Source organism: Diadema antillarum, unplaced genomic scaffold (assembly GCF_040938485.1).
Source record: "Diadema antillarum isolate AM-2024a unplaced genomic scaffold, OU_Dant_1.0 scf00000029, whole genome shotgun sequence".
In the NCBI taxonomy this organism is placed as follows: domain Eukaryota; kingdom Metazoa; phylum Echinodermata; class Echinoidea; order Diadematoida; family Diadematidae; genus Diadema; species Diadema antillarum.
In genome coordinates this window covers 8,321,602-8,393,690 of record NW_027270918.1, presented here as the reverse complement: position 1 = coordinate 8,393,690, position 72,089 = coordinate 8,321,602, and the positions used below count along the sequence as shown (strand labels likewise).

The 72,089-nt window shown below is 38.8% G+C and overlaps 2 protein-coding genes across 2 annotated transcripts in view; both read left to right on the top strand.

Moving 5' to 3' along the window:
• LOC139738777 (acyl-CoA (8-3)-desaturase-like) overlaps positions 1-3,531 on the top strand; it is a 16,775-nt gene extending 13,244 nt beyond the window's left edge. The window contains exons 9-12 of the mRNA XM_071649418.1: positions 666-765; positions 1,085-1,164; positions 1,525-1,650; positions 3,374-3,531. Of these exons, the coding sequence (XP_071505519.1) occupies positions 666-765; positions 1,085-1,164; positions 1,525-1,650; positions 3,374-3,446 (379 nt within the window). The 3' untranslated portion in view covers positions 3,447-3,531. The remainder of the gene's footprint in view (positions 1-665; positions 766-1,084; positions 1,165-1,524; positions 1,651-3,373) is intronic.
• Positions 3,532-32,517: 28,986 nt separating this feature from the next.
• On the top strand, positions 32,518-39,957 carry LOC139738766 (diencephalon/mesencephalon homeobox protein 1-A-like). Its single transcript, XM_071649410.1, has 4 exons — positions 32,518-32,647; positions 37,589-37,767; positions 38,799-39,267; positions 39,584-39,957. The coding sequence occupies exons 1-4, from the start codon at positions 32,518-32,520 to the stop codon at positions 39,955-39,957; spliced, it is 1,152 nt and encodes a 383-aa protein (XP_071505511.1).
• Positions 39,958-72,089: the final 32,132 nt, after the last annotated feature.

Below are 72,089 nucleotides of genomic sequence, written 5' to 3'. Positions count from 1 at the left end.
AACCTTTGATTGTAGAGGGAAAGCTTTCGTCCTACTCTTGAGGACTTTCTCAAGCCTTATGCAGTGAAGTGTTGTCTTGCTGCCGAAGCTTGCCCTCTACAATTAAAGGTTGGTTGAAGCTCAAACATTTAAATTTATCGTCATCCCCAGCAGATGAAAGTTTTTAGTATCATTATATGTTCTTTTGTTTGTTTGTTTTTCTCCACCAAATCTTGTTTTTATGAAACTAGAAAGGTTCATGATTTACCTCACAAGGACTTCATATCAACACCACGTATGCTGACAATTTGGTTTCTATTGTCTTTTTCAGTCTTTTTTAGTAAAGTTTCCATGAAGTAGGAATGCATCTCTAACTCAGAATCTACAGATTAATACCTCCTCTCATTCAATTATTGCTTTACATGTTTGAAATTGATGTCTAATGAAGTCTAGGGGAATCAACCGTGATCACGACCATGATCTTCATGCCGAAAAAAAAAAAATCTTAACAGTAGTTTATTCATGACTGACCTCTGCTGAAATCAACAATTTTCAAAAGGATGGGCTGAATGATGTGGTAGACTCAGTCTATATATGGTTCCTACATGATCTTGTCTACGCGCGGGTGCAGAGAACTGACTTACGAACTACTAGTATTTATTGTTCCTGTTTTTTTTCTTTCCCAGAGTAATTCAGAGCACATGGTTCGTATGGGTGAGTCAAGCGAATCACATTCCGATGGCTGTCGAACACGACGATGACAGCAGGCACTGGGTCCGCCTTCAGGTGAGCCAAGAACTCCCCACTGGATGTCTTCACGAATGTAGCCCCTCCCATCCTCTTGATAAAGGACAGAGAATAAGATGGAAAAAACTATAAAAAAAATATGCCGTTGAAAGCTGTAGATTCTTTCTACAGTAGTTGACAATTGTTGACTTTGGGTCCTTTTGTCCTTTCGAAGATTTCAAAGATTTACAACGAACCCTTTAGAATTGTTTCTCGATTTTAGGACCCCGTGAATATTCAAGCGGTGACTCATGTACACAATGTATTCATCTTTCTTTTTACCGTGCTACTGTTTCGTTTGTTATTTTCTTCTCTGTAGATGCACGCAACGTGCAATTTGAACTCATCCCTATTCATCGATTGGTTTACTGGGCATCTTAACTACCAAGTTGAGCATCAGTAAGTATTATCTTTCAGAACCTTAAGCACACGTCCCTGTCCTTGTTCTTGTCCCTATCTTTGTTTCTGTATCTTTATCTCTCCATTTTTTATTACTGCCTGTTACGTATTATATTAATTCATTTCATTAAGAGCACACTCGTCTATAATATTCTGTTAGTAGATGCGATTACAGAATAGCAGAAGTTTAAAATCTGCCACTTAAATAGGTGGCTAGCGAAGAAGGTAGGATTGAGTGTAAGTAACATGTTAACTTAACCTGGTCGTTTTGACCAATCAATTACTCCTCTGAAGACTCATTTTCCTCTACTAATCAAAATAAACGGAAGATCGTATTTCTCTATACGCTGTTCATTCCAGCTTATTTCCCACTATGCCGAGACACAATCTTCACAAAATTCAACCTCACGTCGAGTCTTTGTGCAAGAAGCATTGCATTCCATACATCAAGAAACCATTCTGGACGGCTTTAGCAGACATTCTAAGGTAAGTAAAACACCTTCTCACCTGAGGAAACGTGCTCAAAACATTTTATAAAGAAAACAGAATGGCAAAGCATTACTGGTGGTAGAATGGTAGAAATGATATTCTTGAAAGAGAGATGAAAACAAGAACGCGCTCTCCTGTTTTTTACGAAGACACTCGTGGTCCAAAAGAACCCAACGAATTGAGAAAAATTCTTGCTCATGTAATATCTGGAAGTTCCTCTTTATTTTAATGACTTTTGTGAAAACGGACTTTACTCCTATTCATGCCTATAATAGATATAGGACACTTGCAGTAGGGTAAGATTTTTTTCAGTCTTAGAAAATGGGGCAAAAAGGGCTTTCCAAATGATTACCATTTTTGCTTCTATTACATATAAAAGTATTATGTAACACAGCTAGTGATCATGATGAGACAGATCGCTTATTATACTCTGCCTTATCTGTGAGAGGAGACAAAAAAAAAAAAAAACAACTCCCAAAACTCGAAACGGGTGACTGTGTTTCTGTCACAGTGTGTTAACACGTGAACTAGCTTATTGATCTAGATGAGGCAGTTTGATCACCCTAAATGAAATATATGAAGAGATGGGGTACCGTTAAAATTATGTGTGCATTCATTAAGGTGTAATCACGTCTTCAAATCATACATCCGGTCGTACAATATGATAATCTTCGGAGCTCAGAGCTTAAACATATCTCATGGATTAAATGACTGTTATAGATCCCATGCGTCAAATACTAACAACCTTCTAACTCCAGGACTAATAACTCTCAATATTAATCTTTCGACTTATAAACTAAGGGGTAACCAAGTAACATAACACTTCTCACAATATTGACATGATTATGAGACGGCGTGGGCATGTGGCTTGCCACAACAAATCATATCCCTGTCCATATAATGTCGGTTCAGCGTTCAGTTCGGTTCAGTCCAAACTTGTGGTTCCGGTTTATCAATAGTTAATGGGGAATGTTATCATACTGACTTTGCTTCTCGAGTCGGCGTTCTCCATATATGTGACGACAACCTCGTGTCCTTGGAGACGGCGAACGCGGAGCGCTTGAGGAATGTGTCGGGGCGACAACGACGTCCTTCGACCGGTCGACCGCGGTTCAGCGAAGGCGACGGATCCAGCCCCGTGTAACCGGTGTTATTGTGGAGGGGGTGTGTCTCGAACTCGGCGAGGGAAATCCGGGCAAGCGGGTCAGGCAGCGGCTGAACAGGAGACACCTGTGGAGTCTCGACCCGGTGATTGTGCGAGCTTCAAGACTTTATCCATGTTGATGAAGCTCCACTATACCCTTAACAGCCGTAAATGGGCCTTAGACACCCCCAGTGCCAGTTGTGGCATCACTGCTAGACAAGGCTCTGCAGCGTCTGGTCTGTCTGGTGGCAAGACAGGGTGTGGCAGCTTCACTTCTTGTGAGCCTGCCTATACATACGCTGGCTGCTGCAAACTTAAATATCATGACTATGCTGAGGAACAAAAGCTGTCAAACACCTACATGTGGGATGCCGTCAACCCGACTAAATTCATATTCAAATTCACTTCCTCCCAGACTGGAGGGTATTTAAATTATATTTAAATCAACTCCTTACAGTTTCACCTTCCCACACTCTGTCTCCTCCGTCTTTGCACATCACTATTTAGTCATTGAGTTATCATTTCTGGTTGTATGTTCATTGATGTCTATATATCCCTTTGCATTTCGGCCCACAGGTCGCTGAAAAAGTCGGGGAACCTCTGGTATGACTTGTACCATGCTATGGACGCTAGCGGTGACATCCACTGATGTAGCACAGACTGTCGTTTTTATTCTCCCTCTCAGATAATAGGATGATTGGAACTTTTCACGCACATTTTTACTTTGATCCACATGTGCCAAACCATTATGTAAATGAAAATTTGAACGATTTCAGTGTTGAAAACGTCACGCTATGTTTGAAAACTACCTTCAAGTTTTAGAGAGAATTTGCGTGTGTCATCACTTTTTTTTTTGTAATTAAGTGTGGCACGCTTAATGCCGTGAAGGGCGCCCCCATATTTCACCTATGCAAGAGATATCACAATCGATATTCCTCTAGTTTTCACACGACCTACTGTTTTCTCGTTGAGTGGACTTACAAGAATCCGACTCCTGTAAGTATCTGTGTTTGAGCAACTAATGAAGCATCCCATCTTAAAGCAAAACTCTTTTGTGTCATTCCGCTTGAGCTCCTTGATGCTGATTGTGAGTTTACGATGAAATAAATGCATAAACGTCGGTATAAGACTTGAACCAAACAATGTCATTCTTAATTGATTAATATTTCTTCTTCTGGGTTTTCCATGTACATCAATCCGCCTTCTCTTTTGATTGTCTATTTCTGAATGTATTGCATATGGGAAGTATTCACTTGGTCAACTTGTTTCGCAGATGTTATTCTTAAGTTTAGTCGGAACGACTGCAGTTGCGCCTAATTACATTGACGTACATACGTATAGTTCGAAACTTATGCAAGACGTCACCATTCATCAGTCTTCACCATCAAGGAAATTGCTTACATTACTTTAAAGCCACTAATCAGTGTGCTTTTTGCCTTTCTTTTGTATTTCATGTTGTAAAGTATTGGCTGTAACATTGCGCTCTGCCATTTTGAAGATGTTGATCATGGATATAATGCAACCATCGTCTGTGTGTCTGCTTCCTCTGTCGCCCTGGAATGGCATAAAGTTGACAAATTCAGAAGTAACGTGTAATTTGAATGCCCAGGAGCAATGAGCCTGAAGCGTGTTGCTGCTGCAGTAAACGATAGACCCAACGAAAGTTAATTTACCAAGAGACATTTTGTTTCAGATGAGCTGATCTGTCGCCTTTACTCCTCTGCATTCATATATGATGAACATTTTCTTCTTTCGTAAATTTCCATTTGCTGCATATGATTTCAATGTCGAGAGTCCTTGTAAGAATGAATGTGAGCAAATTATTTGGGGTTACAATGACTAAATACTACGTCGAAAATAAACACATTGGTATAAATATCAACGGCTCAATCAGCATATGATGATGAATGCGATAATTGGTTAATGCACTATAAGATAGAAATATATTCCTTTTCTTTTCGAATGACAACTCTGAGTCGCCATAAATGAAGGTTAAAGGACAAGTTCACCTTCATAGACATGTGGGTTGAGTGAATGCAGCATTATTAGTAGAACACATCAGTGAGAGTTTGAGCAAAATCGGACAATCCGTTCAAAAGTTATGAATTTTTGAAGTTTCTGCTCCGTAACGGCTGGATGAAAAGACTACTATAGCTTGTGATGTCACATGAGTACAACGATATAAAGAAAGAAAAAAGAAAATTCAACATATTTCCAGTTATCTCGCATAACAAGAGAACACTCGACTTCTCTCTTTCAGAAGGCAGGGGGAATAATATTACCTTTAACATACGTCAGTAGCAAGTCGGAGAAATGAGCACTTTATTCAAAATGTAAAGTTTTGTGAAATTCTCTTTTTATTTTCTTTATATAGTTGTACGCATGTGACATCATACACTGTAGTAGTCTTCTCTTCCAGCAGTGACTGCTCAGATACTTAAAATATTCGTAACTTTTTGAACAGATTGTCCAATTTTCCTCAAACTTTCACTGATGTGTTCTACTAATATTGTTGCATTCTCTCCATCCTTATGTATGTGAAGGTGGACTTGTCCTTTAATACCTTTTGAATGTTATACAGAGTGTACCGACACAGCAATGAGTCTGATCGGTTTGAAGAACACTGAGCAGGGCATGTAATGACATTGTGGTAGAATGACCATTGCGGTCTGTGTATATTATGTTCAAAACTTTAGAATAGTATTGGTTTGAAATTTTGTGTCTTCTTATGTTGACAGTATATGTTTTACATTATATGGTTATGCTACTAGGCTTTCTTAGGTGGAGGGCAAGAGTTTGATTATTGTGACAAACATTGTGTACGTATGTTTCAGTTTGGATTACTAGAAAGATCATTACCGGTGCTCCTTGATTAGAATAGTTTGGCATATTTCGACATGAAGAAAGCACCGCGATATTTCGATCATTATCACGTGCGCTTCTTGAGACCCACAAGAGTACCAAAATTAATGTGGCCTGCTTTATATGTAAACGATGATACTTTATTTTATATCAGTGGCAGTAAATTGATATTGATGGATTTTTTTTAACGAAAATGTGTATCATTTTGTATTTTTCCTACAAACGTCAGTACGCATTTGCCTTCTTCATTGTACCCACTGAAAGTCGCAGTGCCGAAATAAACATGTAGTGAGATCATCATACTTTCTTGTTTGATTACTTTGTCGTCATCCTTTAAGTCTATATTGAAACTAAAACGAAAACACAGATGTTTTTATGATGTCTTATTATTGCAATATGATCATTTTGTAATTTAAAATGAAAAAGTCAGTTAATGTTCAGAATGTGTGTAATGGGTAGAGTGAAAAAACAACAACAACTAAGTTTCAATAAAATCGGAATATAAGTAAGAAGGTTATGAACTATTAACATGTATCACATTTTCGCAAGTAGCTATAAAGATCCAATCATACTATACAAATTAGACATCCGATGATGCCCATGGCATCACAACTTTCTCATTAGTTTTGACAAAAAAAAGTAACATATCTTTTTTTTAAAGCAGTAATTTAGTGAACTACTTACCTTCCCTCTTACCCGCCCGCCACCGCTACATCGTTACAAGCCAGGAATAATTTGATGTGAAGAATATACAATGTACTTAATAAACTCATATCTGAAGAGGAACTTTCTTCGAAGATTTTACAGATTATCACATGCCAGACTTGTTACATTTGACATCAGGGTACCTCATCTAATTGACATAAGTTATTACAATCGATATAATCACTATTCTCGGAAAAAATATGTCATAAGCTTTACATTTTTGCAACTTTCTTATCTGTTTCATCTTATTGAAACTGTTTATTGTTGTGTGTTTGACTCGTATTTATCACAGTTAGCTTGAAAGTGGAAAGGTGTTTCTTATCTAATGTCTAACAGTCTAACGCAGACACTTTGAATGAAACAAGCAAAACAAACAAACAAACAAACAAACAAACAAACAAACAAACAAGACAGAGTTTGTGGTTCGACACCCAGTGCAGATGGTTAAAACATTAAATCATCAGGCATATTTGAAGATAAACTCTGAAAATAAATGACATCATAAGGTCATATGACCACTGGAATTAAGTTAGCACAGTTTCAAATGTGCAATCGGACGATATTGTTTTCGACGCATTGTTCAAACAAAGTAACAATTTACAATCACGAAGAAACCAGACTAAAAACAAAAACTAGAAATCATTTGTAGTCACGAATAAGAGGATACGCCTGGTTTTGTCTGTGTGTGTTTCAACGTAGCAAAGCTTGTACTGTTATACGGCCTAAATATAAGTTAAATAACATAATTTAAGTAACAAACTTTCTCCAGGAAAGCTGAAAAAATAGTGTTGAACCTTTTGAATGAGGTGTATGTAGGTGACTAAAGATTTGATTGACTAAGAATGGAGTGGAACTTTTTGTTCACATAATGACGTACTGGGAGGGGATCATAGGGGTGGGGAGCGAACACATTCAACGACTCTAGGTTTCTGAATGAATGTCAGTTCCCTAAACATGCTAAAGAAGTGATTTAATTGTTGTCATCACATCTTTTCTTACTGTTTTGAACAAGTATCGTTTTTGTGTGGTCACCTTAGAATACAACGGGACTACAGTTGCTTGCAGTTGTTTCATTTTCATTTCATATCATTCATTTCATTGTTTCAAACTGATTAGTGATCGATTGCAATAGTAAAAACAAAGCAAAATAAAACAAAACAATCAAACAGATTGCCAAAACGCTAAAGTTCTTTGTAAACTATACTACTACATGTACTTACAAGTTGAGATAACAGCGAGGCTTGCGCGTGAGGTCGTGAGATTGAAAACCGGATGTCATTTACCTCCAGGAGCCGCTCTGTGAATGTGAGGGCGCCATCTTGTGTTCCTATATAGCCACTCTAAGGACGTTGCCACAGCAACGTGCCGAATTCGACAATTATATTTTTTCGTGGAAAATTCCTAGTTGTGAAGGCAGTTCTAACATGCAAAACAAATCATAGTTGACCCTTGGGAGCCAAATCATTACATTGGGAGGCTTTAATGTTTCTCCTTCTTCTTCTTTCCCACTAGGAAGGAAATAGTGTTTGTTTGTTTGTTGTTGTTTTTTTTGGGGGGGGGGGGGAGTGTGCGAGTTTGTTTTCTCCTTTTTTAAAGAATTAATATCAGAAAAAGATAAAAGGAAATGTGTATTTTAATGGAAAAATACATAACGAAACAGAGATTCATAATCCCTAGGGCTCCCTCCAGGGCCTTCGGACCCCAAAAGTAATATTCAGAAAACACACTCATCCATCTACAAACAGCAAACATACATACTCATGAGTTTCAAGACGGCAGTGAAACAAATTGAAATACGCAAACACCAATTATTGAATATTGTTGCTGCTTTGTTTTGGTTTGTGTTTCTTTATAGCAAGCACACGTCTAAGAGAAAGTGGTAAGAAAATTTGTATTGATGTACCTTTCAAAGAAAAAAAATGCATCTTCGCAACACTCACTGAGCACAACTGCAGACTGAGGGCGCTCTACCCATAGAAAATGCCAGCACATAACTGTGGTCACGACTACACAAGGTAAAGAGGATCATGATCCTTCCTACCAACATTCATTGCATCTGTACTTTTCTCTCTGGCCAATCGCGCGTGTTGACGATAATCAACGTGCTGCATCACATCACTTGGTTCACATACATTACTGAACGACACCGCCCCCATGTGGCTCGTATACGCTCAACTGACGGCGTTATATACACACACCATTAATAAAGCGCATTCTACATTAGCGAAAAGAAACGAAATACTGGTATCACATCATGTTTTTGCTATCGTATCGATCTATAGTTGTGCCTTTTTCATATGGTATGGATTATAAATGACTTTAAAGCAAATCCCTACATATTTTTTTTTTGACAACTGATACGTAAGTTTCGTTCCCTATGGAGGATTTTTATCACCTTGATTGCAGATTGACGTACACGTGTAATGTCTATTCAAGATTATCTAAGGTTAATCAGTTATTGTAATAGATTACATGATATGGTCTTAAATGACCAATGTTATAATATTTTGTGAAAATATATTGAAAAAAAAAGTATGCGTGTGTGTTATAACCATGTAACGGTAAAGGCATGGCTCACACATGAGATAGGTAATAACGTTCGACTTTTGGCTCTTGATGAGTCTTTAAGATTGTGAAAAATCATAGAAAAAAGGCATATTAAAGGCCTGTTTCAAAAGTACTGACGAATAATCGTCGCCCCCTGCATGCCCTGTGTGTATCTTTGTGTGCAGTGTAGTAGCATAATTTTTGAAGAGACAGCCGATAATCTGTGTACCTTTTACTAACAAAAAAATTTTTTCCTATTGATATCATCTTTTAATAATAATTTTATGGTAATCTAGGGCGAAACCAAGCAGTGAACTTAACTTAACTTATGATGTACTGTTGTATTTTCTCCTCTGAGTGTTTTATTTGACTTCCTCCATGAATACTCTTTTTTGGGGGGTTTTCTGGTATATAGAGTTATGTTCTCAGTCTGTATAACTTTTACTCAATATTTTTAAGATGAATTTCTTGATCATTTCACATCGTCAGCTCTGTCTCAAGGTGTGTCAGCTTAGTCCAGCTCTTCTTCTGTATTCCTAGCCTCCTTCTCACATAATTATTATCTTCCTGTCTGTCTATGTCGTTCTCCTCTCATTTTTCCAATGTCCCTCTCTCTGCTCTGACTCCGTCTTTTTATCTTTCTCTCTTCTGTAGTTCAGTCTCTCTCGCTTTTCTGCCTTATCCTCTTTCATACGATCTCTCTCTCTCTCTCTCCCTTTCTTTTTCTATCTATGTGTCTCTGTCTCTCTGTCAGTTTGTCTGTTTGTCGTGCTGGTGTAGACTTCTCCCTTCACGATGTTCTCTAACCCAGATAATTCTGTCCTCTCGCCATCCTCCCTCTCCAAGGTTAGAATGATGGATTCCTCCGAGTTCCTCTGGGGGTCCCTCCGCTTCTCGACGTCGTCTCGTGACCATATTTTGGCCACTCGACCGCCAAGTCGAGCCCCATTCAGAGTCCCCTCCACGCTACGATATGCGGCGTGATACGCGAGCTGCCGATTTACGCACTGAATATTGATTGATCTGCGAGATTGGACAACTCGGCTCCGAAGTCACGACCAGAGCAGGTGAATTTTCTGTCTTTCCCTCTCTCCTCCCCCCCCCTCTCTCTCTCTCATGTGTGTGTGTGTGTGTGTGTGTGTGTGTGTGTTTCGATGTGATAAAAGTTCTCCCCAGTAGCGAATGATCGCACTATCTCTTTAAGGTTTTTGTTTGAAAAAATCTGTGCCTTTGAAAGAAAAGTCGTCAATTTTTTGTTTAACATCTGCAACGAAAGCTTAACATTTGTGAGAAAATGACGGTTATAACTGTGTGTGAAAGACTCTTTACTTTTGCGTAGGATCCTGGGCGTTGTTTCTTCTTCTTTTCAGCACCTGCTCAAGGGGTGGGAGCACCTTGGACAAAAAACACGCTGTTACCCCCTCCCCTTCCTTATGTCATTACTCATATTGTCAATTTATGTTATAAAACCGTAAAATATTATACTATTATTATTAAAGGACGTTAAAGGACATCGATACGTAGCACAGAAACAAGAAAACAATGTAGAATATAGTGACGTACATGCAAGTGTTAGTTCCAGTAGTTAATGGAAGAATGACTATTGAAAGAACAGAGTTCTTGGAAGGTGGTTATTCGAGAAATCCGAGAGGTGATCACAATGAACATAAACACAGATTTTTATATCCCTGCATGTGTAATAGATATGCTTTTTAGTGAGACCCTCCATTTCCATTCCCATCCTTAATTTGCTTGTACTATATGCATATATATTTGGGGAAAAGAAATACAACTGTGTTTTCTTCACTGTTACTCATTTTCGCGTGTATTTTGGCAATTTACGTTTTTTCAATAATTGCAAATATGGTGTTCTGCTTGTACATTGTATATACTTTCTCTGTTTATTGTATGGAAATGAAAATAAATTTGAATCTTGAATCTTGAATCTTGAATAGATTGGATATTATGTGTTTTGACAAATGCTTTGTATCGAATTAATGCGAATTCCAATACAATCTTATGAATTTAATCATCGTTTCATATTCATACAACTCTTCATCATACAACAGCGCGGGATATACACAGCACAGCCTAGCAATGAAAGTACATGTATTTAAACCGAAAGGCATTAGGCCAAATGTGATTGATGTTTTCATAACGAGCACAGTTCAGGCATATAACAATACAATTAGAGTCTTTATTACTTCAAAATGAGAAAACCGGACAGACCCACAAGGAATATTGATGAAAAAGACGCTGTTGAACTCCAAGTTACACTAAAACATTTAGATTTTGACTGAGGTGATTTTTCTTTGTTTGTATCGTGTTGTGTTATGCCAGTAGTCTCTTCTAGTGTTGACGGAAAGTCACTCCAAACTTTGCAAATCGCATTATAACGACCAATGAAGCGCCCTTTGCTTCCTGTGCCACAGGAAAAGCCTTTCCCATGTGAGTGATCGAAAGAGCTCGAGTCCACGTCTCGCTAGGAGACTCTTGTCTCTTTGTAGCTGAAGGGAAGCTTAGGGCGAGATTCTGTTTTCTCCAGGTCAGGATAGCTTCTGATATGCATTCGACGGCACTCTCCGGGCCGATCCGAGCGGCGGGGAATTTATTCGTAGGGCCCTTGACGAGCTCGTAATTATTCCGATAAGTCGGGCTGTGGTCGGTCGTGGAGAGGGCCAAGCGGGCTGGGCAACCATCCGCGGGGAGATAGTGATCCGACAACGACAACACTCGGCGGTGAGAAACGCGCCTGAGTTGGGCCACTTGAACACGAGTTTACGTGGCTTAAGGAGTCAGCGAGAACAGTCGCAGAGAGAGTATTATACGCCAGTAAAAACATTCATTAGGGGGGCGAAGAGCCTATGGCACGAACAGAAAGGCAGCAAGAAAAAGAAGACAGCTATGAGAAGAGAAAATAATGTACCATACTATATTCGCTGTTTTAAGGAATATCTTCCCCTAATTCAAACAACAAGCATGATGGATGTCAAGCAATGCAAAACCAAGACTTATTATCTGAGCTGGTTCGTACCCTTAAAAAGGAACCTGCGCAGATGATGAACGTCAAGAAAACCCTGCACTTGTCTAACTATATGTTTTTTGAGGAATGAAGACATGTTTAGCATTAGTGGAAATGTTAAAAGCCGAAAAGCGCATAACAAGCGGAGAATGCATTCTATCATCATTCTATCTATAAGTTTATGGAATGATTTTACCAGTAGATAGATAAAGCCCAAAATCTAAATGTTTTAGAGAGAGAGAGAGAGTCTAAGGAAGTACCATACTCGATCTATACATGTGCAATCACTTTATCTCATGTTCATGCTCATAATAATCTAATTATGGAAATTATTATGTATATATCGATATTCACACATACACACATAAAAAGGAGAGAAAAATGAGAGACACAAACAGACAGAGGGGAGAGGGGCTGAAGTACAAGCATGACAAGAATGTAATAATTAAAAAGCATGAGTATCGGGGATCGATGTAAATGACTATAAATCCATGTTTCGTCTACCGTAGATGAGTCTTTGTTTCCCCGACACATGATTTAAAGACTCATCTACGGTAGACGAGGGAACGTAAAGAGACGGAAAGAATTTGATATGTACAGAGTTTAGTTCTCATTGGTAGCTTAAATGGTCAGTATTATTCTTCCGCGCTCATGTGCACCTCAGCTTGTCATGACCATAGAATTTTACTGACTACCCACCACTAACCGCCCACAGTGGCATACAGCTCATCAACGATGTATTTTCTATTTCATCTTATACTTCACCTGAGAGTGACATCAGACTCGCAGTGACTATAGCTCTCATAGATATTCTTGCAGAGCAAGTAACAATAATAACAGGTTGTTTTATGTTTTATCCTTCAATAGTTTTATCAGTCTCCTATTATGATAACGGCCAAAACGATTCTATGGGTAAAGGAATCGAGCTATGCAGCCAAAAATTATATTATCTTGGATGTAGCTAATGTGTATTCTTGATGGCACCAGGAAACTGTTAGCACATTTCTGACATACCTGATTCATTCTTGGCTTAGCAGGTGTTACAAAATTTCATTGGGTGATGAAACCAAATGAGTTAGTTATCGATGAAAGTGTAATGCTTTGTGATTAGTTTCAGTCATAGCTTTACTCGAAGTCTCTTAAATTTCCCATCTATGATGGACTATTAAAAGTGAAAACTACCTATGATGGGCAAGATAATTATACAATGTCTTAACCACCTTACGATACGCTGTTTGAGAACTTAAGACGCTACCTTTTTAATGGTAGTACATTTAAGTTGGTTGTATAAAATATACGTCGGGTGAACGTTAGTGTCCTTTTATGTCATTAGAATTTCAAGTGATGTTTGTGCAGTGAAATGTAAATTATGGAAATGTTTTGATTGCCCAAACAGACAAAGATGATGATTTAGATCATAGCGAGGTATAAATGTTGCTCAAAATGGTTTGACAGACAATTTCACGGTGATGAGGTGGGGTTTGTGTGTGTGTGTGTGCGTGTGTATGTGTGTACTTTTTCCCCTGAAAGCCCTCCAAGAGAAGAGACTAATGTTATGGCGTTGACACCCCGTTAGAACCCCAATATATCCATTGCTCAAACAGACACAGCAGCAAACCGTTAGCCCGTGACTCACAAAATGGGTCATGGGCAAATATTTCTTAAGCAAATGTGTACGCAGAGAATCAAAAGTACTTTGCTTCGTTCTCCCTGCTCTCTCGTCTCTGCCCCTCCTTCTCAACGATCTGACATCGTTTATTTTTGTAATTTGTTGTTACCGAAATGATTTGTCAGGAATTAAGGTTCCTCAATAGAGCGGGCAAGTGGCATGGGAGGGGGTGCGTGTGTGTCTCTGGGGACCGGGACTGGTGTCCCGGAAAGTTTCGGCAAAGCTGTAAGTCGATGCACTCTTGTGGAAAAAGATGGAGGGAGGGAGGGAAGGAGAGAATGAGAGGAGGTTTAGAGAGGGAGAGGACTTGTGGTAGGCTTCATTTACAGGAGGAGCGATTGATCGCTAGCTCACAATACCCCTCTCCTGCTGCAGTGTCAAAGAACTCATAACAATGGAGCACCGGCTGGCTGTAAATGTTTACCCGGGCAAATCCATTTATTTCGCGTGTTGATCCCGACCCCGGGTCTTTTAGTGCTTATGTTGTTTAGGTGTTAAACCCCCCACAATAATTACCATGTCTTTTTGCAGGTGTGACGCAGTAATCGGAGAGTGTCAGTCATTCGCTGGCTGCCAAAGAATCTATTGATCGCGAGAAAATCCTCACCGTAAGCTAGTTTTCTTTGCACGACCGAGTCTTCTTTCATTGGTAACATAAAGCAAACACTTTGTTCCCTAATATCGGAGTATTAAATACTCCTTTCTGTTCGGCACACATAACAGTTATATACATACACCATTACCAGGGAGCGGCGAAAGGGGTGTAGGACACTAAAGACTCTTCGGCGCATTTAAATTAAATCTCGACTCTCGCCGTAAGAGTGTGAAAATAAATAGAATATGAGAAAGGCTTCGGTACTTTGGCATTTCATGCACGTTATCGAAGCGTCGTATTTTTCAATTGGCGGAACGGGTTAGATGTAAATCGGAGAAGGTTTGATCGCAGGGAAGATAGATTCAAGATGGCGGTCGCGTCTTGAGAGTGGAGGAGTGAGAGCGGCGGCTCGCGCATGGCTGCAAGCCAAGAGAGAGGCCCAGTTCTGGAGAGGCGGGATGAGTGCATGGAGACACCGTCACCCGGCCCCTCTGCCCATCTCACTTTCAGGTGTTAAAACGCATTACGCTGCTTGATCGCCATTACTGCGCAGAGCACGCGCCCGATTGTCACTTAAAGAGCCATTACCGCTTCCGCCCCGGCCCGCTCCCGGCCCGCCGGTACGCGGATCAGTTTCTCAAGAGCTTCTCACTCGGTGCTCCATGAAATGGCTGCTTTCTTTCCGGAATCAAGCAGCGACTTCGCGCGTCTTGGCCGTTGACCGGCCGTCTTCACTGCTTTCGAGTGGGGTACATACAATGCTGCCTGCATACGGAATGCATCTGAGCGGGGGCTCCTTCAAAGAAGAAATGAGGGAAAGATTCTGGAGGAGAAAAGAAATAGAAGCGAAAAAATGAATCAAGCCTCGGGCTAATCATCACGCCCAATTCAAAGGGCATCGAAATCATATTAAATCCCAATCTGAAATGAGGGTTTCCAGTGAATCTGCTGCCAGTATCCGTTACCAGCTGAAAGGCGCGGTTAGCCGTGGCATCCACGACCGGCGCTTGAACAAATCTTATCCGTAAACTAGGATAAGTCCACCGCACGTTGTCAATCACTGAATTTTAAAAAGGCGAGAGTAAATTTGCAGACCCGTCGATGGTGGGCCGCATGTTCCAGTTTGAAGGGGGTTTAAGCCTGGTATCCCTTTTCACCACACCCGAATCGAGTGCAGAGCCACTGTTCCCGCCGCAAAGTCTACATCAGGCAGGTGCGAGTAGCACACAGACGTTGACTCAGAATGTGGGACTGTTTCGAACAGTCTGATGCAACCATCTTACCCCTAGAAACCCAACAATGAGTCATCGCAAAACTTACAAAGCTACGTATAGCATCTCGATAAACCACTTATCATTCTCTCATCTTATAGTGCTGTCAGTTATTTTAACCGTACGCAATATGAGAACACTTTTGCAGTAAAAACAGCTGTTTCTTAGACTACCGAGTTGAAAAGTTGAGCCGACAAGCGCGTCAACCTTTAGTAACCCTCCCCTACCCCTGTGACTTTAGAAAACATTGGCTGATGTTAGAAAGGAGGCTGTGTTCAAACTGTAGTGGGAGAATGATCCAAACGTATCGGAGCGGCCTCATGGCCAGACGGCATCGAGAATGGAAATTGTGGCAGGAAAAATATCAACTACGTGCTCACACGCAATATACCTCAATGTGATCCAACGAAGTTTGTACGCTTACTTGCTTTCTAATTCTCTTCTTTCAGACACATTTCCAAATATTCATGAAAGCATGCTGTTTCCAAAGAGGTTAACAGCACTTCAGAACATTGGTTCTTTATGTGGCTACTCACAGAGGATGCAGAGGGTTTTCGCCATGTTTCATTATCGCGAAATCACGTTAAAGAACGGTATGAGTTAACCCTTTCGTGATAAGAAGAGGGACATTAATTTTATGATCATTATCATGTACATCCAAAAATGTTATGCCAAAAGTCCGTCAAAGCATGAGATGACTGTAGTGAAACATGGAAGAAATTACCGCCAAAGTCTGACAAAGGATGAGGTAACCATGGTTATACTGTCTAAGGTACATTGCCCAGGCATCGGTAACTACGACAAGTTCGTCCCGGCAGCGCTAGAGGTCTCTGATCTTCAGGAGTTTAACTTCATAAGTTCGCACTCGAAGGTGTAACGAAATCCTCGGCTAACGACATTTCCTCTTCGCACTACTATCAGTTACCTTCCACAGGAAAACATGAGACACTAAATGTCACTTCGCATTCACAGTGAGAAAAGTTCCCGCCCGAATGTCATTTGGGAAGAAAAGGAACTCTTCTTTTCCCCACCAGGAATGGCTTTACACGTCGGAAAGCACTCACCGGTATAGAATTGCTATTGGAGGATCACTCACTCACGCGCGCTTGCGCGTACGAACGCACACACACCTGAAAATACGCATTTAGACGTGAACACGTCATGTACAGCTATGATTACCTCTCTTTCCCTCCCCTCCCTCTCCGTCTCTCTAGCACACACATACGCACAAACACACACATACACACACACACACACACACCTAGAATTATAGATATTTATATAATATACGTAATTATGTGTATACTATTATGAGCATATATACTGTTTAGATAAATACTTCTCGGCGATTGGTCATAATGCAACCACATGATCAACTAATGGAGCGAGGATGGAAATCATTACGTTGCGGGCAGTGACAGCACGTCAGGAGGGAAAAAAATCCAGAATTTGACTGGCCGGCGGGGCTATAATGGAGGCCATTATGATAATGATACAACAAATGTTGCCTTGTCCATCGTGGTAATGATAACACTTGGTAGCCCCTTGGGAGCTATATACATTTCCTGACGCGCGCAGCTCTTCGGGAAAATGTAATCTCTTCGGGAAAAATATTAGTTCCTCGGGGACGTCAAGTGTTATCATAGTTGTTCCCAATTACGTATATCATATTGTATGTTATGTAAACAGTATGTATGTGTGTATGGGCATATAAATATAATAATCAATAATGATTATCTTCAAAGCACTATCTTGGAATGTATGGACAACAAATACATATTAAAATACATTGCTTTTTAAGTCATTGTAAGTGGTTACGCCCAGGCCAAAAGGCCTAGGTAAAATAGAATGACATGAGAGCAATTTATGCAGCTGGTGTGTTGCTTAGTCTAAACTGGTGAATGACAGAACATGTACCACTAATGATTTGCTCCAGTTAATAAAGTGTTTAAAAAATTCCCGTACAATCGTTGCAAGAAACATTATTACACTGCATTTATGTCACGTGATACGGAGTGATCAATGATAGGCAAAGTTATGAAATGCATATTTACAATACGTGGATATATATATACATATATATATAACACATTAATTTGTTTATGATAGCATGTAAGATGAAGTTGAAAAGGTTTCTGGAACCTTCTTGAAGAGTGGATGGTTTTTCTTTCGTGAAAGATAAAATAATATTTTATCCATAAATGAATGAGCCTCCTATCTTCTTTCATCTCTTCCCAACACATGGAGAGGTATTGAACACATAAATTTTCCCTTTGTACGTAATTGTTATGATGAATTCATTTCTATTATTCACGTCTCTGGAAAATTGTACCTGACACTTCAAAGCAATAATTGTTTCTACAGAAATACTCGTTCGCTATTTTCGATTGCTATATCATAACTCAAATAGCAGGCGACATTTAAAGGGGTTGATTCGGAAAAGAAAATCTGCCTGGAATTTACACGTGTACATGAATTTATGTGAAGTGTTACATACGGAGTATGTCTGACTAGTCTCTAAAGAGCGGAGTCTGATAAAGACGAATAAAGGGGCGCCTTTCTGTAGAGGAGTCGAGTGGAAAGGTTGATTAACCGGTATCGATTAAGGGGTCAAGTGCAGTGTGAACGCATTCGCGCCATTCGCCGCTAAATGGGGATGTGGATTGACAGTCGACACTCTACCGGAATGTTGCCCGGCTTCAATTGATCAACAATAACCGACCATTAGCCGCAATATACTATGCCATTGATCCGAAGGGCCCTCTCGGGCAAAACAGAAAGAATTTACCTTGCAGGGAAACCTCGCGAAATCCGCTCCTTTTCGTACCTTTTTCATTCCTTTCTCCTTTGAATTGTCAAAAAGGAAAACTACGAATTAGAGGAACAGCACATTCAGCTTTCCTCTAACACAACGTTCGAAAAGGTCTGGCAATACTGATAAAATCGTGCCGGATTTTTTTTCAAAGATCTTTTGATGTGTTTTAGCTTTTTTTTAATGTAGTTAAAGGTTGTCTGACATTTGTCGATATATTTTTACCTCACGCTATACAATGAGCAAGTTTTCATATCAATCGCAACCATAAAAATAACCACCTGCTGCTGTGTTATCAAGTATCTTAAAAGTATGAGTTCAGTCTTCATCGATATTAATCTTGGTGGACTTCATTTGAATTAACGAGAAAGAATGTTGGTACAACAATACTTCAGTCATTGAGTGACGTGTAAATGCACTGACATTCTTCTTGAATTACTTGAATTGCAAAACCGAGCAAAAATGAAATAAGAAATAAAAACAGCATGTTCTGTCCATAATTCATCGCACTATATCATGGCTGTGAACTGCCATATTACATAACATGCCAAGAGCAACTCATAATGTAATGTTCTCAATTCAAAATTTGTAAAAAATACGACATGCTCCAAGGTTAAGAGCATTCCCCTAATCTAAAACTTAGGCATTCCTTTAAAGGTTCACATGCGTTTTATTTCATTATTCTTTCTCTCTTTTTTTTTTTTTGGGGGGGGGGCTAGAAGGGGAGGGGCATTGACAGACTAGAACTATGTACAATGGAGTCAGCATTACATTGCAGTGGTGACAAAAAGAGGGGATAGCAAAAAAAAAAGAAATGCAGAGAAAAGAACCACCAATAATGCGATTTTGATTCTCTGAAAGAGCCTGAATGGCTTAATCCGATCAAGGTATTGCAACAACACGTTTCGACCATAATCCGTATCGAAGCCCCCGGCTACTGTCAGATTAAATCCTCCATATAACCGCATAATTTTTATTACTATTTTTTCATGTCTTTACTTTTTAAGGTGGTGGTGGTGGGGGGGGGGGGGGTCATTGAAGAACAGCCGTCGCTTTTGTATCAACAGTTCTCGACACAGCCCAAATATGATTTCTGAGTAAGAGAGCTACCACAGGAACCCATCTTATTGAATAAAGAAACTTTGTACATCCTGCTGTTCGCACCCTTGTGCCTGTATTGATATACTCATGTGAATCCCTGCCCGATTCTCGCTTTGTTCTTTGGCGTATGCTTTCTATGTCTTACTGAAATGTATTCGATTCTTGTTTGCTTCAATCCAGTTAGGTCAATGACATACTGGAGATACTTTAGATGTCTACATCAGAAAAAGCTACTTCTCTCAGTGGTAAAGAATTATCTTGTCTCCCAAAAACGTTCGGCTGTAGATGACTATCTGCCACCGTAGCATCTGGTATGGCAAAAGGCGTGATGATATAATGAAATAATATTAATAATAATAATAACAATAATAATGATAATAATAATAACAATAACGATAACCATAATAATAATAATAATAATAATGATGATAATAATAATGATGATAATAATAATAGTAATAATAATAATAATAACAATGAAATAAATCAAAACCATATATTTCTTGAATACGAATAAAGAAAAAACAGCAAACACAACAAAATATCACCAGTATGCTATTGCGTATCATAACCATTGAATTTTGCTCTTGACTTCTGTCATTAGGCCATATTATAGATTTGAGGTACCCGCGATATTTTCGTTTTCTTGATAAACAGTACCATCTCTGGTTTAGCATATTATACATAGACGACGGAGTTATGAAATTGAAAAAGCCCTGAAAGCTGTAACAATATATAGGATACTCCTGCCGATACGTAAAGTGCAATTTTACTTCATGCTCAAGTAAATTTCATGAATATACAGCTTGATAAATCAGGCCAAACAGATTGAGAGAAGTTTCAACAAAAACTTAAAACTAAACAGGATATAGAATAGGAAAGCCATGGAGTCAATGGTATTGTCGTTGCTAATTAAAGGACAAGTTCACCTTCATAAACATAAGGATTGAGAAAATGCAACAATATTAGTAGAACACATCAGTGAAAGTTTGAGGAAAATTGGACAATCGATGCAAAAGTTATGAATTTTTAAAATTTTTGTGTTGGAACCGCTGGATGAGGAGACTACTACAGCTTGTGAGTCATATGCGTACAACAGTATAAAGAAAATATAAAAGAAAATTCAACATATTTTCACTTTTTTCGCATAATAAAAGAGCAATTGACTTGCCTCTTTCTAAGGGCAGGGGGAATAATATTACCCATAACATGTATCGGTAACGAGTCAGGGGAATGTGTACTTTTTTTCAAAAGATGGAATTTTGTGAAATTCTCTTTATATTTTCCTTATATTGTTGTACGCATGTGACATCTGAGTTATTCATACACTGCAGTAGTCTTCTCATCCATCGGGTACTGCACAAAAACTTCAAAAAATCATAACTTTTGAACGGATTGTCTGATTTTCCTCAAACTTTCAATGATGTGTTCTACTAATATTGCTACATTCTCTCAATCCTTATGTTTATGAAGGTGAACTTGTCCTTTAATCTACCAACAATATGATGTTTAAGATATTTGTGTGCACAAATACAAAGGAGGACTCGTGGGGGGGGGGTGGTATTATTGTCTCTTCTGACTTTCATGCGACCCGTATTCCTATTGGTGTCATATTTTTTCAATTCAATTCTTTTTATTTTTATTCCTTTTTCCAACAAAACATAACATGGAGTAAGTTAAGAATGATCTGATATACATTTGACTGTGCAAAATTAACTGATAATTAACAAATAAAGATGATACATGGATACCGGCAAAATACAGAGTCAGGCCTATATTATGGAGGAAAAAAAGAACAGCGGTTCACTAAAGAGCATGCAGGTATATTGTGAACCACTCAAAGAATTCTATGAGAGTAGGCTTACTTCATTGCAAATACTTAACACCAAATAATTCAAAACAGGAACAGAACAAAATAGGAAAAACACAACAGGATGACATGACTGTAGGGTATACATTTTTTTTTTTCTAAAAACTTCCATGGTCCGCAAAATAACTGCCACTTCTGTATTTACTATTATTTCACTATCTGCAAAATGAATCGGAACACATTTGACGTCACATCATCACATCACATCTGATACGGAAGTAGAGGACTGGTCATGTAGTGTTCCTGTTTCAACATTCATATTGCATTCACATAAATGTTCAGGATGGCAGGGATCTATATGCAAAAAGGCATTAAACGTTTCATGCCATTACCATCTGGTGCCTGAACAATGAATGCAGTGAAAACGACTTTCTTGCACTCCCCCCCCCCCCCCCCCCCCCCCATATCTCTATCTCTCTCTGCTTGGCTCTGCTCTGTTCTGTTCTGATGTCTTTGAATGTATTATGTAGTCAGATGGTGTCCATGATATAAGGTGCCGGATTGGTTGTTTTGTTTTATTTGTCTGTGTGTGTTTTGTTGTCCTTTTCTTTGATAGAATGTGAAATACTGCATGCCTGTCCATCATTTCCTTTCTGATCCGACATTCCTAGCTTTTTTATTCTCCGTGATCGAATTTTTATTGAGAGAATAGCACTACCTCTCAAACACCCCGTAATCACGTCATCATCGACGGAAAGAATTTCCGGCGAGGCCAAAAATCAATGTTATTACAGACAAGAGGATATCGCAGACATAGCGGAATCGTAATGCCAAGATTCCGGCGGATTTGGGCACTGCAGACAATAGCGCTCGGCGCGGCCTAGTCCCACACGTATCGATTCGTGGTGGAGATTTTGGCACCTTCACGGCCCGTGACTAAAGCCGCACCTGCTATGGCGAGACAGCCGAGCTAGCCGCTTGCCCTTGCCCCCTCCGTCCTGCTTGCTTTGACAAGATTGGGAAGAGAGCGAGAGGGAGAGAGAATGAAAGAAAAGAAATGGAATGAATTATGTCTGCATAAAGGCTTGGAAAAAAAATCGCCGGCGGATATACGAGTTATGTGAGTTTCATTGAATAGTTGAAACCAGATCTCTGGAGAGCGGTTCAATTGTGAGCTTGGTAAGTTTAGAGTGAACATGAATAGGAGCAGAGAGCTGTGTAATTGGGAGCTTGTTTACCCGCATTGTACTTGTGATTTAATTCTCTCTCGTTACCGGCACGTCATCTTCATTTTGGGGCGGAGTAAAGCAATTGATGTGGTTTATATGGGGTGACAACGACAAGTACAGGATGTTGGCAATGAGGGCAAGAACTAGAAAAAAAAAAAGATTTGTATAAAATTAATGATATCATGTGGCGGAGGCAAATATATAGCTACATTGTTCAAGATTTGATCACACTATGATAATATGTTTTATAGCACTAATTTTTGATACAGTTTGTTGCTGATGGTGCTTCGTATTATCGGGTAAAAGGAAATGTTGAAGAATTTGGCAATCATTGTGAACAACGAATTGATTCCGATTAGCATGAAAATACGATTATTAGAAGTAAAGCTAAAGATGAAAGTGCACATAGAACCTGATAATGTTCTCAGATTACGTTTGGTAGCTCTGTTATTAAAAGAAATGTTGAAGAATCACTGATTTATTGAGTGATATACGTTTTTAAAGCTCTATTTTCCAGTGGATCACCCTTTTCCCTCATCATATTGTTTACTTTTCGGTCAACTCTGCAAATTATGCATTATTTCTCGTATATCATTTATCTTATTTGTAATATCCCTAATGACTCACCTTGTGCTGATAACGTGCTTCTCACATAATATTGTTACCAAAACAGTTTGATTTATAGAATGTATTTTTGTATGATGTTACGCTTTTGTCAGATACAAATAAATATAATTAAATTGAAAAAAAAATGAGAATTGAAGTCTAGATTTTATTATGAGTGGTAAGTCGAGAGAAAATAGTAAACAAAACTCGTAACAAATCAATATCATTATCTACGACATTCTATAGCATTTGCACTGAATTCGACACAATTTTCCCAGAGAAGATCAAACTCCGATGCATTTTTCGTTACTGGTTAATGCTACGATTTGTAAACTCTACTTGGATGAAGAAAAAAAGGCAACAAAAGACGATATATATCTTTATTTTACTGTTTAAGTATGTTTACGATATGATATAATAGTTACGATGCATATCCACATACGTGCGCGTAGAGTGTATTGCAAGCACAGCGTAACTTGAAAATTGTGGTTTTGTATCTCTTATGAATTATGAATATTCTATTCATGCTCCTACATAGACAATATGATTAAAAAAGCTGAAATGAGGTCTATATAACCTTCTTCCTTCAAAACAACAACAACCACCTCAAAGATTGATAGAAACAAACAGCCCAAGAGCAAACCACAATTTCATTCAAACTTTCTAGTAATACAGATAGTAGAGACTCATTCTGGTCGGTTCAGGATGTGATTACGGTGGAAATTGCCCTGCTCAGTTCAACGAGCCGTTAGCCGCACAATGTACAGCAATTTGTCGCCGACTTGCCGATCAATTACTCACCCCATAAACCCGGTCCTTTTCAGATCAGTGTTGTCCTACAAAAGCAACCAAAGCAATCAAATATTTTACTCAGGTCTCACTCCACTCCAACCCCTCTGTCTCTTTTGCTGTTTCTCTCTTTATGCTCTTATTCTCTCTCGGAGCAGCTTGAAATTTGAACAACCAAACTATGGGAAATCAAAAGAAACAGAAATCTCATGGGCATGCTACGACAAATATTAGCGCAATGTGCCATGACAGTTACTATTACAACCCCTACGTATCGTATCAATCGCAAAATGTCGTACTAGTATCAATTATGTGTGATGTTTCCTCCTGGATCCCCTCCTTCAACGGGTGGTAGAGTGCTAGGCTGATTTTATCTTCCAGATTTCGAGGAGATTTCAAGGACTGTTGTTTAAAGAAGGCAAATCATGCATTTTCTTTGGTTCAATCTTATTTTGCCAAAAGTGATTGATTGCAATTTCAGCACGCTGATGGTTTCAACACGTTGTTGTAGTTTTTTTATTTACTTTCAGTCACATCTAAATTGAGTTGTTGTTTTATTTTTATCTTTTTACCTCAAAGAATAGGAGCAAGTATGGATTCTCCATCACAAGTCATGGGTAATCGTCAGTCATTGGTCATAGTTTTTTGTCTCCCTGTCTTTTTGTTTCTTCGTCATGTTAGCGACGAGTTAAAGGGGCATTCCGGACGATATTCATAATTCCACATCATGTAGTACATAAATCGACAGTTCCATGTATAGATTCGTGGAATTTATTGTGATCCTTGAGCAGAGAAACCAATAAATTAAAAATCTTAAACAAATTACCCTGAACAGTGTTGATGACATCAGAGCCTCATATATTTCAGAAATGTAGCAGTGTAATTCCATTACAATACCATTTGCTCAACAAGTTCACCTGTGAAAAATCCATACATGCCTTCTTCTTTTGTTCTGCTTCCTTGAGCCCCAACTCATACATTCTTATGGTGAGGCTGCCATGTCACCATCCTTGTTCATTGTAATTTGTCATAGATTTTGAAAACATTCTCATTCCTCATCCCAATCACTATAAATTCTGAAACTCTGTACTCAGTTTAACTAATTTATAGTTGTTCAAATGTAAAAGTCTGAAAATCATCCGGAGGTCCCCTTTAACATTCAAAGGTCTCAGAAATCAAGTCATGGTGATGTATTGTGTATAATATGTGCTTGCGGCTCACGCACGGGCTGGAAAAGGGAAAACTCTTCATCGATCTCCGCCATTCTACCTTCTCAGGATCCCGCAATTCACGCGGGCTTTGCAATCGTTTCAGATCATCGAGTCTCAGATACAGCAAGTCTTAGATTGGTAGCCTTCCAAACGATCGATTTGAAAGTAAGTGGAGAAACCGGGAAAAAAGCTGTATATGAGAGAATTATTCTCAACATTATAGTGTAGGAAGGAGCGAGAGTCTGGCTATAAACGGTTAATGTGTTGACAGAATGACAACAACAAAACATTATTGTGTACGCTAGATGCAGCTCTCTACTACAGCGTCATTTCGAACCAGAAGAAAGGAGGAATACCTGCTGCGTACTTGCTCGCAGACAGAATTACACAATAATAATAATGTCATATTCTGGCGTCATCTCTGATCGTCAAATCTAGCGCAAACTCTGTATAGTTTGGCATCATGGTCAACAGCATCCTGCGTTCTTGTTGCTAAAGAAAGGTGATAGAGAAAACAGCAAACACAGAGGTGGGTGTTTAGGTGAAGTACCGTGTCTACGTAACCGGCGATAGAAACCGGCGCCTCTCTTTGCCTTTCTTTCACAAAATATGACAGCAAACGGGCGAGCGAAACTGACAGTTTCATAATTTCCTTATTCGATTCGCCTTAGTTAGCTTCCATAGATATCTAAAAAATACATTTCCAAACCTGTGGATATTTCGATTATTTCTTCAAATACATATTCTGGAAAAGGAAAGAAATCATCCATCGATGAACATTATATTCACAGTACGGGAAAGGCATAATTGACAAATCAGTCTTTTCTGATATTTTTTTTTTTTGTGTGTGTCTAAAAGCCAGAGATCAAAAGTTGGATGTAAATACAAAAATAAAATGTTGACTACACACACTCAGAAAAGTGGTTGACAGGTAGTTCGTAATTATCTTATTGGAAAAATGAAAAGCATTTCATATCCATATTAACACTATGAGACTTAACCCTCTACGTATCACGCTTATTTCCTTTCCATAAAGTACGTGTGTAAAAATTTGTGCACATTTGATTCATTGTCACAAAAGGGTTAACGTGATCTTTAGTCATAAAAGAATTGATATATACTTCTCGGATGGAATGTGAACCTTGTTAGAGGTACGCCCATGCATCTCATGTATTAAGCATAGTTATCGGTTATATGTCCATTTTAGGTTCACCAAGCATGCCAGGCCTCAAGCTTGAAAACTGAGCGTGAGATGTACATGACAAACTTGTTTTGCACCACATTTTAATTTTCCTCTTTATTTATCATTGTATGTAGATATTTTTACACAATATACACATGCATGCATAATGTATCAACAAATACGGTTAATCATAATCTTTATCTCTTCACACTGAAATGAATAAAAAAATGTTTCTGTGAATTTGAAAACGTTTCCGGTATTTCCTAGGTCCATTGCAGACATGGCAGGATATCCTATTCTGGCATCAGCTAGGTACACAATGTAGGCATATGCCGAAAATTTACCCCCCCCCCCCCAAAAAAAAAAAAGAAGAAAAAATAAATAAATAAATAAATAAATCATTTAAGCAAATGAAATCCCTTTATCAACCCTTTGTTTTCTACTTACAAAAATGTGTATCGAGCCATCTTTCTGCTCTGAGGAACTATACAGATTGGTTTATAAACAGAAGACTCAAATATTCTCATTAATGATATTGTTTGCATAATTCTTCTTGATAAACATATACAAACACAGGCACATACACAAACCCATTTCTAAAAGAAAAAAAAATACAGACAATACTTTGGTATAGTACAATTATTCAGACATTCATTCATAACAATCTTTCCAGATAATGAAAGTTCCGCTGAGGTATGCCGTACAATTTCTTTGAATCATACATTTTGTACATGACAGAAAACGGAAAGACGAAAACAAAGTATAAGATTGACAGTTTCGAGAAAGTCTGATGACATAATAAAGCATCATTCGGCTTCCATTTATATCAAACTTCTAACAATCTGATCTGTCGAATTATTCAAATTGATAACATTTGCAAATTGAGAGTAACAGTTAAACTATATCATTTTGAGAGCTTCAGCATCCAGTGAGTGATAAGAATTCAAACTTTGCTCAAACCCTTTTAGAATCACGTCATCATTAATATACATTTGCTTTATAGAATCTTGTCGTCAACTGGTCTTATCGTGTTGCGAACGAAAAAGCAAAAGTCAGAGAACGAACCAGGAAATAAAAAGTTTTATGTCAAACTTTGAAATTGCAAGGCAAACCGATGGTGAGAAAAACCTTTACATGGAGACGAAAACTCGTGTTGATTTTGACGATGTGTTTCTAAGGAACCAAACAGAAACAAAACACGGACCTTATGAATACGAACAAGAAGAGGAGGGTAGCTACGTTTTACATGGAGATATTTTCGTCAATCATTGTCATTTCTCGCGTGTGAATCTTCACCACGCATTTTGATCGCTGGGAATAATGGTTATTTTCTTCCAAAGATGACATTATGATAACTATACGTGGAAACGCCACCTCCGTCAAGGAGGAGGTGGGATTAGAGACCGATCACACGTTCCCCATTTTTGTCCTCCTTTTAACCTCGCCTTCGAGTCGACAGAAAAACGCAAAAACGGGGGAGGAAGCTAAAATAAGAGCCTGAATAGAGATTTTGATAGCCCGTTGTTCACCCGGTTTGCTACTCCCCGCATTGTGGTTTGACCATGGCCTAAAAACCGCAAGGTCTAAAAAGCTTCTTTGTAGTGGACTGATCATCATCATCATTATTATTCTTTGCCTTGAAGAAATTTTGTCCCCTCAACAATACAACGAGAACAATAAAGCGCCAACTCGATTTTGTTTGTGTCTGCTTCCATCAGAGACTGATGTTGCAAGACCCTTTTGGAAAGTCAGAAAGAAATCACGCAGAATATTCTCGATCTTACATAGAACCTTTTCAATTTTGGGATGACTTTTTCTTTGAGAAAGAAGATTTTGCATAATCGAGTTAAAAGAAAGTGAGAGCAAAAATTAAGTAATGTTGCAGAAAAAAAAGTATGTAAAACATGGAGAGAATATCGGTACAGACCACATCTAACCTAAACGTTTGAAAGAGTCATCTTGACAGAGTATTATAGGGAACTTATTACCCTTGTGTAGCAGATAAAACATTTTTTCGTTTGAAAATCGCATAAGAGCCAATGATTCATTATGTTCCAAAAATATGATAAAATATGCAATGTGTGTGTGTGTTCTTTTTTTAACAGTTAGTGCTTCTTCTCGGTCTATTGCTTTCCACCTAGAGTAAGCATTCTTTTTAAAGGCATGTTAAGAAGTTTATTTAGAACCTGACTATATCATGATGCATGATTTACTTTCTGAACAAATTATTTTCATAGAGTTTGATAATCACCAATAACATCGTTTACTACTGATCCATGACTAGGAAGATGTTTGAGTTTAATTGCCTAATACTATTGGCTAAGTAACGACAAATCAAAGAATGACAATTGCTTACAAAAAGATCAGTAGAAAAAAAAACACAAATCAGTAATCAAAGACAGAAAAAAAAACCTCTCTCTCAGACATCGCAATTATAGAACACGGAGCCCTTTTTCCCTTATGGTATCAGCATTGAAAATGACAATATTTATGTAGCATTCAAACCGATATTCATACAATGTGCGTGTTTTTTATGTGTGTGTGTGTTTAATATTGTTTGTTTATTGTCTGGCGAGATATTTGCGATGTTTGTCCGATTTAAGGGGCTCCTGCGATGAGGAGGCATTGTTCATAATTATTTTAACATGCACAGAAGAATGAAAATAGGTGAAACCACGACGGCTTTCTCCCTCGACCTAGTTTGATGGGACACAGGGGTGAAGACAAGACAGGCGTCAGGGGATGTCGCCCCCTAGTCGGCTGATTGGTGGAAGTAATACCGGATGCCTGTCTTGCTTAGCCACCACTGGACACAAAAGATCCACTTATAGGGGTAGGATTATTCCAAATGTACCCAAAATAGGGAAACTAGCAGGCAAGCGCCAAACTTCTTCTCATCGAACATCCGACTCATACATGAATTCCGAATGACTACATGTAAACTATGTTGCTAGCAATACCTATTCATTGTGAGTTGGGAATTCACTTGTGATATGTAGCTTTTTAGTCTTGATGATTTTGAGGGACGGCTCACAAGACTCACCCCCTTATCGAGTCGATCAGTCCATATATTCAAAAGTGTCGGAGTTAATGAGGCGAAGCAGATGTGACTCCACCCCTTTCTAATGTTTGACAGAGAGTGAGTGGCTGTTGATTTTTGTTGTGCGACAGGCCGTCCGCGCTCGCGCGTGTATCTGAGGAAACGTGGATAGTACGCCGTCACACCGCCGTTGGTTTGGGGAGAAAACTAGATGAAGGACCGCTAACTTGCACCACAAATAGTCTGGCTGTCTTTGACTTAATACCCAACTCTCTGGAAGAAGGTTACTCTAACTCGTGTACCCATTTACCTTTGTCAGCGTCGACTAGAGAACACAGCTTCTGGTACAACAATTGCAAAGTCTTGGACGTACTAATTAACTAGCATCTCATACATCGCTTGACAGGTAAGTTCCAGCAATTTAATCAGCTGTAATTTCGTTTCCGAACTGGGGCAGGGAAACTTATAACAAAATTCCTTCCTGTTTCTGCGATAGAAGCGTTATGATTGTAATGATAATGCTTGGTAGAACATTACATCTTTTCTGTTTCGCGTCTTGATGGCAAACAAGTTACCAAAGATTTGTATTAAATTAGAAGAAATGATTTTTGGCTCTCTTCTGTCTTATTTTTTGGTGCATTTCCTACAAGCAGATGCAATGAAGCGCACGCGGCCGCTGCGTCTTTACCAATGCTCTCTCCACCATCCCTCCCTTTCCAGCGACTTAACGAACCATGGTCAAAAGGAAAGCAACAAAAGAAGCGAAGAAACCGCTAAAACAATTAGTCTTCATTTGATTCTTGAAGCTAACGCGTCGGGGACGGTCATGGACGATTCTGGCGAATGATATTACTATTTCTTTCTCTTTTCTTAAAGACGATGATTCTGCGTTAAATATTCGAGAGAGAGACACCCGAGGCGAGGCTAATTGAATCGAATCTAATTTGGCCTACCTGTTTTCTTCCTCAGATAATATCATTACGTGCATTTGAGACATGTCAGCGATATAATTTACAAAGATGCAGCGGTATATGTAAGAGAGAAACAAACCGGCACCGAATTTGTGAACGCCGTTATTATGTACACCGCAAATTCTCTTGCGAAGATGTCATCTTTGTGCAGTTTATGCGAGTGCATTTTCAACCTGGCAGAGATAAGTCTAACCAACAGTCAACTAAAAGAGTCAAAGAATCAAAATCTTAAATCGATTGTTTAATCACTTACCAAGCTGATGTCTTGATATTTGTTGTATTTGTCAATTAATCATTTTCTTTTATAGATGGTAATCATCAGAGATAATTAACTCCGTGTTGGTTCCAAATTCAAGATACAAGATCTCGTTTGAAGACCTTTCCAAACAAATGACAGAGACAGTTCGATTATATATTACAACTAAATATATAAATATTGCATGTTGATATAACAAACGACGTCTTCGTCAAAAATGTACATGACAATCAATATGATTACTCGAACGCTTGCCTCACTTCTCTGCAAATAGTTTAAGTCTGTCTTAATTCACAGGCTATTGTAGATCTAAAAGTCTTTAAGACTGTTTGTTAGTCATGCAAGAGAGACATTCACATAACTCATTTAAAGTGAATACAAATTCATTCAGAAAATGAATGTTCGACTTGTATCGATGGTAAGCATGTAATATGTTTGACAATTTAAAAGAGCGATGAAATCTTTATACCTTCGTTTTTGTTTTGTGTTGTTTTTGTATTTCTGGTAGGTTTTTAATTAGAGGAGAAGATCACCCAGCTATTCAAACAGATACGTTTCGTCATCATTGCTTTCCTGTTCCATTTATAAATCATTTGATAATTCAGCGATATTCATATTTCATCATCATGCCTTTCACAAAGGTATATATTATGTAGCATAACAAAGCAGGCGCAAGTTTGAAAGGGACGTTAGAAACTTACATGGTTTATTCTTATTGACTGCAAAGGCAAGATGAGAATTTGACAAAACAAGATTTTTATTTTTGCCATGGAACCGGTTTTTTTTTTTTTTTAATACCCAGTTAATCAGTTCCTCCCTTGTGATGGGTCTACTGTATCTTAAAAGAATAGTTTGTACTATAAGAAGGCGTATATTATTGTGAGAGCATGAAAATATATAAACTTGACTTTGTTGAATCTCATTTTTACAAATTCACGTGAATGTCTCACCAGTTTTTCATTTCTAATCACTTAAATTTGCTCCGTATCCGCCGAAACAGAATGATACATCATACTTTCAAGGTTTAGTGCAACGTAGATATAGTTTCAGTTTCTTCATCTTGGATTATGATAATGGAATCTATGATTATCACAGCTCCTCCTCTTTCAGTCTACATCGATGACACAGTACTCCAGTAAAGTGGCATTTCAACGGGAAATCGATACCACATGTCAGACTGTTTTTCCCCTGTGCGAAATTCTAATATAGGCATGTTATCCGATAGGTATTAAAATATGCATATGCTTACACTTCATCTCCATAGAAGGCAGTTACCAGCACTGTCAGTGCGTATTATGGGTATATCCACAAATTGATATACTATCACGAGGGCCCTTTTCAGCAGTTATGGCCCTGTTGTGTACACAGGCTATTAGCTATCAAACATACCGCTCAAATGGTTGTGTGCCGAGAGCTACGGCGAGACGAGCCGCCGAGCGGGGCGACACGTTTAGCGACCCGCATGCAGTGCCGGGCATATTTGCCAAACGAGAAAGACCCCTCAAGAAATATGACAAGTGGCTCTTTTTTGCTTCTGCTATGCAACTCGGCTGTATAAACTCTTCAACAAATGCTTCTTCTATAAACAAAACGAAGTGTTTAATCTACTGATTCTGATTGGAAGTAATTAGTATGAGCATTGTGGCTTGTAGGCTTTAGAGGAGTAAGTCGCTTGGAGGGGGCGCTGCGGTGTGGTTGTAATCGCACGTGCATTTATAATACTTGTTGAGTTCCTTTCTGCTACCAATCGGCCGTGGCGTGTTCGAGGGGCGGTCATTTATCCACCAACCAGCGGTGGGTATACGCACTCTCTTCCCATCTCTCAGGCGACTTACAAACCACCGGTTATCTCATGCGTCTCACAACCAGTCACATTAATATCCGCATATATACCAAAGTATCTACTGTTTACGTCATTTGAATACCAAACCTAGTGCCTTGATTCTGTAACAGCGTGGAAAGAAAGCCATTTTCGAGCTTTGTCTTATTTTGTCTCCCAACACCACCATCACAGCGCCTTACGTGCCTAGAACCGGCAGTCATGCAGCACTTCGGTGGATACAACCCGGCGGCTCTGGGCGCCATGTACAGCATGCACCAACAGGCTCTGCAGATGCAGGCCGGCTACCGACCCTCGACTCACGCCCTCTCTCTGGCGGAGCGTCTTGCAGGTTAGTACTCGACGCCCGTGAACCACGGAGTAAAATAGAGCTATATTTACATCATCCAGTGGGTTGAATAACTTGTTGATTCTCTCAAAATGATAGACGGCATACTTCTCTTTCTTATTCAACAGATCGTGGAATAAAAAAGCAGATGCACTTTACGAATTTCACCTTCATTTGAGAAGATCTCTTCATGGAACTTTTGTGGCAATCAACTATACGTTGATGTGCGTATACTAAAAAGCAGTCACAACGAAAGCAAGTTCATTTCTTGTGCTTTAAATCAAAAGGTTAGATAGTTATAAGTCTAGGAATTAACACGCTCAATGTTTCATTTCATCAGGCACCACACCCGATTAGATTAAACTTGTATCTACTTTAGAAATATTTGTCGCTCTGTCAGCAGCATTCAAACATAAAATTATTTTGTGATGACGCATCGGCGAAAACTTTTGTCGTTTGTTGATCATCAATCACGTGTGCCGTACTTTTCAGTGATAACGATCTTCATAATGGTTCCTGGAAGAGTCGTATCGTTGTGTAAATTTTGACAGAATCATCACAAACATCAATGACATTGTTGTAAACAAATATTAAGTTAAATATGTATGCTTCATTCACCGATTTTGGGTTAAATGTGCATTACCGTTCTGTCTCCTCAGAGAGGGAAATGAATAAATTAAACTTACCTAACTGTCCGATGCGGAATAAATTGTGCTTGTATCTCTAGATACCTTGGGGGCTTTGAAATTCAAATGGATATTCAAACAGTTGTTTTCATTTTACATTAAAAAAATCGGAACCCACGAAACCTCTGAAAAATTACTCAAAACATTTGCAGAAGAAAATTTCTCAATCTTTTAAATTTTGATTTTTAGATTCGTATTTGCATGTGTGTGTGTGTGTGTGTGTGTGTGTGTGTTACCGTAGTTTAGTATACTAACAACATAATTTGCTTTTAAACAGACGATGTGATTTGGTTACGTTATCATTGTGTGTTTAGCCAAAGATGCAAACTTATTCATTCATTCTTTCATTTTGTACAAAATATAAAGCAATACAGTCATGACAAAAACAGATAATGTTCAGACCAGGACTCATGACAGGCTTGGAACTTATATTCTTACATTTAAAAAAAAGCACTGTAACAACTGTGACATGTCGAAATATTTATCTGAAAGACACACACAAGCACAAAATAATCACAATAGAATATGCATATCCATAGTTCATTTACAGATTGACAGAAGACATAAACCTAAAGTATGCTGTGAAATTATGATTTAAAAAAAAGCATTATCCCCTGTTGATTCATAAAACGTTAAACAAAAACTAATAGAGGCAACTCGCACATATATTTCTTTTACTATCGATGTTGTCGTTTTTAGCTGGAATCAGGAGAGATAATATTGGGTCTTGATGTGTTAAGTGTTGTCTAACTATAGATTGGATAAAGTGTGGCTATGACATTACAGCTGTTTAGAGAAATGTAAAAATAGATGCCCTACCAAAATCTCATTAGCAAATTTTGGAAAGGGCTTTATACTTCTCCGTTCCGCCAAGATGACGCAATATTTTCATTTGATTTTTTTTTCAATTAAGGGTCAAAAACTTTGTCTGTGTAAATACCATGTCGATTGTTCACAACAGCATATTCTGATCAAGATTGTTTTAAAGGTGCATTTAGATATTATATGCATGCATAAGCCATAAATTCTTTGTAAAAGGGGGATAAGTCTAGGATGTACTTGAAATTAGTTTTGTTTTCCAAACTGTTCATTACAAATTAAGAGTGGAAGCTGTCTATTCGCAGACGCATAATGTAATTTCTATACATAAGCTGGATGGCAACTCAATTCAATTTTACCTCAGAAACATCGAATCTCAATTCTGATTTTTATCTAAGCCTGATGTAGTTTATGTTCACGCTAATATCAATTTATAGTGGCTGTTTTATATACGTCCTACATCTAGCTGGTTCTCTCTCCGAGATACGTATTCGCGAAATAGATCTCAAAGTGGCGTAAAGATTTATCTGCAGACAAGTTTGAGGGGTAAACGAAATATAAGCAGAATTAAAAAGAAAATGTGTGTGTGTTTTCGGATTAATGAAATCAAAATGGACTCACACATCTAACTTCTTATTACACTGTTGTGTGTGATTGTCTGTGATTTTGAGTGGAAACGTAAATTACGAGGAAATTATGACATTCTATCGTCTCGAAAGTACAGTTACATTCAATATTGGAGTGCAGTTGCGTTGAACTATCTTTTCTTTTAAACTCTTCAACTCTTAAAGTCGGAATTGATTTCACACCAGAAGCCTCGTCTTGCCCTCCTCGTGTGTCCGTATGTGTTATTACATCATCAAAACTTTCCGTTTGTAATGCCTTGATTACAAGCGGGAAAATGTTTCATCATTCCATCATTTTGGCGCAATGTGTGATAATGCCAGCAAGACAATTGAGGAGGAATTGAAATTCAAGTAACTGATCCCTAGTAGGATTGTCCATCCATAAACATGAATTACAATGAAACAAAAGATGGTGAATTCGGAAAACTCTGCAAAGTCAGCATTTCTATTCCACATTCAAGAATATTTATGCTTTTTTTTTTAAATGTCCTTCCTTTATTTTCCTCATCCCTCGTAAATTGTGCGTCTTTTTTTGGAGAAAAAAAAATGGACGTCGGCGCTATGAATTTACCGACACAAAGAAAGTGATTGTAAGTTGGAAACTGTCGCTGTGTTCGACAGGTGTTAGCGGTCGAAATCCAATGAAATTCTAAACCCCTTATGGCAGGCTTAAATAATATTAAGCCGGTTTAATCCGACCCGATTTAAGCCTAAACTTATTAATCAGTCTCTTCATGTGTAAGAAAAAGGAGCGAGGGTGAAACAAGAAGAGGGGCTGTAAGCGGTTTTCAATGGTCTTGTTTCATGCCCTGCAAGTCGTGCGTTTGATACACCTCGCCATATGCTCAGCACGTTTTTCGTCTCCGGATAGCGGAAAAACGCCTCGCCGATCAGCGGTACTGCCCGCTGCAAGATTAACCCATGGGACCATGCCGCACATCGCAAAACCGTTGCGTTTGAGCAGTGGATAGCTTTATTGCCCATTTTTCCCCGCTGCTTTTTTTTTTCTTCTTGTTCCCTTTTTTTTTCTTGAAAAGGGGTGGACACTTGTGCGTTTTTCTTCTCCTCTTTCAGTCTTCTTTTTTTTTTTCGTGGAGTAAATAGTGTCGAGTTTGATTTCAGAATCGCTTAATGCGCGTAGATTGTTGGCTTTTGTGCAACGATATCGGTTGTTTGGCGGGGGTGCTGTATGTATCTTGATCATTGTAAAGCTGATGTAAAGATTGCTAATGGGCGAGTGATTTGTGTTGGGTGTGCCCATGGTCCCACTGCGAGAAGGCGACATGTCAGAGTAACATGTACATCGTGACTCACGTCAAGGGGCAACCTGACACGTACTTGTGGCAGGGAAAGGCATGGATGCAGGGTCGTGCAGGGCTAGGCGAGGGGGTAAAAAAAACCCACAGATGAATGGTATGAACCATGTAGAAGAATGGAATGACTAATCTGAAAGAGACAACTACTTGATTAGCAGGAGGAGTACTAGGGATATGGTTTGTATTGGGTCGGCGATGATAGGAGAGATGTATCGGCTACGGGGCTGGACTGGAGATTGATGCATCCCTTTCAGTGTGTTATCCCCACCCTCTTAAAAATTACAACATTGTCTGTCCACAGTGAATTAATATCATCAGTTTCAGTGACCATCCCCATAAGCAAAAACAAAACAAAACATATAAAAAAAAGAAGAAACACAAAGCTGTTTAGGTAAGTGGAGAAGACCCTTAATTCTCTCAAAACGTGAAGAGTTGAATAATTGAGGAATTTTGTCATGGTGATACGATGTAATCGCTCTGATTGTGGTGGTGTTAGTTGCACAGGAAATGGAGTTTCCCGCGTCACACAAACAACGACCATGGGGGGAAATCTGGGATGAATTGGCTGAGAAAAGCCTTCGACTTGCTCAATTTAATACCCCGCCACTAATGAATTGGATGATTGATTGGTGTCGTTAGCAAAGCCGCAACAAGCAGTCATCACTACATCGTTTATGACGCCTTGATGGATCAGGAGCTCTCAGTTTTTCTCTTTTAAGTATAATACATTATCAAGACCGACATGAGATCAATCTTAGGGCCTCCCCAAATCTCAACAATTACCATTACCAAGCATTGAGATGTTGTGGTATTTTACTGTAGTGTTACTCTGACATGTCGCCTTCTCGCAGTGGGACCATGGGCACACCCAACATGTCAAGGTAAAATCTTTAGACGTTACAGACGATATGTTTATACTTCCATCAAACAGTAATTGTATTTTTTTCCTGATTATGCACGTACATACTGTACTCTCTTACTCAACTCCATTCACATGCACACACACATACACACACACACACACACACTTACATGATATATATAATGTATATGTCAATTTGTATAAGACATTTATATAAACCATCGGAAAGAATATATTGGTTAGTAATGCTGTAAATCCCACAATGTCTGTCATCGACGTTAATATCACATCATTTCGCCAGGTGATTTCGTACAACGATCAACGTCAATGTAATATCGGCACATAAAAGGAATTACACCATCCTATCGTTCATTTGTGTATAATTATTTTCACTGAGTGGGAGACGGACATTATGATGGGCTAATGAGCCTTCACTGAATTAGATTAGAATCCCTCAAATGCCGTGTTAAAAGATGAAGAATCGTTGGTACTCGGAGGAATTTAGAGAAAGGGAGGGAAAAAAGAAGAGAGAAGGTTCAGAGAAGAGAGAAGGGAATTTGGTGAAGCGATCGAGACACCTTCGATTTGAATAATGCATAATCATCTCCCTTCCTCTCCTTTCATTGTTCCCAAAGCAGACATCATCTTGGAAGCGCGCTACGGGGCCCACCGCAAGCAACGGCGCAGCCGCACTGCGTTCACCAACCAGCAGCTCGCGGCGCTCGAGAAAACGTTCGCAAAGACGCATTACCCGGATGTTGTCATGCGAGAACGACTGGCCATGTGCACCAACCTGCCTGAAGCAAGAATACAAGTGAGTCCAACAAGAGTTTAAGAAGAGCTGAGCTTGATTAAATGGGACGAACACAAAGTTTAATCACTGGTTTGTTGATAAAATATGAAAGTGTGTCCCTTTTATTCGAGTATCTGTCCGATTTCACTGTTCTCATGGTTCTTATGGAATGGTCACATTGCGAAAGAAAGTTACGGCAAGACGACGAACATGCGCAACATTTTTTTTTTTCAGCGTCGCTTTATCTTTGGCGAGCACATTTTGCATCATCACCATGTCTTTTTTTTTCATTTTGTTTCATGACTATACACATACATCTAATTGCAAATGTAAAAAAAAAAATCAGCAAAATGGTCAAATGGTCAAATTTTCTTTAAGAACATCGGATGAAAGGATTTCTATACCTTTATTCATGATCATAACAGTGTTTTCCATCCGATTGTTGGCAATCATGTCACGATGTCTTTCTCGAGACACTAGCAATGTTCAAATGTTTCCTACACTGCTCCACTATGCTTAGTGGCGATGATTATGAAAATCACTTTGTTCTGTTTCAAAGGTGTGTAAATAAATTACCACAGTGCATGATTTTCCTTGGGAATTTAGAGAACAGAAGTTTGTTGAAGATCATTCAGATGACATGTGTTGTAATTTAACCGTCGGCCACCAAGAGCAACTTATCGAAAGATGACGTTTAAAAAGAAATGTTTGATCACCACTTCGTATTAAAATATTCAGCCAATCATACGCTCATGCTCTATCGACCCTATTGTTCATGTATCAGCTCAAGTCTTTGACCAAATTCAGAGTTACTTCCGCCATTAGACCATGCTCAGGGTTTTAGTAAAGCACGTTGAAATGCACACATTTTGCCGTTTTGTTATTGATACGTCTTATCTAGATTTGAGAAGTAACAGAATATTTTTTTTTGGCGACGAAATTGTTGTCATTGACACTTGCCAATTATGTGATGTATAGTAACATATATTTATGCTGTAAACGTATTATCATTTATCTCATACATACAACAAACCATGTTTGTATTATGACAGGTCTGGTTCAAGAATCGACGAGCAAAGTTCAGGAAGCAGCAGAGGAACAAATCTATCAACGACTGCGACGACGATTCCCACAGCAATGCCGACAAGACGGAGACCGAGTCGATGGCACCCGAGACCACAAAACTCACTGACGAAGACCTCGACGACAAGTGCCGACGACACCCGACGGAATTCGGCCGTGACCACTTCCGCAGTGCTATGATTTCTTCGCACTCCGATGATGTCATATCAAGGGACTGCGATGTCGATGTCGATGTAGATGGAAGTGAAAAGGACGATGACGAGGAGGAGGACGATGTTCGCGGTACTGAGAGTGACATGGAGAAAAATCGGAGCGACGAGAGGACGCGGTTGTCGAAGAAGGAGGACGACATCGATCGGTCGTCGATTTGCAGCGGATCCAACGAGAAAGACGGGGACTCGTTTTCGGTTTCGTCACCGGCTTCTACGTCTCAAGACAGTAAGTTTCTTTGTTTATTTATTTGTTTATTTATTTTTATTTTTTTCACAGCTCCCTTTCCGTCAATGATCACCATTCATTTGCCGAATGATTTTTTTTCATCTGCTGGTACAACGTGATCATGGTGACATGTATGTACACAATAATAATTGATTATAATGAAATACAAAAGTGATTACAAGTGAAAATTGAATTCGAGTTTGTCGGAGTGTTCATTTTGGCTTTAATATATTGTTACCTTTCTTACTAATATTGTGACTTCAGTGTTTTCGCTTTGGTTTTAAGCACCTTTTATATCTCACATTTTACTCTCCAGAAGCAACAGACAAATATGAGACGAGCTCGGCTTCGGGACTCGAAACGATCACGACCAAGTCGGCTCTGAACCTGCCTGCTTTCCGTCCCCCGTTTCTCGATGTCAGCACTGGCGGCTTCTTCCCGCGATCGACCTTTGGAGCGCCGCTCGGCTATCTTCCGGGCTTCGACCGTCATCCCTCCATGCTTCCCGCGGCCTTCTTCAGCGCGCATCATCTACCGACAGCCCTGAACTGGCCTTCCGCGCCCTCAGTGTTGCACTCGGCGGTCTCTTCCCCTGTCGTGGGGCACAGCGTGCACGCCAGCAGCATCGAGAGTCTACGCATGCGCGCTAAGCAGCACGCTGCTGCTCTCGGCGTAAACATGAGTGACTAACATTGAACACGTGATAAGGAATTGCGTCATTTTCTTTCGGGAATGCAATTCTTACATTGTAATTTGAGAAAATATTCGAAAAACTATTTCACAACGGAGGGAGAGAAAGAGAAAGACAGTTGCCAATCTGTCACTAAGACCACATTGATCTACCTATGTCTTTGTGACCGCCACTCGATATTGGACATTCTGTAATTCATCGCACGATTTTCTAGGTCACATAAAAGTTGACGTAAATCACCACTTGCTTGCTTTTAATGTAATGTTCCATTCACATAATCGGAAAATAATGTCAGAGTTAATAATGTACATTAAGAAGAGTTTGTTTTTGCTAGAACACCTCAGACCTTAACAACTTCTTTAAAAAGTTCTCCTGCTGTTGTTTTCTTCTTTTAGTGTCATTTAGAGGAAAGGGATACTTTTTGACCGCTTTAACTGCCACTGAATATTTCACATATCATCTCGTACAAAGAGTTTATATCAAACTATCTCTGGGGAAAAGAGAAATCATGCTAGCTTTTCGTTCTCTGCAGAAAAAGAGCAATTAGTGTCGTACTTTTAGACAGTTAAAGATGAAGAAGACCGAAACCACACGTTTAGTAACTTTGGGGGAATTGATAGCTAAAAATGTCATCGAGCGTTTCTTTGTTACATATGTTTGTTGATTATTTTGTAGTCTTACAGTTACGGCTGTAAGTGATATAATCTATCTAAAAGTTATTCTTGTGTGAAATATAATTTCGTCCGTCAGACTTATCTGTATGTGAAATCACGCAAAGGTGTGTTTATATATATTATATAAATATATGTATATACAGCACCTGTGTATGCGTCCCTTGTGTACATAAGTACATAAAATATTTCTGTAAATGTTTGTATATATTTGGCAAATGCAGATTGCTAATAATTTAAGAGACATGTAGAATAAAACATAGTATACTATTAAAGAATAGCTGTCGAGTATCGCCCAGGTTTTGTACGAGGTTGACGTATGCCAAACAAAAGTGATTACATTCTGAAAGATTCTTCAGACACACAAACCATTATGATTATGATGGTGCACAATTAACATATTTACACAAACGTAGTGAACTCACAAGGCAATAATGAGTCAGGACATATGAAACAAAAAGGAAACGGTAGGGCCTAATTACCCATCAAAACTTAAAGGCAGATTAGTTAATACCCGATACGGGATCTCTAGACAGCTGAGCACCAGGAATATATATATAATAATATAATTATATACATAATATGTAATACAATTATACAAATGTATGCATATTACATTATATATATATATATATATATATATATATATATATATATATATGTATATGTATATATTAACATATATATATATTTATATATATGAAACGTATATCATTATTTAATTACTTATAAATGATTACATGCAAACAGCGTTTTATGATAAAATTGACAAATGAAAGCAGTAAAGCAGGAACATTTCTTTGAAAGTGAAGTGAGAAAAATGTTAATGATATGAACACAATTCTTTTGACACATTTTTAAAAATCAATGTACATATTAATGTCTCAATTTATGTAAATACGTGTTATATATATATATATATATATATATATATATATACATTATATACACATACATATATATATACATGTAATAATCATTTATTGTATGTACATATGTATGTGTATACATGTGTTCGTGTGCGTGTATGTGTGTTTTGATTGAGAAAGAGAGAGATGATATAAGTAAAATGAACGAGGAAAATTCAGAGAGGAAAAATAATAGATTCCACGGTTTTACCAGGATGAAGTCGTCTAAAGCACCAACTATGGTAAACATCTCATATGTCAAATTATCTAATGGTTGATTGTCTTTCAGATAGAGATCTATCACCCTTTTCTTAAGTGACTACTACAGCCAATTTTGATGAGGATTTTAATTTCCTGAATTAATACACAGCATCTCATAATTTCATTTCAATTCCAATTCCCATGAGAAATTTAACTACTGGTTTCTAACCTCATGTAAATTTACATGTTGCTGTCATAATCAGGGTGGTAGCAGTAACAGCAAATAGTTAGTGTAGTTATAGCAGAAGAAGCAGAAACATATCTATTTATGGCGTTTGGAGCAGAGAGTAGCATGTAAATAGTTTGATTTTGGTAAAATCAAATGTTTTGTACATGTCTTACACTGCGAGTGTATTTATGTGTCCTTAATATCTATATTCTGCGATGGCAACCCTTCCATATGCTATTTCTTAATTTTTATCTTGACTCCTGGCTTCCTGATATTCTCTTCTCAAAATCCATTTAGTTGTTCCCACTGGAATGATTGATACCTTTCATCCTTTACATCTTCGTTGTTTTCTCATCCTCTTTAAAACACACGTGGGGTCTCTAAATGCCTAAGCCCTTTTGTCAAGAGATCAAAACTTAACGAAAAGCAGTTCAATCTCACAAATATAATCACAACGTTTAAAAGCCTTTCTCTGACTGCTCTCTTTTTGAACTCAGCAACTGAGTCAACACGAGGGTCACGCCCCTTCCTACTGGTCTGCTGATTAACAGCGTTAAGCCCCTCTTCCGATCCTACGGAGGGTAAACATATACCCCTCTCTACCACTCTCCCCTCTCTCGCAATGTCCACAACTTCACCGAGACTAGACAATACCCATCTAATAGCCTTAAACCTAACCAATACCCCCTTTTTAACAGTTGGGTGCTAAGAATCACCACCATTTGTTCAAAAGGGTCGAGACAACAATCCGGCGTTACGTCCATCCGATTTCTTCTTTTATTCTATTCAGAACCTAATTGACTTTCAAGAGCAATCCCAACCAGGGACCCACTCACGCTAGGTGAGCGCTAATCCCGGCTCTAGTATTTGCTCCCGACTTTGCTAACAGTTAGCTTCTAATTTGACATGACTTTTGTAATTATTCCTCTCTTTTTTGTCATTCCTTCTCGCCTGCTGTTAGCCACCCGTCAGCTCTTCACCACACAAAAACCCAACAATGCTCCCTAAATTCGTCATCAAACAATGACGAGGTCCCACGAATACACAAAGAAGTTAGCTAGCCTTCCATGAGGTAGCTTAAGCGAGCACCATGATAAAGACAAGAACTGTCCAATATGGAGAGTATAATACACTTTTATCACGAATTTCAGACATTATTCTAGCTCGCTTTGAAATGATGACAATAATTAGATTGATTGATAAATAGCTTGATTTATCAGGTAATGTACTTGTGAATTTATGCATGAATTGATTTTCATTTGCTCATGATGGTTGTATGGTCGTTTATCCGTTTATTTTTAAATTCATTTAGTATCTTTGAATATACTTGCTGATCTATCTATCTATCTATCTATCTATCTATCTATCTACCTATCTATCTATCTATCTATCTATCTATCTATCTGTCTGTCTATCTATCTATCTCTCTCTCTCTATATATATATATATATATATATTTGTTTATCAATCTGTATATTTATTCATTTGATTATGATAAGTGTGTTAGTCAGTATGTAAATCATTTAGGGCTTTCATGTCAGCCGATGTTTTTCATTTATTCTGTGCATAAAAAACAAAGGTTGACGAAAAATACATTTCAAATCAGCAACAAGAACACAAAAGTTATATGAAAACATCGGCATCATTATGATTAAAAAAAGATATGTACATCTCACCTGATCATAATACTCGTGAAAATGTTCTTTATAGAAACGTTGACACATGACGGCATCAAAAACTTGGGAAACCTACTGATAAAACGTCTAAAATGGTATCTAAAAAATGTGATTTAATGATTTATTAATTCAAACATCAATGAACGAAGTGCAGTGCAATGTATTTCCCCCAACCTATTTGAATACTCATTAAAAAGATTATCAACAATATGTTAAGCTGATAATCGAGAGACTTGCTTGCTGTGTAATAACAACCAACTGAACAAATGCACAATGCAGAACATCTAAAAAAAAAGAAACGTTTTGCAACTCTACTAATTTTAAGATGACAACCTGAAAGGGTGGTGAAAAAGTTCAGATTAAGCATGATGAATGAATTAGGATAAATATTTACAAATAAGTAACCTATAGAGTGTCATGGTAACCTGTGAACTCTCTCTAACTGTGTATAGTAAATTATCACGAGAGGAAAAAGTTGTGAAAATTTTGTGGCTCAAAGAGCTGAAGAATAGACAATAATTCATCCTTTTAAAAAAATCAACCGATTTAGAAACCTTCAAAAGGAACGAAAAATAAGATACGAAAGTGTATTCAGTATTTCGTCTCACGGGGGGGGGGGGGGGGGAGGAGCACGTCAGCGTAAACTTACACGAATTGTACTTTGCAAGGTGTTCATGATTGATGTTCTAAACCATACACTTTTCAGTATACGTGTGTATGAAAAAGGTTCAATTCACTTGGATGTTACATCAGGAAAGGTGACGACGATTACGGAGATGAAGATGACGGGGGCAGTACAGATCGATGTCATCACAAACCAGCATCATAATCATCATCATCGTCATTAATATTGTATCGCAACTAATGATGATGATGGTGGTGGAGATGACGTTGATGGTAAAGATGATGTCGATGATGTCAGAGTACGATGATGATGCAGACGATGCTGACCACGTTAATGGTGATGCTTTGATGATGTTCAAGTTTCATGATGCTGTAATAATTTGACTCCAGTTTCAAGAAAATATGTATATGATGAAAGATAGGTATAATACATTTGAACAGAATCACATATGAATTAGTTTATCATTTGTTACTGTTAAAAAGGACAATTTATACACTGTTTCTGATGTATCGATAAATATATGAATACGTTATAGTCCTACGCGACGTCGGAGTGAGTGACGACATATTCCGAATCATATATACTATTTGCTTCATCCGACACTAAAATCGAGGCATAGTCAATAGCATAGGCTCTAACTAACGTGTCTTTTTGTCCAAATCGTCTATAATCACGAACATAGAGGGGAGGAATCTGATAGATCGGCCGTTTAGGATCTTTCGATTTTTCTTCGGTCCATATTTGAGGACGCTTCCATGTGTCGCATAAAAAAATGCACCTGCAAATTGACTGTCCTTCCCTTAATCTTTCCCTCCACAGAATTGACAGACCAAGTTAAATACACACTCACACATTTTGTCCTGGAGTTTGAATAGGAAGTCTTGGTAAGAGGGATTATGTTCTGGCCTACAAACATTGTAAATAGCGGTTTTAGTTGCTACGCACTATATTTCTACGTAGCCTTCACTGGGAAAAAGACCCTTCTTCCATCAGAAGCAGTAAGACTCGGGTTCAATTCAATTCAATTCAATTCAATTCAATTCATTTCTACTTTATTTCCATCCAACAAAAGGTAATAAACAACACGAATTATATATTTGAAAAATTATACATCGTTTAACAATTTGTAAGGGTTGGATGGGACTGGGCAAGAGGAGTTTCTTTGTATGCTCATTCCCACTGCCTGTTTGTCTCTTCAGTGTGCGTACAAGAACAAAAAAGTGATTTCTCTTTTATTCTCTACCTACGATTTTTATAGAACAGTTTTTGAAATTGTTTCAGAGTTTAGAGAAGGACAGTGTGTAAAGTGATCAAGGTGTTCTGAGTCAAATCGGTATCCATGGCGCAAATATTTTATTCCAATAATTACGTCCTTGTAGCTGAACAGCATCCAGCATACTTTCAAGAACTTCGTTGAAATAATCATCAGCTCGCCCTCCTTCCTGAACGAGAGGAAATGCGCAGCCAAGACAACCGGGGACAACCAGGGGACATCTTTTGTCGGAGCGGGTCTCCTTCCTGGGAGGCCCACGGTTAACAAACATTAGGCAGTTTCTGCGGATGGTAGGGCTTATCCGTCAATATTGACAGTTTAAACGCAGCCTAACGAAATGCGAAGCGCCTCCCACCCATCTCTCCCCGGAGTACGGCATCACTTGGGGCTTGGTGGCGGTAAGGATGTAGGAAAGAGAAGGAGGGCGGGGGAAGAGGAAACGACTTATTTATCTCTGTTACTGATCAAGGATACATTGTACACCACGTAGCACTAAGAAGTGTCAATCTTTATATTCCTGATATTTAGGACAGGACACTCTTATAAAGGGAAGGGTGGGGCATGACACGCAGTGAAATGTACAAAGGTGTCAGTTTCCTGCTCTGACCAACTGAGTACCAATACAATGTGTCAGGTGCTTTATGTCTTGTGTATTGTACCTAAACATTCCATTCTCACGAGTATGCATCGAATACAATACAACTATTGACAGGTAAACGGTCATCGTTCTCTAAACTCCAACTTGGCTATTATATAAAATAGGCTCTTCTGCTTCGAACCACCCTCGCCATGTTAACCACATGCACTGACGTCACAACTAGAACAAGAATCCCCTGTTTAATACAAAAACCATAAATCTCAAACTTCCTCTAGGAACGTTCCCGCTTTCCTCTCATCAAACAAAGTATTCTTCCTTTTGCCGCACTCTCTACAACCAGACAAACGAGGAGGATGAATCGTCGTGTCACATCCAAGCTGCGCATGCGCGCCTGCGTATTGGCCTCTCAAGAGTCAACTTCACTTCGCCAGTCAGGCCCTTTTAATGTCACTTCGGCATCAACGGCCCAAGTGTATGCTCCAGGGGAGATTATCATCAATATTTGCACAATAATTACCAAAGTTTGACTTCCCTTTCCGCGCTGACACGCTGGTATTAGCTTACGATTTTGACGAGATTTGCTTAATTGTATTGGTCTCTACTCGAGTCGCCATATTGATAATTCCAATCGCATTCCAATATGGTATTCTATCGGGGAATGCCATCGCGAAAGGTCTGGCCATCGTTAATTATTTACGATTCAAACTATATTTGGGGAAAAAAGAGAGACTTAAAGGATAGACAAGTCCATCTGTAGACACTATTTTTTCAGTAACTTGTGCTTCTCGGCTAGTGGCAATACATAGTTTACTTTGTTTGTGCTTCAAATTTGTCATTCCTTTTCGATTCTTTTATTGATGGATTGGCAATACCTTACTCTTTATAATACAAATTAAAGGGATTGTATGGTTTTTGTTGAGATGGGGAATTCAGATTTTAACGTTCTCAGAAATAATTAGCAACCACCTTTGAAATATTAAAGAACATTAGCATTCTAAGAAGAAGGAATATGTTTACTTGAGTGAAATCAGTTTTGATATGGTTGAGTAAAACAAAGTGGTCCTAAGAAAGGTGGGTCCCACCTTATATTAGGACATCTTTGATTTGGGATATCACAGCCATTTCAAACCAATTTTCATCGAATCTTCTTAGAATTTTATGCTCTTTCATATTTAATAAGAAGTTTCATAAGAGGTTTCTCATTATCTCACAAAAAAGCTGGAAACCTATTTCTCAACCAAACCTGTACCAACCATCGCATTTTAATGCTCATTTCTATATGTTGATTGTGTGGAATCATTCCTTAGATTTGAAAACATCATATTCAAATGAGTACGTTAGTACATGTACCTACTACGTGCTCCGGCATTAGATACGACACACACTCATAAACATAAACACTTAGCGGTTAGAGGGTAAGAAGTGAGACAGCGAGAGGGAATGACGAAAAAGGAGAGAGAGAAAAATAATGTGCGGGTGAGTGCGTGTGTGTGCGTGTGTGTGTGTGTGTGTGTGTGTGTGTGTGTGTGTGTGTGTGTGTGGGGTGGGTGTGTATGTGTGTGTGTGTGTGAGTGTTTTGTTTTCTCATTAGCAATCACCATTACACGTGCAATACATCATCATGCGATAGTCACCTATAATTGCTGAGTTGAGAATCAGTTGGTATGGAATGAGAGTGGGATGGAGGAGGAGATGTTGTGATTTACAACCAGAATGTTATGGTGTTTGTTCTGAGCTCAGACTTCTCTCTGTACCCTCAGGTTTGGGAGTAATCTCTGACTCATAGCTATCCCTGTAAATCACTGCAGTTTAGGATTAGTTTGACTCATACCGTCTTCAGCTTTCTCAGATGTACGTGAGGGGAGAATTGTGATGGGTTTTTGAGGATCTTGTCCCAATTCAAAGTTGTCAGTAATCATGGTAATTCGGCGGCAAGAGTTGGACGCTACACGTGCAAAGTTGCGTTTTGATTCCACAAGATGCAAAGAAAACCCCATAAAAACTTTTGAGAAATACCTTCTAGATCAACAAAATTGCCTTATTGTTTAAAGAAATTTAATAGGAAAACCACTGTGATATGTATGTATATATATACATATAGATATATATATGTATTATATATATATAAATTAATATATATATATATATATATATATATATATATATATATATATATATGTATATATATATATATATATACACCATGTACATATTCATACGTTGGTTGATGTGTGAGTGTGTGTGCTATCTCATGAAGCTTTCCATGTTTGATTTGACTTTAATAGTTGTTGCCAACTTGTGTTTGAACTTTGAACGTTGAACAGCTGGATGGTGTTTAGAGGATATCATGACGGAGGTATTTACATATAATACGAGAAGAAGAAAAAATCTACTCTTCCCAAATGATTGTCAATTTCTTCCATTTAAAAAAAAATCACACCACAAGATAAAAAGAAAACAAAACATGCATATCACATCAGGTGAATAGATAAGCGCATCGTGACACTTGACATTCTCCGCAGATCTTTAGTTATATGTTGATAAGAACAGAGCCGGTACCAGTACCTATCGGGATCCGTTTTACTTGCTCAAACGTGACCCTTACTCCAAATGCTCGATGCCTTCTTTGAAGTAATTTTGAGATCATGGTGATGCTGTATTTTGGACGGCTTCCTAAGACCTCAAACCTTGCTACGATCTCCTATATCTCAGTGTGTTTGGTCACATTTCCTATTGTCCCTTTCTACCTGTTTATATGCATTGATATCGCAGATATTTTTTCTTGAAGCAATTATAAAAGTCATCACACATTTGCCAGTTATAAAGTTTCGTCACACTGTTTCAAAAGAATAATCATGAATATTTGAATTATTGCAGACTTCCGACAGACTACCTTGGGTGAAATAACACAAAAGCACCTCAGCGAAGGAAGTGGAGTGACAAACAAGAAATTAGTCATATCGCAGTTTGTGGTTCGTTGTCAAAGTCCGGTACAATACAGCTACCGATATGCGTCATTGGTCGTTTAATATGTTATGTCGACCATGTAATTCCATTTTCCTAATGCGTCCTTCCTACTTTTCTGGTGCCCTTATACCCTTATATTGAGGACTTATCCTGCCAACACATCGAGCGTCTGTCAGTAACATTTGATAATCCGAAACTTGTAACCATCATGTAACGTAAAAAGAGCTCAATTTCCCCCAACACACGCCAGGCCGTCTCTGTTATCCACGCCTGGACAGCGTCGTGCGTATTCCGTGTAACTGACAGATTAACGTGAAATGTAATTCATTCAAATTTACGTACCTATTCTTTATCGTCGTACAATATCAGAAACTATTTTTGTCTTCTGTCTGCTGATCACGTTTCTTTCCAGTGAATCTGAGAAGATATAATCGCAGCATGCCATTAGCTAAATCGAATTCTGGCGGGATTTTCATCCCTGCTGACGACAAAACGCCTTTCTCTTTTCTCTGCCTAATCGAATCCACTTTCGAAAGCGGTCGTGATTCCCTGCTAACACTGCATGCGCACGTTTAACCAAAGAAACGTGTTCAGTTTAATCGCAAATCATTGCGATGTTGTTTATTTAACACAACGTTTTATCGGAATTAACAATCAAATTAATTGACATGATTTCTAAGGTCGCGTTGAGTTACAGACGGCCGTTCTGTTCTCGGGCACTTCTTTCTCCGCCTCTGAGATTGGTCGCGTGCGGGCGGCTGCCGGGTTTAGTTAACGCGCGATTTACCAGCATGCAGACACAATGACAAGACCGAACACTTCAACAGTGGTGAACGAAGGGAGGGACACGGTGAAAGGTTCGGTGAAGAAGAAGCTTATGATACGGCCCGCAAGCTATCAACGCCAATTATTACATAGTGCTAGAACAATATTTTAAGCTCATCATTTTCATGAAACGCGAACGAGAGATTTGTTCTGCAGAAGTCTGTAATATCAGAGGAAGTGTGGTCAAGTCCCCGCAAAGGCGATAGCGCGGTGCACTACCTACCAACTGCCACCAGCACGGCACACAATTCAAGATTGATATGAAAATGACTTAATTTGATAGCCAGGGAAGCTATAAGGGGAAGAATGGGACCTATGCAAACATTCTAGTGAAGTTTCATGCGGCCTTAATGGAATTACGGAATACTGAGGTTCCTTGGAAGGGGCAGCGACGGGGGTGCGCGGATGTCGCCAGCCCGTAACAACCAGAGTGTGTTTAATCTGTAAGTTTAGATTTTAATGTTAGAGATACTTGAAGCTGTTTCCGTTTGGGGGCGGAGGCGGGGGGAATGTCAGACGCGTTTCCCTCGGCTCTATCTGAGCAACTATTGATGGCCTTCCATTAGGATAATAACATATTAGCTGGAATTAAGTAACAGTAAACATGCGACAAACTCCTCACTGGTTATCGATGGATGAGCATACAGTCCCATTTTGAGAACCAACAAAGTGTCCCTCTCAATCTCGGGTCTTTTACTCTCTCCTCCTTGGTTGTACCCCTCCCCCCTTTTCTCTATCTCTCTATCTCTCTTATCCTCTCATTTCTGCCAGTCCTTCTCTCTGTTTTCCTCTCCATCTTTCTTTCTATCTTTATCTCATGCTCTCGATTTTATACCAGCAAAGTCGTTTCTACTTTCTTCCTCCCTCTCTTTTCTACTTTGGGTCTCGCTCACTCATTCTCTCTCTCTCTCTCTCTCTCTCTTGTTTTTCTGTCTGTCTGTCTATCTATCTATTCATTTTTCTGTCTAAATATCTATTCACCTATGATATCTAACCATGTATGTAGGTGTGTGTGCATGTATGTATAGGCCTATGTATGTATGTATGTATGTATGTATGTTTGTATGTATGTATGTTTGTATGTATGTATGTTTATATGTATGTATGTATGTATGTATGTACTATCTATCTATATCTACGTATGTATGTATGCATGTATGTATGTATGTATCTATGTATATGTATGTATGTATGTATGTATATATGTATGTATGTATGTGTGTATGAATGTATGTGTGTATGTATCTATCTATGTATGTATCTATCTATCTTACCAGCTGATATCTTTCCATCTTTCCATGCATCTATTATAAATTATGGATCTATCTTTCAATCCGTCTCGATATCATGAGTCATAAAAAAAGTGAGTATTGACATCTCCTTACTTGTCTGTTTGTTCGTTCTGCTTATTTTTTTTCAGTCGTTAATCAGCTTTCGTTTCAATCGAACATGTGCTTTGCTCGTTTTGTTTTCAGACAGACGGCTTTAGTGTTTGTGTCCCTCGTTATTATAATCATATCGTGATAGGAAAGATGCTATAATAGGCATTGTCGCAAATGCTCAGAGTTGAATGATGTATATAGCACAATAAACACTAAATTAGTTGTCGTAATTGTTAAAGATCCGAAATGCTAAAACTTTCTGTAACAAAACATACAATGATGGCAGAATCGATCCAGTCATTGAATGCAAAAAAAAAAAAGGACAAACAGACTCTTGGAAAGGGATAAGAGGTATAAACTACAAAGAACAGAAAATGGTTATAGTTTGCTTTTGATCTGAAACGAAAAGTTAGAACAAAGATTTGTTGTTGTTGTTTTTCTGCTCGCGCGCGCTTAGATACAGACCTTTACACTTAACTGATGTAACTTTTTTTTCTGTATATAAAGTTAACCATATGTTCACTTTATGATATTTCTTCCATTTTCCTGTTTCTTCTTTTTTCCCTCTCTTAACCCTTGTCTCTTCCAGCCCGGTCTCATTCTACCCTCGTTCCCAACATCCCCTGGTCCCCCCTTAATGGCGCCACTTCCGTTCCTCGCCATCTTGTGCCGATCTCATCATCTAAGCCCACGTCCTACTGGTGATCAATGGATGGTGGAAGGTACTTAGAGGGTAATAAACGTCCAATGATTCTTATCGAGTTGCCTTTTAACTAAAGCGCTACTTCTTCCCCATATTCTCCAGATCGAGGGTACAGAGAAGAGTCAGAGAGACCGGTTGAGATAGAGGGGGAGAGAGCGAGGGAGAGAAAGGAAGAGAAAGATAGGAGGCGCTGTAAGAGCCATCAACAACTTCTCCAGGAGAAAACACGGCGGCGGCGGTGGCGGCTGCAAGCGGTAGCGCCTGCTTCGCTGGTTGGACCTCATTGATCGGATGCGGCGCTGAGTGTAAACAAAATCTCGAGTCTCATACTCCGTGCATTGCTGCGCATAAAAGGCGACAATCTACGCGTCAAAGCTCTTCATTTCCAGCCAATCTCGAAACATTTTTCTCTTGACTGTGACTTCCTCATTCTCCCTCTCTCTTTTAATTCTTTCTTTAGTTTCTTTTTTTTTTTTCTCATCGAGGCAAGTTGCTGGAGCGGCGGTTAGGAGCTGCGAACCGACCGGAAACGCATTACACAGCTCCGCATGCTATCAAGCAGCCTCTCTCGGGTCAAAACAGTTAGTAACTCTTCAACGAGAATGTATCTCCTCAGAAAGTGTTGTCTACTTTTAGCACACGTCTTGATATCATTCACCCCTCCCCTCCCCATCCCCCACCCCAACCAGCTCTAGTAGCTTTTAAAAGCATTTCACCCATCCAACTGCATATACTTCGCACTACATCATAACACTCCATGATGAGGATAAAGACATCAGACTGTAAATAATCCGTGTGACAGAATTATGTGAAAACAGGGTTAACGTATGCCCAGAGTGGTCCAGCGACACTTATGGCGTCATGAGCAATTTGCTCCCAAAAAGAGGACAAAATTATGAGTCATTTTTAACTGTGAGAACTGCTTTCATGTTGATGCCTATGTGCCACTTACTCAAACAAGAAAATAATGGAAAAGGCGTTGAGGCAATTAGTATTTGGATGGATTTCCTGTTAGAGAACAATAGAAACCACATCAGTTGAAAGGAGGTAAACCCAGAGGAAGAAGTTTAATGTAATTGTGTAACGTGTTCTCACACCACCTGATGTCATGTTAATAACAATATTTCATTTTTGGCAGCAACGCAAGGATATTTAGTTAGTCTTGTTGATCGATAAAGTCATTTTAATCGCAGGCATCGAGGTGATGAAAGCAATATAGCCCGGTATCATTGTAAACAGTTAACGCAAAGTTTGCATAACCGACTTATGTCAATCAGCCATTTCACACGCCATATCTAATGCATTTTTTTTTCTGAAAAAAATTGGGGGAAATTATCTAATCACTACTATAGAGGAAAATTCAGAAATCATGAAGTGATGATTATTTTTTTAATGATAGCTCAAAGACATCATAACAAACTTAACATTTGGGTGACAGTTCGTATCGAACAAACTAGTGAATCTAGTTATCTAGAACGGCTTAGAGTCATAAAAGTTATGACAGTCATAAAAGTCAAACTACATAATTGCATATCCGTTCACTCTATTTTCCTCTGTTGCAGTGCTGTGTTGCTTCTGAATGTAAATTATAAATGCTTTACTGACATAGTACTTTTGTTAGAAATGAAAATAAATGCAATGAAATGAAATCAAATGAAATCAAACCATATCAAATCAAATCAAATGAAATTTCAGTTTGAGAGTTAGGGACTCCCGACTTCACCTCATGGGTTGGGAACATTTCAAATCTTACCTCAAATCTAAGTTAGAGTTTTAGTGGCCTGAATGGCAAAACAAAAAAAAAACAAAAAAAACTTATAATGACATCTAAAAAGATAAAGACTTCTAAGAAACAAACTGATTCTCAATACTTTATTTTACATGCACTGTTATGGTGCGTCCCGAATATGAGGTTTGTCTCTCGTCAGGTGGTAAACACAATCTTGCTAATACAAGCTTGCATATATAGTAATACAAAAGATAAACATCACATAGATGTCAAAAACACAATGAGAAAGCCGTTCATCATTATCAATGATCATTTTTGTCATCAGTATTACCATAATCAATACGCCATTGAAAGAAATTAATGTTTGAGACAAACATTGTCCCCAATCCTTTGCAACTGGCACATGCGTAAGTAACCAAAACGAAAGGTGAGTGTTCTCTTTTGTCAATACATTTGAAAAATAAAAAAAAAAACCAGCAGAATGGTGGACATGTCTGTCTGTGTGAATTGTGACAGAACCCGCTATATGTGTAAACTTTTTGCTAACATCCGTCATTTTGTCCACTAATTTCTCATGAGACTAATAGCCCGATCAAGAAGCAGGCGAGTAGAGCCATTAGATTGTTAGAGCGGCAGTCTCTTTACTAGAACCCGTTTTGTACAGACATCGCCCGCGCTGCAGCAAGAATCATTGTCACTGTGCGATAGAATGTCATTATCAGAAGAAATGTGTGAAAGAGATTTAATTGAGAGAAAGAGATACTGTGTCCTTCAAACTGATCATTTCTTACTAATGATATCATCGTTTCTATCAAACCAATTGAATGGGGAGGATTTTCCCTTCTATTAGTTCTAAGGTGGATCCCCATAAAGCCATTCACAGGAATTGAGATATTGGTTGCTCATCTTCTCGCATCCGGTGACACAGTGAGCCATTAGTTTCGAACGAGTTCTGTCTATTTTGAGTTCAATAATAATGTTCAAAGGTGAGAGAAAGAAAAGAGAAAGAAAGAAATTAAGATAGCAACATTGTTCAAAAAGTTGTCTCCTGCATGCAAATCAAGCAATGCTTAAGCTGTAGCCCTTCTGCGTTATTCACTGCATCACTGATATGTTCTGTCGTACATTGTAAAGGCAATGAAGAAACTGTATTGCTGTATATTCTAAAGGTAATGAAGAAACTTACTTTGGTAGCAATTAATGCTTATGTATATCCATTTATATAAGTATGGTACCATCAATGTACACCTGTATATGATACATGTGTATGTATCTGCACGAGCAATGATTTAATGCAGGAACCAATAAAATCAAATCAAATCAAAAGATCACTTTGCAGTCATTTTGGTGGAATATCATCATTTCTGGTCGGATAGAACTTTATCGGTGATGTCGTCTTATGTGGTCTTCAGTTAAAACAACATGACTGCTAGATATTATGAGGACGAGCGCAAATATCCACCATAATTATCTAAATGCTTCGTAATGCAACAAAATGTATTATGTATATAAACATTATATGTGAACATGTAAACATATGGATATCATGCACTGATTTCACACAGGGTCATGCATCCTCTGTGTGCGCGATATTTCTTTAAAGCAGTTCTAAAACATTAAAGGGATGATATAGTTTTGGCTTTGAAGTTCAAGTTTCCAACCTTTGTGTGAGATAATGAGAAACCTGACGTGTGTATTTTCTTCAATTTGTCTCCCTCTACAATTCACTCCTCAACCTTCACCTCTCTGATTTATATTAACCCTCTTATGATATATTAAAGAGCACACAAACTTAAGAGAAATTCAATTTTTTTTTTGATGAAAATTGGTTTTGAAATGGTTGAGATATCCCAAAATAAACACATACAGAGGTTCCAAATGAAAGATGGGACCCACCTTTTATTAGGACCACTTTGTTTTACTTTGATTATTGATATCTCGTCCAAATAAACTTTGAATTCCTCTGATAATTGTATAATCTTTAATAGTCCATAAGAGGTTTTTAATTATCTCACAAAAGGTTAAAATCTGAATCCCCCATCTCACCCAAAGCTTTACCATCCCTTTAATGTGAGTAAGGTATGACAGGAAAGAGATTTTTTAACCTTCATAAATGTGGCCTCAATCATGAATCCTCTTCTTTCTTTTCTCTTCCTTTCTTCTTTCTGTTCTTCTTTTTTTGGGACTGTTTTTCAGGAATGTTTTTTGATTTTCTGTATCTTTACCCTTCAGTGCAAGGCTTCCCCAGCCATAATGTCAGCTTCAGGAGTATAGTCCTCCAACCATTGTGCGTCAGGTGGGAGAAAATTGGGTCAGAGTCTAATCTTCGATCCCATCCCTGAGCCCTAGCTCACGGTGTGACCCGATTAGATGTCACTGTACACCACCTCTACCTTCCTCACAAGTTCTCCTTTTGACCCCACCCCATCACCCCTCCCCGAAAAGCGCTCAACTTGTTGAGTCTGTTCTAGATTCCACAGTCCCATTTGGCCGAGCTCTTTCACCTTTCACCTTCACGCCCTCTTTTAATTCTCTTCTTCCTTAACCTACACCCATGATAGCTGTCCTCTTCTCCAACCCAAACGTGTGTGCGTCCGTCAAGCATAGACATCATTCTTGTCAAAATCTTCGCCGTTTGTTTCGTCTTCAGTTGACGATAACTATCATTTACTGAAACTTTGCGTGCTTGTTAGTTATTGTTGCCTTTATGCGTCTATTTTTCGACTAAACCAAGGAGGAATGCCTGCTTGACTAAGCGTAACCTACTGATCTCATGACTGTCTAAATGCACAGCTTCTTCCTCTTGTGATGTGCTGCAGAATCATCGTCTGCCATTTTTCGTCATCCCCACTCTTTGTTCTCCCTGAGAATGTCGTCGTCATTATGTATGCCAACACCTGGAAGACGCTTGTGAAGGGTGTTAATGTGTTATCCTGGAGTAACCCGCCTAACCTGGGTAGCCATTTAAATGAACCCTACCTACCAGATCACCTTTGCAAATTCACCTTCAGTAAAAAATTTCTATGCCCGGGAAACTTTCCACGCCTGGTTCGCTCCCCCTCCCCCTTCCCTCTCCCCTCTCACTTTTTCTCCCACTTTCTCTCTGTGCTTGCTTTCTGGACCTCCTCGGGGACTTGTTCCTAATCCATTGGCTCTAATCCAGGCGACAATAACCAAGTCTTCTCTGATTACCGAACTTAACTCCGCCAAATTACAAAAATACCTCCAAAATTTCTATCAAAACGGGGGTTCTCTAGCTATCAGTGGGCCCGCCGCTCCAGAGAGCGCTATAGATGATGCTGTTTTCTTACGAAGCCTTGGTCAGCCGTAGGGTTCCCTTTCCAATCTGCGAGTTACTAATCCTTGTTGGCACAAACTAAACACAGCGGAGGATCTGGTGGACTTCTTTTCCATTGCAGCATTAGCCAACCATCTCGTCCCTCACAGGTAATACTCTTGTTAATCCCCTTTCCTTTTCCTGGGGCAGCTTGTGGGGTGGCTGTCTCCCTATTCAGGCCCAAACCCGTACTAATATTTACAGTGGGCTGTTTTCTCGTCTTACCTTTCCTGCAAGCTCAGTGAAAGGACTCGGCTTTGCATTCAGAAGGGGAGAAAAGCCCCATTCATGCTCAATGTTTACCCCTTACTACATCGTCAACAGCAGGCTTTAAATTGCAATTAAGCGGGTAAATAGGGTTTAGCTACCGCCCGGCCTGTCAATCTCACTTCCAGTATACTGTAATGGCTTTAATGCTAACACTTAAACAATTCCATTCAATAAGTTTGAAAAAACGCGTAATTTGATAAAGTCCCCTTTCTAATACCGCGGTCTTTATCCCCCCGTCCATGTTATCTTTCTGGTTGGGAATGAAACGGAATCTTTCTGACACCCGGCTCCCCTTCATTTTGTGGAGCATTGACCCGCTTTAACCCCCTTCCATCTGCACAACCTCCCTCGAAAACAGTCATCGCAGGTGCGAAAGGACGGATTAAGCATTCTACCAGCCGCGGCGGATTAACCAGTATTAATCGAAATTAGCCTGGCATCCAAATCACGAATGCTAACAGAAGCCCTACAAACGAGAACTTAATAAAACCACATGTGCCAAGTACACGTGATGGTAGCAGCCTAGAATATTGATAACGGACAAATCGACTTCAGTTATCTCCAAGGCGATGACAACACAAACAAAGAGCAACAAAGTTGGAAGCTGAGAAGCTTTCTGTATCTCCGTGGTGAGATACTCCGCATCATTCCATCTTGTCCTTGCATCCATCATCCTACACACAGTATCTATGTTGGTGTCACTAGGCTACCGTTGCTAGGCGTCGGCAGGCATCTTAGATTCCATGACAGTCACTGGGTTGTCCTCACCGCTGTTCATCTGAGGTTAGCATCTTCTTGCACGCATTGTGGATAATCTTGCCTGGTGTACCTGACAACGAGTTGTAAACTCATTACATAATGGACGTTGTAGATATCCCTTTTTAACCTATTACAAAGACAAATATCATCTTTATAATATGAAGCCTAATGTTCTTGATGTCAGGTTATTAAAGTCATCTGTGAAAATGTTCGATCAAAAGTGACAATATCTGCATTCTGCAGCCAGTATTGTGAATTGTTTCGTTACATACATACGTATGTAGCAGACGGAACTTAAACGTAAGTGTTGATTTAGGTATATCATGTAAACATCATAACTTATATATAAATATATATACTACTCAAAAAAAGTTAAGGACCACTTTTTAAAACGTACACATTTGTACACATTTGTACCACTTCACAATGGGCCCACTTTTCAGGATATGCAATAATGCGAGAGACATCATGCAACAACTGAAACCACCCATGTGTGAAATTGTTACAGGGTGTTTGAGGAGATTCAAGACAGCCATATTCGGGTATTTCTAGAAATACAACACCCGGTTTGAAAATTGTATACACACATTAAAAAGTGGTCCTTAACTTTTTTTGAGTAGTGTATATATATATATAATTATATACATATATAAATATATATATATATAATTACATATATATATATAAATATATATATATATATAATTACATATATATATATATATATATATATAATTACATATATATATATATATATATATATACACGAATATAATGAAATATATGCATTTCTTTAGTATACATACCCTAAGCCAAAACGTACTTACTGTTTTCTGTTCAGCTGATCTAGATTCCACATTGCACAAACAATATTGGACTCTGTGTGACGTCGAAGGCTTATAAAGCAACGTTGTGCTTCTCATGTTTCGAAAAGTTACTCGTCAATTTGCAATTTTTCTCTTTGAGTGTGCTGCTCCAACACACATCCTTACCCTCGGTTTGTTTATTCTTTGTTAAAGGGATGGTACAGTATTGATGGAGATGAAAATTGGGCTTTAACTTTTTTTGCGAGACACCAAGAAAACACTTATGAAATAGTACAGAGCATACCGTTTTAAGAGGAATTCAAAGATTATTTGATAACAATCGGGTTTGGAATAGCTAAAACATCCAAAAACAAGGTAAAACAAAACGATCGTAATAAAAGGTGGGTCCCACACTTTATTAGGATCGCTCTGTTTTGGATATCTCGGCCATTTCAAAACCAATTTTCATCAAATAAACATTGAATTCCTCTTGGAATTACATGCTCTTTCACATTTTATAAGAGGTTTCTCATTATCTCACCAAAAAATTATAAAAACCTGAAGTTGAGTCTCAACCAAAACTATACGATCCCTTTAAAAAAGGCAAGTTAACTTGATAGAAATGTTCACTTCATTGTTAGACCTAAAACGATTGAGCTGTACGTTACAACCGGATTACGTCCTGAATTCCACTCCGGCCCAGGATTCCGATTCATTCACCAACGCTGCTCGTTGATGTGCATTCTTCTAATACGGAGACTGGTGCCGAGTGATCCTTGACTGTTAGCATGTATCACACGCGTGTGCCCGACGACTCTAGCCATGTTTGCTCGCATACGCAAGGTGAGAAACTCTTCAGTCCAGACGTTACAACGAAAGTAAGACATTAATGTTCCTAAGCTACAAGGCTAGACGTATCATTTTCACCGAACAATGGGGCCAATTCGGTTTGTACATAGTCCTGTGCGGACATGGTGTCATTTTCAATTGAGATTTGTCGCAGCGAAGTTTTCAGAGGGAGAAGGAGAAAAAGGAGAGCCTTAACCACGTTGCTAGGAACGAAAAACACGACCGAGGCGTGCGTGAATTGATAGCGGCTGTCACTGTGATACCAGCGGCCTTCGTTGGGTGTGAAGAGCGGCAGCTTACGGACCAGGGCGTCACCACACCGAGCCCACGGCCTTAAACTTAGGAAAATATCGGTAAATAATAGCCAGTTTAGCCGGCCGCGATCCTCTCCCCTCGATTTCTCTGCATTCTCTTCTTCTGCTGTCATGGCTGTATTGTTTATTCTGTGAGTAGGGTTATAGATGAGGCAGACATTTGGGGGAGGTTCCCACGCCGACCCGTCCAGCCTAGCTTTTCTTGTAGGCCTCGGTCTGGTGTGCGAGACCAAGGTCTAGTGGAAGGCTGCACGGCGCGTGAAAGGGATGCGTACAACAATCGGAATAACGAGCCGGCCTCGCTCGCTCGGAGCCGGCGAGTCGCGGGCAACGTGAGCGACAGACAGTGGTTGTCAAGCCCATGTTCTTCGCACGTCGTGCTTTCATACAGGTGTCGCTTCACACTGTTCTTTTATCCGTTCCCATTTTCACAGTCGTACATGATATGCCCCATTTGACCCTGTAACTCGGTGATGGCTCAACGGGCGCCCGATGGGGCCTCAAGTTCCCTATTGAGTTTGTGAAATCATCGGATCATAAGCCGTCGCACATCATTACAGAAAAACCAAGACCAACTCCAGCCGCAGCGTCCTTTGTTATCAAAACCTCCAGCAAACAGTCGGAACGGAAATAAAGAAACCTACAACAATGACAACAACAAGAAACGCATTTTCGAAAGAAATAAGGGGAGTGACTGAATCCGGGTAATCCAGATTTGGCTGGATTTTCTCACGAGTTGCCATCTCTCGCACATTTGTTGTTTGTCCGTCGTTTTCATGCGACCATGCACCCACTGCTCGTTGACGATCCATAGCGCAAGCAGTTTGATTGATGTAAAAAATTAGCCATGCATGATTCTCTTGCACTTATACACCCCTTAGCCCTAGCTGCTGTAACTGATGTGCACCGTTCGTGAACAAAACAAATTGCCCAGTTGTTTATGTCTCATTTGTTTCCAGCCATGTGCAGCCAATATTTACATCAGGGTAAGTTTTGACTTCGTGTAAACAAGAACACGTGTGAAACTTGCTAGCATTTTTATTAGATTGTGATGTATGTTTCCATCAAGAAAGATAGGATGATAATTTCTTACACAGCTCTGCAGAGAAAACAAAGAAATGTGTTTTCAAAGTGCACATAGTCCTTTGTTATTAGCTTTACACTCCTTCGAGCCACAACCGGCAGCACTACCAGCACTAACGTGGGTGTGAAGTGAAAGAAAAAATGCGCATGGATAATTCCTATAAGCCTCTTGTTCGTCTTTTAAGTTAAAGGTCACATTATGAATATATGCCAATGAGTCAAATGTGAACAAATTTCACACATAAACCTATGGACAGGAGATGAACGTGGCACACAGCGGGTTAAGGGGAAAACTGGTATGCCCGTTTATCAATAGCAATTTTAAAGTTTCGGTGCAAACATCGCTGGATGAGGAGACCACTACAATTCGTGACGTCACGTGTGGAAACCACGATATGAAGAAAAGAAAAGATATTTCCAGAAAATGTTTTTTTTTTTTTTAAATGAAAGGTAAATATTCATTTTACTTGTTACTGGCATACACGTGTTAAGAGCAATATTATTTCATTATGCCAGAAAAGTGAAGATATGTTTATTTATCTTCATATTTTCTTCAAATCGCTGTCCATACCTGACGTCACAAAATGTTGCAGTGTTTTCATCCAGCGATGACGGCACCATTTTTTTTTTTTTAGATCTTAACATTTAAAAGGATCGTCCCATTCTCAAACTTTCAATGATGTGCTCGCTGCTATTATTGCTGCATTCACCCATTCATACACACGCATAGTATTGATCAATACCGATTATATTCACCTTAGAACAATCATCCATATATCACGAATATAACGTTGTAAAAATTCGAAGAATAGATGAAGATGTAGAAAATCCTGTAATCTCCCTGCTAAACAATCTAGACGTATACTCGTACCTAACATCTGACTCGCCTTTTTAATAATGGAAGAGCCTTTCCAAAGAGAATGTCTTTTCCAAATTGAGAATTTAGCAGTGGCATATTCAATGAAAGTGGACTTTCTTAAAAAAAAAATCAAAGACATTTGGCAAAATGGATTCTATATTCCATGCAACCAATACAATAACACTCAAGTTTTTCCACTGCAGAACGTCAGCGATATGAATGTGTATGAGTGAATCCTTAAATTCAGCTTGAGAATTAAAGGACAAGTTCACCTTCATAGATATGTTGGTTGAGTGAATGCAGCAATATTAGTAGAACACATCAGTGAGAGTTTGAGCAAAATCGGACAATCCGTTAAAAAGTTATGAATTTTTGAAGTTTCTGCTCAGTCACGGCTGGATGAAAAGACTACTATAGCTTGTGATGTCACATGAGTACAACGATATAAAGAAAGAATAAAGAAAATTCAACATATTTCCATTTTTCTCGCATAACAAAAGAACACTTGACTTCTCTCTTTCAGAAGGCAGAGGGAATAATATTACCCTTAACATACGTCAGTAGCAAGTTGAAGAAATGTGCACTTTATTCAAAAAGTAAAGTTTTGTGAAATTCTCTTTTTATTTTCCTTATATAGTTGTACGCATGTGACATCATACACTGTAGTAGTCTTCTCATCCAGCAGTGACTGCACAGATACTTAAAATATTCATAACTTTTGAACGGATTGTCCAATTTTCCTCAAACTTTCACTGATGTGTTCTACTAACATTGCTGCATTCTCTCAATCCTTATGTTTATGAAGGTGGACTTGTCCTTTAAGGGGTACTGTAAATGTGAATATTTTCTTGCGAGTAATTTTTCGCGATTGGCTGGGTAAGATGAATTTTAGGTGTTTTTGATTCTGCGGAAACAAGACATTCATTAAATTTTGTGGCACATAACTTATGACATGCAAAAAATATTCGCGTGTTTGTATTTTCGCGCTGGTTTCTGGTCTGACGACATGCAGGAAAATTTGTACACGGCGAAAATTTCCACTTTTTACAACACATTTCCCTGCTGGATGTCTTGGTTGAGAAACGAGAGTATTTGTTGGCTTATAGTTGGCTTATTTCCCCCTCTCCGAAGGACACTATAAGCCACTTGCTGCTACACCAGTATCCATTGCTACCTTGGCATTCACAGTAAACAAATGATAATACAATAATTTCAGGCTTTATTGAAGTAGCTACCCTCACGTATTCACGTGGGCTGGCACCATGATTTTAATATACAGTTTTAAGCAATGACGCATAACTGTCTTACACACATGCATTTCATGCTGTATAATAAAAATTAGTGTAAGAATGTGTGTAATTGCCATTCAATAGCAAACAGCAAACCAGCTGGATTTCATGTCACGTGACCTGACACATAGGATGAAAACACACAAACACGCACACACACAAACACAGACACAGACACACACACACACGACAAAAGCAATCAGAAGCAATGCCAACTGCAAAATGATAGACAGAACAATCTTTACAAATCTTTCCAATCTAGTGAGATTCTATTTTAGATTATGGGAGTTGCATTGAAGCAGAAACATTTGGCGAAAATAAAGAGAGAGCTAGAAGGAAGGAGAGAGATTGGGATTTTACAAAGATTCAGAGCTCCTAAAGTTGTCCTTGTATGAAATAAAATTGATGACAGACTTCACTTGAGTTCACTTCTGAGTAGTTCAGTCAGTAATCCTGGACATAGTGACCAGGAGACCCGCGGAGTTTGCACTTGTTTGCTGTCTGCGAGATGTCAGCGCCTAACTCCCGCGCATAACAAATCATTTAATCGATAGATTAATTGTGCTAGAACGATTCCAAATCGCCCCATGCAATTCCCTTGATCGATCATTCGCCTCAATCGCCTTGCGTCTTATTTGATTATGGCCAAACCCGATACGCGCTGGATTGGAAGCGCGGGTTCAAATTACTCTCCGATTGTTCACTTCTCCTACTTGATGCACTCTTAATTCATACAGAAAGACTTGAGGGAGAAATCCGTGAAAAGTTGGAAATGGAATTAGACAGAGGGAGGAAGGGGGGAAAAAGCGCGAGGAAAACAATCAGGCAGACAGTCGAATTAGCATAGCACGCATTGAGTGCGTTTCAACCAATTACCTAATCCGCAGTCAACGTTAAGCAGATGAGGATGCGCCGCACCGTGGGTGATGAATCGACTGAATGTGAATTGGTCTCTAATTTTTCCCTCCTCTTCCTTCCTTCCCTCTCCTCTCTTTCTTTTCTTCTAAAATTGAAAAACAAGGGAGAAGAGGGATGGAGATTTTTCTCAACTATATTTACGTCTTCCCAGAACCTTTATCGACTAAATTCCCCGTCTAACTAGCCTAGCGTATTTTGTTATCCCCGCATTGTCAGCTTAGCTTCTCTGATTTCACGTTAACGATCAATTGAATATTCATGATTATGCAAATTTCAGTATTCACCCCGCAAACTGAAAACCGAACTGTTTATTTGCTAGGTATCAGCTCTGCATCGCGTTCACTTGATTCGGGCTATTTGGCTGTTTCTCGGCATTGTTGACTCTTTTCTACGACAAGTCTCGGGTAGCAATTGAGAGCATGGTATGAGGAATGTATGCAGCGCTTTGGTCGAGATTCATAATAGTTTTAGAGGGACGGGCAAGATGACTCGTTTGCGTGCATGATGACTCAAATTTAAAGACCCTCCTTGATTTCGTATCATGACCTTGAAAAATAACCTGCAAAGGCTATGATAAGACTACGGTAAAGATGGATTTTAAAAAAAGAAAGAAATTCGTCTGACGCCATGAATATCCGTGATCAAAGACGAACACATTTTCGTTTCATCATCGACATTATTTAGTGCAAGATGGAATTTCTTTTTTACATCTCCCAGGAGATATCTAGTAAGACCATGATTTACCACATAACAAAAATGATGTTAGTTAGTCTTGGCTCTATGCTGGTGTAAATAGAAATAAACACATACAGAGCTCCTAAATTGTATTTTTCTACCATATTCGATGCTATATTGCGATGGTACATAAAGGTATGCTTTTGTTAACCATTCCGTTTCCATGTCACAAAGAAGAACTTCATCGGTTGATGTCTAAAGCGTGCAAAACTGTGGAGGTTTAATCATTTGCCGTGTAGGAAACAGACATGGAGCTGATCAGCAGCACTCTATACGTATAAGACACTTCGTTCATATCTTACGTAGATAGCCGCCCCACGTGCGACCTAAGTTGCTATGGAACGTGTTGGACTGTCGTTCAGCTCCAAGAAGGTAAGGTACAGGAAAGTAATAATCATACAAATCTCTCTCTCTCTCTCTCTCTCTCTCTCTCTCTCTCTCTCCCTCTCTTTCTATATTTATCTACTGTATCTACCTCCCATTTATCTTTCTACGTTACAGTGTGAGTAGGGAAGTGAGCTTACATATGTGGTTGAATGTACGAATCCCTGGTGTATGAAATTTTGTCTCAACCGTTTTGATTATAAGTTTAACTATAACAACACGCTGATACTGAAAAATTTGTCACTCCATGATGATTTCAAGACTTGGAAAGCTAACTACCTCTGGAAAAAAAAAACAGTCGATAAGGAACATGTGCACAACGTTGAGGGGGCTGTTTTGTCATCGCTATTCGCACTCTTCCTTTCCTTTCGTGGTCGGAGACTTTGGTAGTATTTTTATACAGAGTAATATCGTGGAGATAGTTGAGCAACCACCGAGATTAGCGAAAAAGCTGACCAATTCATCTTGACACCAGCGTAAATCTGCAACCATGCATCTATCTAAAACGGTAAAATTTTGTGAGAATACTAAGCACTTATGAGATGGTGGGAGACGGTTGTATAGCATTCTTTATCTTGCTATTGTATGAGTTTTATAAGACCTTGGATGATTTGAATCTTATTGTGATGTCACATAATATAAACCCTCACATGAACACATTTTTTCATACGATATGGGCATCCGAATATCATGTGAAGTTTGCACACTCTGATTCTATAATATACTATTGAGGTTATACATGTACATGTACCTGCATAATTACTGTATGTACACTGCAAAAAGTCCGGTGTTAAATAGTAAACACCGAGCTGGTGTTAAATTTTCGGTGCTCATTTATGGTGTTGAATTAACACCTACGGGTGTCATTTCCAAATTTTAAAATGTTTTTTGAAGAGTTTCTTAGTAACTGCACTTCTTGTTGATTTTTAATTTAAACAAGACGATCAAGAATTTTACATTGAAATACTAGATTTTTGAAAAAATGTGAAAATAAATTTACACCGAAGTAACACCAGCTGGTGTGGTCTCTTATTGAAGCTGGACGGGTGTTAAACCATTGATATTAACACCAACAAATATCAAATCAACACCATGTGGTGTCATTTTTGAATTAACACCAGTACAGTGTCAAAATAACACCAGGTACAGTGTCAAATTAACACCACGAAGTGTCAGGTGAGCACTTTTCAACACCATCACAGTGCATTTTTAACACCTGTGGGTGTGGTCCTTTATTGAAGTTTGATCGGCGTTAGATTTAACACCCGTGGTGTTAAATCTAACACCGATGTTTTTACAGTGTACTTCGCGTGTTCTATTATATGGCGTCAAATTTCATGAAAGGGACAATCACTTATGTACCTGTCGTTGTTACTTTAAATCTGACGAAGGCCCGAGGCCCGAAAGCTTATTAGAGGGTTTATATGCGTTACAGCGACGTCCCCTGGTGTTATTTATTCTGCTGTCATCACATACAAAGTTAAGACACTATCCCCGCAATATATGTTTGTGATTCTGCTGCCGCTACTATGTACATATAATTGTATACGTACAGTATAAGTATATGAATATATGTCCATATAGTATGGAATTATACGATATATATATATATATACATATATATATATATATATATATATATATATATATATATATTTAAATGTACGTATATATGGTATGTATTTATATATCTATACTTTATACATACATACACGTATCTGTATAATAAGAGAGAGAGAGAGAGAGAGAGAGAGAGAGATGAAGACAGACAGACAGACAGACAGACAGAAAGACATTATCTACTGTATATACCGACAAGTTTATGCACGTTTATTTTCTGTCTTGATATTCTCTGCTTGTGTTGGGTCACATTCTTCGCTGGTAGTCTTTCTCCAGAGCCATTCTATCGGGACATCATCAGAGTGAGCATTTGTAATGAACAACATAGGCATGCCGGGAAGACCGAACACAGCCTTGGTTCTGTTACCTTTTACAATGGTTATGCCTAATAAATGTGAACAGTTTGTTTTTGCTCAAACAAAATGTTTTCAGCATTAATACAATCTTCATTATTGCTTGTTTGCTTGTTTTTAATTCATCAATTGTCTCCACTTTCATGTTTACATTTTTAGCATCTTAAAAAAGTGACAATCTGTCAAGTTTACTTTAGCACTACTTTACACAGCTTTTAGGTATGATTTAATTTCTTTGATGAATTTCTCAATTATGCACAATGTTCATGGAGATATCTGTTTCCTTTAATTCACTTCCGAATAGATCATGTAGATAGGTGGATGAGAATGAAGTATCGTAGCCTAAAGACCCCCTCTTTCCTGCTGTTGCCATGCTGGAATATGAAATAATACCAACTCCCCCTCCCTCCATTTAGGGGAAGGGGTGTCATTTCACATATGATATCCCCCGCGCGTATTTGCCAAACGTCACTGATATTCAACGGAAGACACAACTCTGCCGAGAGGAGGTTCTCTAACTGTGTACGTCAGCGGAGTGTAATATCATGGGAGTTTGTGCATCCGGCTGCGCGCCCGCCTCTCTCCCTACCCGCTCCTTACCAGAGAGACGGGCGCAGAAAATCATCGGAGTCCGGGGATCAATGTTACAAGGCATGTATGTAAACACGATAATGGCCTTCTTGGTATAAAGCTCACCATCCGCCACTGTCTACCCCTCCTCGTTTCGATAGTTTTATTCTCCGTTTATCGATTTTATGTGCTCGTTTCGCGGTTTAAAAAACGTATTTTGTGATATACCAAGAAGATGAGAGAAAATACTCTTCTCCGTCTCTCTCTCTCTCTCCTTCTCCTTCCCCTCCATGCGCTCGCTCATCGTCTTTGGTCACTGGTGTTGATTCAAGACGGTGTTTTATTTCTAATATTGCAAAGTAAGCAAACGTTAATGCAGACGGTATGCTCAATATTGACCTGAGGCGACGTGTTCAGTTCCTCCTTCGCGCTCTTCTCTTTTTCTTTTTCTTCTTTTTCTTTCTTTCTTTCTTTCTTTCTTCTTCTTCTTCTTCTTCTTCTTCTTCTTCTTCTTCTTCTATTAAAGTCCGTTAATATGCTCTCTATAAAAACCCAGTGATGTTTTATCGTTTATTGTAAAATGGCACTTTCCCCCAATAGTTTTGTAGTCATTCGAAACAATTTGACAAGTAAACCTGCCATATTTTGTGGCCCCGCTTAGGCGACGAAACAACACATGCTTAAATCAATATTTTGTTTTTTTATTTCAAAATAATATTATTCTTTCTTGCAACTTACCTACACATAATATATAGCACGTACTGGGTTAAGTTGGTGTTGTTTAAAGTATAGGCATGCTTATATTGCATATAATATACTAAGTATGGTATATATTGTAGTATATAGTATATAGTATATAGTATATAGTATATAGTATATAGTATATAGTATATAACATTTGATATACAATACACAATATACATATTGTGTTATATAGATAGATATATGTATAAACGCACGAATTCTATCTTTATTCAGTCATTCATTTCATTTTCTGTTATCACGTACTAAATGACTTCCCACTCCATTTAGTCTATACGATAAGAACACAATATTTCATAAAGCGGCATCACTATAACCTATCTCTGTCCCCTATATTTCATTATGTTTCAGTTATCATGTCTGTTTTGGACAGAGGCAATTGTAAGTCGTGTTCAGTTTCACTAACAATATATACAACAACGAATAATTTCTCAAGTACTTTTTGAGGACACAGTGTGCAAAATACACAATGAAATAAACCTATGCCTTGTTCCATTCAATTAAAGCCCTTACAGCAGAAAATCAAGCCATGTGAAAAAATAATGGTTGAAAGAGAATTCGAAACTTCTCCAAAGCAATTAGATATATATCTGTACAAATCCACATGTTTTAGGAAACTAAAGTGGGAGTTTGAGAAAGAAGTAAAAGCAGAGAAAAACTTGACAGCGGTTCATCAAATCTATGGCCTTAATTTGAAAAGAGATGCTTGAGGTCCGTCGAGGCCTTTCGAAAATTTTCCATCAGTGTTCGCGTCCTAGTGTAGAGATAATGTCATAACTGCATTGTGTTATCATCGGTAGTTGATTGAATCAAACAGACGAGAAATTACTGGAATCAGCAAAGGGCGGGAAAATGGGCAACTCTCCAATTCGGAGACGGCGCGCCACGGAGGGCTGCATGAGCGTATCACAAGCAGCATTATAAACCTACTTACAAAACACTGATTACATTACTGCTCGCACGTTCGAATCACCGAAAGGCTTTCTGGCGGAAAACCGCCGGATTGGCTGCGAGCACAGAGAGCAGAAGAAATGAAGAGGGAGAAGGAGAAGGAATAAGAGGAGGCGAATTCGCCTTCAATCGGCGTGGTTCGTTTGATTAGATTATAGAATAATTCTGGTACCGAAATGGTCTCTTTTTCACAGCACTCTGTTGAGAGAAAGCGATCTGAGAGAGGCAAATTATACATGCCTAGAGAGCGGATCAATCGTCCAGATTGAATTAGGAAAAGTTGAAGTCGGTTCCCGTCAACCCGAGTTGAACGTGCGACGTTTCCCAAACCGAGACTACAGGATATGCCAAAAGAAACCAGTGCTAGCTTAAGGGGGCTTTCGCGTATCGCGTAGAATGTCTGCAATTATATCATCTTGTTTCCTTCAAGAAAATCACACTCTTGGCAAAATTGATCCAAGTTTCTATTAGGTAAGATGATTATTTATTTTTTCTCTCTTTTTGCCGCCCAAGTTCAAGAACCTAACCATATCCCAGGTAAAGCAAGACGTCTCCTTGCATTGAGGTTCCGGGAACAAACTTCTTCACAACGAATCCGTCCAGCATAATATTTCAGAAGTTTGAAACCACGTGACCCTCAGCATGGAGGTACAAACAAAGGCAGTATTTTTACATGAAAAGGGGTAAACAAATGTATGCGCCATCTTCCTCGCTAAACGTCTTGCATACTCTTTTTATTTAATTTCCCTCTCTGCGCTATCTCTCTCTCTCCGCATCTCTCCTATCTCTCTCTCTCTCTCTTTCTATCTCTTAGCATTTACATATATTTCTCGCTCTCTTTCTATCTCTTAGTATTATTCTATCATCTATTCTCCCTTGTTTTCAACCCCTATCGCTCGTGATGTCACCACCAACCGCGCCATTTCCCCTCCCCTGCCACCCAAGTCTTGGAGTGCACCCTAACAACCATATGATGCTGAAACTATCGGTACCCCCTATGATTCTCACGCATGGAAGGGCAATCAACTTAACAACCTTTTACCCCCAGCTTTCCCCTCCTTTCTTACTCCATCAATTTTCCTTTTTCAATGTCTTCCTATCATACCCATCTCTCTCACATTCTTTCATCCTTCGCTCTTAGTCTCGATTATCCACTACTGTGACATACGACATTATATTCCTTCTCTCTCTTCTTTTTTTTTTCAAGGGCTTCTCCCAAAAACTTCTTGTTTCACTCCTTCTTCTTGTTTCTTTTTCACCTTTTTCCATAAACCAATTAGATGACGACGATTTGTCGATCGGCTTTTAGAACTTGTCAATTCGATCATGCCATTTTAGCGCAGTTTAACCAAATGCAATAAGAGGTGTAGAATATCGGCACATAATAGCATTGACATGAATCAGACCTGTAACAGAACACCCGAGTGTCAGTGACTGCGGCGATAATGGTGTTTGTCGCGGTTTGATCTTTTATTGTCATCGGGGAAAATTAAATCTGATACCATTATTTTTCCTCACTTCGTTTTTTTCTCTCTGTGAGAGGGGTGAGGGAGTCGAGATGAAAAGAGTGAAAAGTAATTTGGTAAAAGAAGTCCTCAGTACACAACGTTAATCAGATTTCTATCCGCTGGTCTCCGTAGAACCATAAACCTTGTTATCTTCACTTTTCCTCTCTTCCCCCTTCTTTTCACTCCTCATCTCTCAGTCTGAATCAAATTCATGTCCAAGTTGTTGGACTGCCCTTTTGTTGTTTGACAGAGGAGAAGAGGAATACCGTCCCAGAAGAGAAAGAGTCGGTGGATTGTCTTAGCCCTTAGCAACGATTTCCCTTTCGCAGGTTGAGGTTTCGGTCATTCTTTTGTTCGTTTGATGACAAGAAGGATGGGTTAAACTCTGGCCTAAGCTTATTTTATCTTCGTCTTCTTTGATTTTCATGTTTTTTATTGCTGTAAAAATAGCACAAAGCATATCAGATGGCGTTGTCAATAAATAAAACCATTATGATGTCTACTCTTGCACGTATTTGCTGAACTCCAGGTAACCGGAATGACACAACGAAGTAACAAATTTTGTACTCCCGTAATGCAACGCATCTATGCAAATAAGTTTATGTTAACTCTGAAATGCACTTCATTTCAGAGAGAACAATGCCATTTGAATGATTTCATTCAATAAGTACAAAATAACACTCCTTTCTTTGAAGCCTGGACGGACTTAGGGTGATATATAGTCAGTAAAAAGGGCAGACACTATCTGTTTGGCAAGATGTAGACACAGGTAATACTGTATAACACTTTTGTTGCTCTGCCCCCATAATTATCATCCCATAGTTTATGAATATGACACACAATCAACACAATAACAGGTCATTACGCAATGCAAAGCTTAATATCAAACTCTGAGATACCATTTTCTATTCTTTGTTTTCTTGTCTTTCTTTTTTTGTTGGGGGGGGGGGGGGTCTGTGCAGTAACAAGTGACACTA

Excerpts from the sequence above, each read along its gene's own strand:
- LOC139738766 (XM_071649410.1), top strand. The coding sequence starts at position 32,518 with ATGCAGCACTTCGGTGGATACAACCCGGCGGCTCTGGGCGCCATGTAC. Across the intron at positions 37,768-38,798 it reads TGCCTGAAGCAAGAATACAA|GTCTGGTTCAAGAATCGACG; the intron begins GTGAGTCCAACA and ends GTATTATGACAG. Across the intron at positions 39,268-39,583 it reads GGCTTCTACGTCTCAAGACA|AAGCAACAGACAAATATGAG; the intron begins GTAAGTTTCTTT and ends TTTACTCTCCAG.